Source organism: Pinus tabuliformis, chromosome 5_1, assembly GCF_031772625.1.
Source record: "Pinus tabuliformis cultivar Carrire ecotype Pingquan chromosome 5_1, CPIR1, whole genome shotgun sequence".
Taxonomy (NCBI): Eukaryota; Viridiplantae; Streptophyta; class Pinopsida; order Pinales; family Pinaceae; genus Pinus; species Pinus tabuliformis.
Genome location: NC_142305.1, coordinates 349,347,835 through 349,419,923, shown reverse-complemented (window position 1 = coordinate 349,419,923; position 72,089 = coordinate 349,347,835). Strand labels below are relative to the sequence as shown.

Here is a 72,089-nt window from a genome sequence, read left to right as displayed (position 1 = left end):
GTTGTTCCCTTTGACTCCCAAGGGAATACGGCCGAGGTAACCACTAACCAATCTTTGGGTCACAGGTTCTAGCCTACCTATGACCAGAGAGGGCTCTCTCTTTATGATTTAACTTTGTTTGTATAATTTTTTAGGCTAGTTATGATGCTCAAGGTTTTGTTTTTGGAATTTGCTGGATGATGACTTCAGTCAAGATATATATGTGCTTACCAGGGTGTTCTAGGCCATTGGGCATGGAGTCAGTGGTGCTTAATTTGTTTGATATGTCTGTGTTGATACAGTAGTGATGCTGCAGAGCCAGATAAGTGTCTGAGAAACAATTCTTTGAATCTGTGATTAAGTGTGATGTAACCAGGGTATGAAAGGCAATTAAGAATCTTTCAACAAACTGGTATGGAGAAACAGTGAGAATATTATTTAGAAGCAGTGAAGAATTTCTACATAACATTCATATTTATAGAATTAATGAAAACATGAGCAATTAAGAATTCATGTTCATGATCAATTCTGAAGAAAACATTTTCAGCAATAAAGATTGAGCACAAGGTGTAACCAAACATTTCCTGTACTATTCCTTTTCTCTACTGCTAGATTAGTGAGACATGTGTATGATTTAATAAACATAAGAAGACAAAACATAGATTGAGAAAAACTTATTGTTCCATCAGACACACAGGAATTCTGCAACAGCACGCATAGCATCACCAAGACATCAAACATTCAGGAAATCACTGAGCTTTTCCAGCCTTTTGCATTAGATAATCTGAAAATATACAATACATTTGCCTCAGAATGAAAATCACCAACCCCTCATACGTTGCCAGGGGAGGTATATATACATAATTTACATAAGAAAATATCTAGCTGATGAGTAAATGTTTCATTAATGTCGTGCCAACTCCTGGAGCATTGTAGCTGAGAAAGTAAATGTTGTAGTAACTCCTCAGTGCCTTAGCTGTCCAAAATGGTCAGAGAATGTTGACTTTGTGACCGTTGGAGTCGGCTGAAGATATGCCCAAAATTTGCGTATTTTTGATCTTTTGCTTGCTGTCGCTGTCCTTTGCTGAGTCACCCTTTCGGCTGCCTAAAGTGCTGTCTTTATTATGCTTTTGCCTTTTGCTGAGTTGAAGCTGACTGGGACCGAGCAACTGAGACTACTGTGGCAAAATTTGTAGCATTGCCTGCCACCAATCCTCTTTGGGCAGCTGGTGTCTTCGAATTTTCACCAATGTTTCATCTGCCTCTGTATATCTATAAAAATTAGGAGGAACCTCAAAAAGGTGGTGGATTTCATTTTCAATGAAAAACATATTTTCAAGTTTGTCAGAAGGCCCTGCCCTGTTGGAGGCCCTGCTTCCTCAGAAGTACTGGCAGATGCAGTGATATGATTTTCAATAAAAGTTGCCATCCTGGCAGCATATTGCTCACGGGGGAGCAGTTTCCCTGTGCTGGTTAGTAGGCTGGGCAATCCCTTTCCTTGTAGTGCTCCCATTTTGAGCTTGTATTCATCCACCTCAGCCTGTATTTCGTGGCACTTTCTCTCTACAGTCTGTACATAATTCCTGAGAGTCAGCACCTTTTTAGCCGTAAGGACAGCCTCTGTTCTGTTGACAATGTTGATGTTGCTGCTAGCTCCTCCTGGGTCTGACTGTTCAAAAAGTGTATCATTCTATTGGCCTGCTCAGGCCTATTCCCCAATACTGTTCTGGCCTTCTGGATCTCAATCTGTGCTTTTCCAATTAACTCCATTTGTTCATGCACAATCTTGATTGACTTCCATTGTCTAGTAATGGATTGGTCAATTCGGGCCCACAAAATTCTTTTTATTTCTGCCATAGCACTTTCTAGCTTGAGCTCTTTCTCCAAGGCCTTTATTTTCTCTTTGAGGGCCTTTATTTCTCTACCTTGCTCTGCCACAGTCATTTTTGATTTGTCATATTTGGCCTCTAGCTCTGCCAACTTTTCCTTGGCCTGCTTAATCTCAGTAGCCTGGAGCTCCATTTCTTTGATAGCCTTAGTCAAATCTTCCATGTTTAAACTGGACTCTGGGGCTGTTGTTGTTGCTGCTGCTTCTGTTGTGGCTGTAGTTGTTACAGGGGCTACTGCTGCCTCTGTAGTTGTTGCAGTGGTTGAAGTAGTTGGAGGAGCTTGGGATGTAGATTCTCCCTGCTTATCTTGTAGTGCCCCTTCAAGCTCCTTTTCCAAATCAAGGACCTTCTGGTTAAGCTGCATTATTAAATCAAGCTGCTCATCGGCCTCCTTTTCCTTCTGCAATTCTGCTGTTTGGGGGTGCTCGGTGGGCAGCAGCTTTAACCTTTTCTTCAATGCATTAAGGTCATCTTCTTTTTTCTTCATGAGGGCCCTCACGCCCTTTGGGTCCTTAGGATCATGTCCTAGGTCTATAATGATGTCCTCCAGTGATTTAATTCTGTTGTCCTTGGCCATGGAGGACATTCTCTCAAAATCCAACTGAATGTTGGTATTCTTTAATGATTCCTTTAATTCATGGGCCATTGTTTCCTGTCCACCAAGGTGGCATAGACCATTTCTCCAGTCTGCTTGTGGAGTTCTATTTGGTCCATGGGGTGAATGTCTTTTGCCATGACTTCCACCCTTGTTCTTACATAATCTGCAGCTGATTTGGGCTGCGGCACCTTAGGTTTGAAGTGGCTGAGGATCATTTTCTCCTCTTGAATGTCATAGACAGACATCAGCCTTTCTTGCTTGGCTGGTGTTGCTTTCAGAAACTGTTTGTACACTTCAATTCTCAGCAAGTCATTTTGTGCCTTTATTTGTTTGAAAGAAGCCTTAGTGCTTGAGGGCTTCTTGCTCTGCTGAGTGGAGGAGGACACCTCCAAGCCAAGTTGCAATCCCTGCTCCTGCTGAAAGGAGCTTGTACCTGTTTGCTGGCTGCCTTCCCCATCTTTCCTTGGACTGTCAAGGACTTCTTCACTTATTTCTTCTATTACCGGGGAGTCAACCTTTTGCCTCTTGGCCTCAGGTTGCTGGGAGGATCCACTAGCAGGAGTGGACTCTTCTCTGTCTCTTTTCTTACCCCTCTCCTCATGTGCTGGAGTCTGCAAAATTGGTGCTGCTGGTGGCTCTGTTTGTGGTGGAGGGGTCTGCTCTTGTTGCTGCCCAATTGAGGAGGCAGGCTGTTCTTTTAGTGTTTCCTCTTCAGCACCCATTATCCTTTACCTTTATCTGTACCTGATGCTGCTGTAGAAGGTGCCTGGGTGGCTGGTGCAGTTGTTGTGGCTGAGGTCCCTTCTCCCACTGGATGTGGTTGCTTGAAGATTACCTGCTGCACAGAATCTAAGTCAAGAGTTTTTTCCAAATCCTTGACATTCTTTTGCATTATCTCTTCTTCAGTTAATTTTTCAATTAAAGTATCTTGCAGCCATTCTTGCTGATTGGCATACTGTTCAATATGTGGATACTTGCAATGCTCATAGCCTAACAGCCTGTACTTAACCCTCCTGGCACAGATGAAGCCTTCAGGGTCATAAGGGACCCACCGGAAGCTTTTTGAGAGCATGTACTTGTCTTTGAGGATTAGCTCAGCATCTTGCCATCCCTCTTTTTTGTTCATGATGAAGGGGCCCAGGTGGTGCTTGAACTTGAGGTGGGCTTTCTTTTTGGCACTGTGGAAGTGGGTGAGGTCAGAGTGAATGAGCTGCCTATAATACTCCAAGGCAAACAGTCTCATGGGCACATATTTTGGGAGCCTGTATGGACAGAGCTCACAGCCATAGATTCTGATGACTGTATGATCCTGGTATAGGTACCAATCACCTATTTTATAGTTTTTAGAGAGCTGCAGGGTTTTCTGTATTTCAAATGACACTCTGGGAGGAGGGGACCTCATCAATAAGCAGGAGACTGGGTATACAAATTGATCAATAAATTCACAATATGAATATGGTGAATTTTGGACTTGGTGGAAGACAGATGAGAAATAATTTTTTGAGAAGATAACAGATCTTCTTTCTCCTCTAGAATCCAGCTTTTTGAGAATGTAGCTTGAAATGCCTCGGTACTGTAGTACATGTATCTTGTGGTAGTTATAAAATTATATTTGTAGGCAGGAGGTTGGCCTGGGCTATAAGCAGCTAGTAATACCAGCACTGTCTCATCAACAAATTCACTGGTTTTATAGCCCAACACATATGAAATCATGTCCAGCAGAAGTTTGCCTATATCAGTAAAGTGGACATATAAGTAGGGAGGTGGCCCTGTGGGCTGGCGGTCAGGCCTCATAAATGTCTTGGTGATCTTCTGCCTGTCATCAGTGGACATCTTGGCACCTGTATCCAGCAGATAGTTCATGGAGAAAGGAAACAACAGCTGAGTTTGTTTGAAGTTGAGCATCTGGTTGATGGACTCAGCATTAATGTGAAAGAGGATGCTCCCAGATGGAGACTTGACAGCTCTGTGATTTGCATCATAATTCTCAGCACATCGGAGAATAATCTCTGGAAAAATGTTAACAGATGGGAGAAAGTAATATGGCAGATTTGATTCCCATATCCCATATGTATCCTTGCCATTCAAATAGTCATCTCTCAACTCCCTGAAGGTCTGCAAATGGTTCCTATCACCCACAAAGTCTTGGATGAGGTAATCCCTGTCAGCAAGAGGCAGGGACTCCAGCTCTTTATTTGGTGGATTCATGGGGGCAACACTGAGAGCTGTGGGTGCAGGGGCAGCCATTTGTAATTTTTGAATAGAACAAGGTAGGTGCAGATAGCTTGACAGGTCCCTCAAAGCTCAGGTGATAAACTGAATGCAGATAATGCTAGATATATTTTTCAAAGATGAACAGGCTGGCTAGGCAGGCTTGTCTCTGCTCTGCTTGGGCAAATTCACAGGAATTGTGAATAATGAAGATGAATTGCAGGGGGTGTAATTATAGTTTGGTGAAATTTGGTCCTTCAAGTATGTACCCGGCAAAAGGGAACAATGCCGGGCGATTTGGATGATAATTCGTGAATTTAAGGCCGTGAATTATTGTTGTAACATCAAATTTTTGGAGCAGAGGGCAATGTAGGCTGTTTGGTCCAGAATTGACTAAGATACCTTCTTTAATTTGGGAATTACCAGGTGTTCAATGGAGAATTCGCAGAGAAACCGCATGCACAGGGGAAAAATAAGAGAATTTCGATGAATACCTGGATGAACGGTGCGGAAAACCTTCGGGTCGAACAGTGGGTGCACAATGCAGCTAAATTGATGAGTTGCGGCGTTTGCAGCTTTGAATTTGGCGGTTCGGAGGCAATTTCGCAGTGAACAAGCTCACAACGGCTCTGTCTTTTTTGCGTGAAAATGACATAAAATGGCTCATTTGGGCGCTTTTAACGACAAATTTGGGAAAATGCGGGTCATTGGCGCTTTTCCGCCGATGATGTCAGCATGACGTCATGGCGGGCCCAAGGTACGGAGGGTGACGTGGGCGCTGAGCTGGAGGCCAGCATAGCAGGACACGGTGGTGGGTGGTGCAGGGTGGCAAGGCTACGTGGAGGGCCACGAGGCGCTGGGTCGGGGGTCGGCGACATGATGTCGGGATGACGTGGAGTGATGCGACGGGGAAGGTGGTAAGCGGGAGGGTGGTAAGCGGTCTCCCCGCACCGCTTTTGGGAGAAGGTGGTATCAGGGAGGGGGGCTCCGAATACCCCCGTCGGCTGCCACGCGTCCAGCGTACGGGGGGGAAAACCGCCCGTTCCCCGGACGTTAAAGGGCGGCGGCTTCAAATCTCAAATCGCCCGCCCACCGTTGGATGAAAGGGGGCGGGAGATCAAGGGCTGGCGGGCGCCCCGACCCATCGTGCAAGTTGGGGGGGACCCGCCGGCCAATTAAATATTCGTTTAATATTTCGGGGTCGGAACTTTAGGTTATGGGGTTTTCTGTGGGTTTTTTGGGTATGGGTTAATCTGTCGGGTTTAGGAAAACATATGAGTATTAGGTTTGAGAGGGGGAAAGGGGTTTCTCATGAAATTTTTTTAGGGCAAAGGGTAAATGAGGGTTAAGGGTGAGCTATTAGTCTAACCAAGGGTTAGAGTAATTCCCAAAAACAGGGTTGACTATAGTCCCTGGTGGACTAATGTCTCCCATAGACATATTATTTAGCTATAATGCTAAAGGGGGGATATTTATACATTGCTTGGGGTTTTATACACCATGGTGTTATAATAGTAGGGGAGAAAGGGGAACATAGGGGATTTAGTGTAGATACAGTTAGTAGTTAGTATTGGAGGGGAATGAGAATGGAAAGTGAAAGATACTAAGCTTTTTAGAAAATAGACTTAGTTAGGGAGTAGATCAAAATGAAAAGAATTTTTACACAAGAAATGTGGCTTCTTTTCAAAGAAAGAAGTCACATCTGACATGAAATTTGTACAAATGAAGAGTCTAAGGAGGACTGATCAGGCAGATCCTGCAGTGCTCATGGGGAAGTTAGTAAAAAACTTTGAAGGGGATGGGGGAAGTCAGTGATAGTTTAGTAGTTTGCCAAATGAGCCATTGGTCTTGCCTTTCTTCTGCTGGTGACATCATTGTGATTTTTCCCAATTGATATACTTAGATCATGCTTTCTGCAACCTTCCACTGCCTACCCTGCCTATTATGCCTAACATTTTTTCTTCCTTTGGATGGGTGCACTTGGCCTTGCAAACCCTGATAATTCTTTTTTCTTTTTGCTGCCCTCCTATCTAAGTCTACCCTTATGACTTCCAAGGGCCCAGATTTAGCAGTTGGGCTCCTTTCTTTCTCTATCCACCTAGTCATCTGTCAAGCTTGAGCTGTTTGAACAGGTACTTCCTCTCTAGTCTACAACATGCAATTTGAAACATGGTGAGGCCCAGCTTGAGCTGTTGGACCACCCATCAAAGTAGTATTGGCCATTTGGACTAGCCACTTTCATGGTCTTTGTTTGGGGTTCATTTCTTTTATTTTTTCTTTGACCAATTCATTTTCTTGCCCTTTGATTTTTCTTTTAAGGCATACCCTCTTTACATTTTTTAAATTGTCTGCTTCTTTCACAAAAATGGAACCTTATCAGCATGGAAGGTGAACATTTTTGGCACTTCCACTGTCAATCATGAGAAATGAAAACCTATTGGTATAGGAGGCTAACAGTAAAAACATTCCATCTACCTACATCTTTTAGGAGATTTTTCAAGGCTACTTCCAGAGTTAACACAACAGATCCTTGTGATATCAAAGTCAATTTTGCAATGCAAATATTGTTTTGGGGAATCTATCACTGAGGGTCCAAAAATAAACTAATCAGAAATGTTGAGGAAAATATTGGAAGTTGTTGACTTGTAGCTATAAGTTATAAAATCATTGATGAGTCTATTTTCTTCGAAAACTAAATAAGAGTTTAAATTTAATGGGGGAATACCAACACACCACTAACAAATTTATTGGGTAGAATGGTCATTCTTCCAAACTTCTGAGAAATATTATGCTAGACGTAAACCACACTACATCTGATTATTCACTAGCAAAACAAAATTTCAAAGGTAAATTAGATTTCCTATTTTACTAACTATTGTGAACGTTTTTTAATGAACTTGACTTCTCTGGGGCTTGTGGTGTTTTCAGTATCTAATTTTCCCTTGTCAACACTTGAGAATTTTACTTCCATATACAACTTTGATATAAGGTAATGTTTCATCTACAACTTTGATATAAGGTAATGTGGTTGTGATTTTTAGTATCTTCACTAGTATTTACCTTCGTGGTGTTTCTAAATTGTGAGGTGCAGACATCCCTTTCAACTATACTATCTAATCTCAACACATTTAAGCTTTGATCTATGGAAAGGTTGAAGGTTTCCTTGAGAAAAAAGAATATGGAACCTTGTGAATGAAGCAAATCACAGAAGGAAGATAATTATGTGGTTGATATGTTGCCAAATTAGGTTCAATACCAATTCAAATGCAAACATGTTCAACAATACAACATGCATATCCAGTTTTCTCCACTCAATATCAACATGCATATATCTTCATGAAGTCACTTGCATGTGAAAATATTGAGGCATTCAAAGATTCTCTCTATTGTACTTCTAAGAGTCTGAATTAATTGAGGGGGGTGCTAGAATAATTACAACATAGTATATGTAAATAAACCAATGTAAATGTGGTGTTGTGAAGTACCAAACATACAAGTAGAATACATTTATTCCATTCTATAAGAAGTCTCAGAACAATTTTGAGATCCTAATCTATATGAACTAAGTTAACTATTCTGTGTAAAATATGCATATGATCCAATGAAGAAATCAAGACTACTAAATGTATATTTCTGCTACAAAGATTTGTATCCTACATTAGTATGGAATAGATAGTGTTAGCCAACGACAAAGTAATGTGCATGTCAAAGACAAATCAACAAGAGGAAGCTATTTCTATGACTTTTCGGGCACAATTGTTATAGTGCCTATCTTTGAATGTCCCTTGTGTAAATATATTACTATCTTTAAAGCTCTAGCATATTATAGGACTAGAAGAATACTTCCCTATTTGATGTAGAGACTCTCTTCCACAGGTAGAGAAAGAAGATACCCTTATAGATGATGTACTTTACTATTTTGCTACCTACTGTCAATCACATTCACCCCTAATTGGATTGATTAAGCTCTACACTACATTGACATTCAAAGATTTACACAACTATATAAATCATCTACTAAGACTATGAGGCAATAGATCCAAACTCCTAGTAGGCACCTTCATGGAGCATGCCAAGAAGTATAATTTGACATTTCATTTCTAATTTCTTAACTACCATATCAGAAAGATTGACATTGGATGGTAGTAAACTCATTCCATCTACCTACATCTTTTATGAGATTTTTTTATGCTACTGCCTGAGTTAAAGCAACAGATCCTTGTGATCTCAAAGTCAATGTTGCAAATATTGTTTTTGGGAATATATCTCTAAGGATCCAAAAATAAACTAATCAGAAATGTTGGGAAAAATATTGGAATTTATTGAAAATTGTTGCCCGACATAAACTTGGCCTGAAAACCTCGAAAAATATCAGAAACATTGGCAACCTAAAAATCTTGGAAAAAATTGAAGTTATTGACAAAAATTCAAGATATTTGTAACACTTCTCAGAATCATATATTATTATATGAAACCCTTTGAAAGGTGTCAAGAAATTATATGGTTGTTGGTGAGATAAGCAAATTCACTATTGCTCCACAACTATAGACATCTTAATCTGGATTGTACAATGTTAACATATATTTTTTGCAATTCCATCAAATCCAAAATGCTTTTTGCTAGTTTTCAGGCTAGAAATGCCAGTTTCCCTTGTTATTTTGAGTGGTTGAACAACAAGTCAATTTGCAGGTCATTTGGACTATAGGTCTAACCAAATTTTATTTGACAAATATTTTCTGGAGGGAAAATATTGAGAAATTATCTATAATTCTGCAAGAAAATTTTTCTCCACCATCCCCAAACCCCTTGGGTATTCATTTCAACAGGGATATTGGTTTTAGGGCTTTCATTATTTCCCCTATTTTATAGGACATATCTCTTTTATAGGTATGTTTTTATTTTTAATTTCTTAATTTACATTACTTTAAAACTGGGGTGCAGACATAACCACATAAAGAATGCTACATTGAATAAGTAGGGAATTTAAGTTCTTCATGTTTAGACATATATAAGACCATCTCCCTCCTTGTCCCTAACTATAGCACCCTAAATCTCAGGGACTCAATGGGACTCCAGAGAGTACATGGGATGGCATAAGGGACATCAACCATTATCATAGGAAAACCAAATATAAAGTTTAGGGTCTAGATAGTTAGATATCATCTTTAGCTTGTCAATCCCACAATGATCTAATGTCCCCTCCTTAATTGAAAAATATAATATGTCCTTCACTCGAGTTTGAACTTTTCACTAGTTTGGTAGTTAGCTAAAAAATTATGATATTCTACAGGTGTTGATAGAATAAATAATGGTGATAGAATATGCTACAAAATTATGACTGAGTTAGTAGTGAAGTCCTAGATCACAAGAAAAAACTAACAAGGTCAGATGGAGAAAGAGGAAAGTTGACCGAATTGGATCTTCGCCAAATCTCTTTGTAAATTTTGTAACAAGAATTTAATTGTTTTTATTTTGGAAAAGTTGAGGAAATTTCCATAATTCATTTGGAAGTTGAAACGAACCATTGTAATGGTTGGACTTCAAAGTTAGTCCATTAAAAATGAAGGCTCTAGAGAAAAATGGCCTTCAATAGAGAGAAGAGATGACAAGGAAATGGAGAATAGCATAAATAAGAGCTCAAAGGAGTCTGCTTGATGATAAGATGAGAAGAGGATAGATTATGTCCTGCGATGAGTGAAGATTATTGTTGAGTCATAAACATCTACAAATTTCCTGTTAGTGAGTAATAATACACTAAATATGTGTATATCTCATAATTTTGTAATTAGTTGCATGCTTAATAAAATCTTAAATCAACCCAAGTTACTTCCTAGTTGGGTTTCTAGGAAGATCTCTCCATACCTGTGTTTTAATGTTATGTACTCTATGTGAGATTATTGTTGTCATTTATGGTGTATTGTTAGTGTCATTTATCAAAAATTCCAAGCCGAATAAAGAAATAAGATCCATGGAATAATTCTCTTGGGCATCTCAAAAATATAGCACTGAGTCTTTTTGTGGCATCAATGATTAATTACCTAATGGCTTCTATGATGTTGTATGAGATTGCCAATTTAAGGCATTGATAAAGTTTGAAAAGGAGAACCTTTTCTTATATTCTCAGGAGATTATTTTGGTTGATAGAAAAAGAGATGAGGAGTTGGATGCAATAACTCTATCCACTCAAAAAAAACTTCTTGATTTGAAGAACTATAGCAAATGGAATGAAGAGGAAATCAAGTCTATAATTTACGAATTTCATATAGTGTTACTACTTGCTCTCTTTGTGTCAAAATGCTTTAGTGGAAGTGATAAATATTTGAATATATCACCCATGCGAAGAGTTGTTATCCAAGATTTTAATTACAATACATCCAATACTAACCTATAGTGGTGTAGGCATTAATACAAGATTTTAATTACAATATATCCAATTCTAACCTCTCCAACTCTTAGAATGAATTTGTGATAAATGTGGTTGGATCTCTCTGGGCATTGGATTGGTGCCCTAAAGGAAATCAAGTTGCTGGAAACTAAATTAATAGAGTACCTTGCCGTTGGAGCACATCCACCTACATGTTCGTATCACAGACTTGTTTTACTTGTAGCTGAGAAAGGTATTGTTCAAATCTGGTCTATTTTCAACTGTTCATATCATAGACTTGGTATACCTGTAGCTGAGAAAGGTATTGTTCAAATCTGGTCCATTTTCAACGTTAATGTGAGTGTAAAGGATCCACCTTCCAAATGGAAGAAGGTAAAAGCAGAAAAAATAAAATGGAGAAAAGTGAACCTGATTATGAAGAAGACAAAGTATCTATAGTGCTTGTCCTATTTAAGTAGCTTATGGTAGGGAAATACTCTGTCCTAGAACTAGTAGAAGTTCCATAATAATAATAATAATAATAATAATTCATGAGGGATCCAATCAGATAAAATTGGTTGAAAAGATAGAGGAAAAAGATGACCAGAATCTAAAAAATATACCCACCATAATATCAATTGATCCCTAAACTGCTCAACCCTAGCAATCTCTCAGTGCATATCAAATCCAACTTTACATGGGCTTGTTGCTCATCTGAAGCACTTATTTTTAACAAAGTATTGAAAATGCAATGAAACACAACATGATTTCTAGAGGATTTGGGTTATGGGTAAACAATAAAATCTTTCTCTTTAGGTTTATACATGGGTCCTAACAAGTGATAGTATGGGATGATTGTCGTGCCATGAGAGGAGACTTACTTCATGGCTTACATGATATGAATTAAATAGTATACCTTTTGAATTGGGTAATTATTACTTCTTGTGGTTTCAAATAAAATCTTATCTTTGGTGAAATCTGAATCAATTTTGGGTCGAGATCACCTAAACCTTATCACACATGGATCCCATAGACCTTTCAAAGGAGTGGGATAGTTTCTCTTCAAGCAACAACTACCACCTTTGAATTGCAAAGTGAATCCTTGAAGTCCATAACTCAGTCATGGATTTCTATTAAACTTGAAGGAGCTATTCAATAGGAGATAGGTATTGTTAGACTGAATATATATCTTCAGCATAGGAAGGGTGCATTTGCTTTCCACTATTGGCATTGGCTTGGGCTTTTCAAGCCTTGAAGACAACCAACAGAGACTGCACAAAGTACTCAAATTGAAACAGAGTGAGATACTTGGCATTGGTTGGCTCATTGAGAACAAAGACTTTCAATTGCGTTGTAATATGGTTCCTTGTGTGTAGGTTACACAAAGAAGGAATCAGCAAATCATCTAGAGTAGAGGTTACACAGTGAACATAAACCTTGTAGCCATTCCAAGAACATAGATCCTTGCACAAGGTAGAGGAACATAGGCCTAGTGGCCATTCTGCAGATAGAGTGCTCTGTACAAGTATGAGGTTCACCATAAACAAACTTTCACAGAGGATCTGTGTTGGTAAAGCGAGTGGGCGGGCTATAAGTCCCTCATTTACAGATCATAAGGTATCAGAGCAGTTGCATCCTTGACCATGACAACTTCTAGAACTTTGAACAGAACATTGCAGACCGGTAAAGCAAGCAAAGAAAAGTTGGAAGACTTAAGGGCCAACAATGCTCAACTTCAAGAAGATAATGAACACTTGAAGGAGTAGGTCCATATGTTCAACAAGAGGATGGAAGAGATGAAAAAGCACCTTGATACTCTTCGAAACTACTTCCATTGTGAAAGAAGAATTTTGAATAACACCAAGACACCCTCACAATAGTCATGATAGATTGGGAGACGCAACAAGTTGTGCAAGTCATAGAGGACATGTGGGGAATCCAAGTGTAGGGATCAACTTCTTTCGTGTGAGAAAGTGTTAAAATTGGAATCTAAGGCCAAATTACACATTGGACATCTCCTTTGGGGAAGATAATTATGGCATTAAATTCCTCTTTTCTAGAGGACCAAAATCAATCTAAAGATCGTCAAATTCGGATAAGTAGAAGTGGGTTTTTAATTTATTCTCTCACTTGAAATTTATCAAGGTTAGCCTTATCCCTATGTCGGCTCAACAAGTCCGATAGACACGTCTCTTGACCCCTTGCAAAATTGTATAAATAGAGGTGCCTTCATCCTCATTTGGAGACATCCATTTATCTCTGTTTTCTTTGAAATGGTTGCAGAAGAGGAAAATCTCCAACGAAGATATCAAGGGAAAGTTTAGGATCCATTTGGTATTCTTCATGAGCCACGTTCTTCAGACAAGAGGCTGAGGTTGCTTAGAGTAAGTCTGGAATTATGTAATTTGTGTTTAAGGGCTATTCTGGGCTACGTCTTTTTCTATTGCATGTCGCAGTCCCTCTATGAATATTATAGGGGTTGAACATATGTTAAATGAATGATATGAAGGCTATATGTTAGCCTAGCCAAGATCGCACATACAAGGAAGAATGAAGTATTTTTAGGGTGATCTCTTAGGGTTGCTGCTATAAGTTAGGGTTGATATGTGCCCTAACCATAATTGCATTTCTGCCTAGATTTTGTTTGGGTGTCTTATCTTCAGTACAAAAGGCCGCATCTATTGATCCAGGATCAAGTCAATTTTGTAGCTGCCTTGACCATCATTGATCTCTGGTTAGGGCTAAAGATTGAAGACTGAATTTGACATGGTTGTCTCCTCAGTATTTGGACAATGGTATTGGAAAGCCTATTTTTACTATGATTGTACTCTCTCTCTCCCCTTCTCTGAACATTTGATATTTATAATAAAGAAGATCATTCAAGGGTTTTCCCCATCTTGGGGTTTTTCCTGGCTTGAGCCAATATGTGTGTTCTCTTGTCTTTGCTTGTCCTCTGCATTTATTGTCTATGTTATCTCTTCAGTTACTATCGATGTGATAATGGATTATGTGATTGCTAATGGGTCTAACTAGAATTGTAAATGGGCTAATATGAAACATTGAAGTAATTTTCCTCAGCAAAGAACTCATTATCAAAATTTAACATGGTATTAGAGATGAGGTGAGGACAATCCCAAGCAAGAAGGAATGCAATCTCTAAGAAGCTTGTTGATAAGTCTCCTCACCATTGTGTATATATATAGAGGTGTCCTCCATCATTCATGATATGATGTGTGCTCATTGGAAAGTATATCTTTGTGGCATTGAAGCTTAAGGAGGAAGAATCTGAGCATGAATGGGACTGTTTTGGTTCGGGTTTTGTCTCATCAGGTCTGAGTTTAGGATCAGAATTGCGATCTGGTTAAGGGAATATTTGTGAATGGGTCATGGCTAGTTTTGCATGGTTCTTCCTCTCAGCATGAAGGCTGCAACTAGGAGTCTCCCTAACAGCTAGGTTGTAGGCCTAGGATCATCTACTCAGGAGGCCGAGATGTTGTAACAAACCGCAGACATTAAATACCAAGCACTGGTGACTATTGGAGGTGGTTTGAAGACCTTAAATATGGCCCAAACAACAATGAGTATAGAACCCTTGTTTGGAGAGTAGGCCACATCGTTTGAAGGTCTCCAAGTATTAAAGAAAGGCTGGAACAACATGCCACTGAAGCCCTCACCAAGATCCTCAGAGTTAAAATAATCAGTGAACTTAATGTGGTCATAGATCAACTTCTACAGCCAGCAAAGGACAACTTTATGAAGGATAAGGATGGTTGCTATAGAGTGGAGGAGTTTTGGATCAAGAATGCAGTGATATGGAGTCCTACCTTCTACAATAATATAATTAGTCCTCTGTGACCTGAGTGCCCTCATCTCAGGCTTGATTGGAGCTAAAAGAAGTGTCATTAGATCTTCGTATTGGGTTCTTTCTTTCATCTCGAAACAATATCCATGTGTGATATGGCATCACACAGTTGGCAAGATCCCTTTGAAACTACTTACATTACAAATGATGGTTCTTCACCCATCTCATCTCCTTTGGCTCATCGTATTTGTAATTTCAAGACCTCTACACATTGGCACAAAAATATGAAGGTATGTAAATGTGACTGAATCATATGTATTTAAGTCATGGCAATCATCTCAACTGAGTAAAGTTGATCCACATTATATGCATGGTACAAATTATATAAATTGACATGGCCTCTGTAGTTCGTGTGGCTTCTTGTCCCTCTACAATATAGAATACTATTGGCATGACATCATATTTGCAGGCATTCTAATATTCATACAACTTTAGAAGTGTTGATATATGGCACCCAAAGACAGTTATGGTATTTTCACAACAGTCTCATATGGAAATTTTGATAAGGAGAATCTTTCACTATCAAGTTATGAACAAGTCAAAAGAGAAGAACTCTTGATCCTAATCACAGTGATGTGAATCCAGTTGTTGACCTTCATATACATCATTTTCAAGGCTCAATTTGTCACTATAATGAAGTATCAAAAAAAATAAGCACAAATATTTGTTTTCTTTCTGAGCTACTTTGGAATACTACCTGATTGTGAACTCTGAAAATTTTGGGTTGTGTTATATTCTTTCCGCTACTAGCTCCCTAGTTAACTGGGGGGTTAGAGGGGGGGGGGGGGGGGGGGGGGGGGGGTCGAGGCCCCCCTTCATTGTGTCTATTGTGCAGTGGGGGGGTCATAGGGGGTTTGAGGGGGCAGGTATCCCCCCTCTATGTATTGTATGCTTCAGCATGTATATATATGTATTGTAACATATGAAATGAACATAATGAAAAATCAATTTGGTAGTCCTGGTTTTGTGATCTAGGTGAAAAGCTTTGTGTATATCTGTTTTATGTGTTATGCTCTCACATTGTTTATTTTCTGTGTTCTAGAATTCATATGCAGGTAATTTATGTACGTGGTTAAAACCTACATTTGGTGTTAGAGCTATTTTGGCTCCAAGGGGATGCCTTTGTTGTTGAGGGGTTTTAATCAGGCCTGTGGTAGACCCTGTTCAATGGAAGATCTGCAAGATCAATTTTGGTGGTGAAAGAAGATGGCGAGCAGTGGGAAGAAAGAGATTTAGAAATTTAATGGTTAGAGTTTTGAGTTGTGGAAACTCAAGATGGAGGATATGTTGGTGGACAAAGATGAGTGGATCGCGGTATATCTGGGTATTAAACCAACATGAGTGTCTGATGAAGAATGGAAGAAGTTGGATCGGAAGGAAAAGAGAACAATACGATTATGTGTCTTAGATTCAATATTGCTGAATGTATTAGGGGAAGCTACGGTGAAGGATTTGTGGGACAAGTTAGGGATTTTGTACCAATCTAAGTCTCTAGTGAATAAACGGTTCCTACAGAAAAATCTGTATAACGTGAGGATGAAAGATGGAAATTCAGTGACAGAGTATCTGAACGCATTTAATACTGTGGTAAGTCAGTTATTATCAGTTGATATTAAAATTTCAGATGAAGATAAGTGCATCAGTTTGTTGTGTTCTTTACTAGATTCGTGGGATAGTCTAGTTATTGCAATAGGTAGCAATGCAACTCCCTTGAAGTTTGATGAAATATTCTCATCCTTGTTGATGGAGGAGATGAGACGGAAAAATATGGAGATCCAGAATGGTGATGCCTTGTCTGTACGAGGACGGTCCCAGAACATAAACAAAAATAAGTCTTCGAGTAGGAGATCTAAATCTAGAGGGAGATCTAAATATCCAGGAAAACTTGTAAAGGTGGTGTGCTAAAAACACGGAAAGGAAGGGCACTACAAAAGGGACTATAAATCTAAAGCTCCTGATAAAGGAAAGGGATCTGATGATTCTCCTTCTACGGAGGCAAAAACCACCTCAGATGAAGGTAGGGATGTGTACTTGGCTTCTTCAAGTATACATGTAGATCATGAGGCATGGTTAATTGACTGAGGTGCATCCTTTCACTTCACTCCCCATAGAGAGTGATTCTACGAGTATGAGAAATATGATGGTGTTGATGTCTTCTTGGGGGATGACAGGAAGGCTAGAATCATTGGTTGCAGAAAAGTAAAGTTGAAGTTGTAAGGTGGAAGGCTAAGAACACTTCCGGGTGTTTTGCATATTCTTGCATTGGCCAGAAATCTGATTTCTGTAAGCAAGCTGGATGATGTAGGTGTAAAAATAGTGTTCAAGAAGGATACCTGCAAGATGGTTTGGGGAGCACTGGTATTGATGCGGGGAGTTCGGATTGGAACTCTGTACAAGCAACACTGTTATTGTTGGGTGTAATAGTTTTGTGGTTCCTGAAAGTGGAGCAGAAAATCTAGTGGTCTCTGGAGAAAAGACCATGCTATGGCATCAAAGTCTTGGACATATTGGAGAGAAGGGCATTTGAATACTTCATGGTAAAGGCATGGTAGAAGGTATGACTAATATTTCTCTAGATTTTGATTTCTATGAAAATTGTGTATATGGGAAGCAGAATCGGGTGAGTTTCCCCTATGGTGGTAAGAGAGCGAAATAGATATTAGAGCTTGTGCATGGTGATGTGTTTAGACCTGTGAAGGTTCCATCACTGGATAAGTCTATGTACTATTTATCATTTATAGATGAGTTCTCAAGGAATACATGGATATATTTCCTCAAGAATAAATTCGAAGTCTTTAACAAGTTTAAAGAATTTAAGGCTCTGGTGGAAAACCAGACAGAGAAGAAGATAAAGGTGCTAAGGAAAGATAAAAGTGGAGAGTTTTGTAGCAAGGAATTTGAAGAATTATGTAAGAAGTCTGGTATAGCACGACAGAAGACTCCTCTATACACACCTGAGAAAAATGAAGTTGTAGAAAGAATGAACAAGACATTGATGGAAAGGGCAAGAATCATGCTAAATGGTGCCATGTTAGGACATGAATTCTGGGTAGAGGCGGTGGAGACAACATTTTACCTGGTCAACAGATCACCTTCATCAGTGTTGGAGAATAAGACTCCACAAGGGGTACGGACTCGTAAGAAACCCTCTCTTTCACATCTGAGGGTATTTGGTTGTGATGCATATGTACATGTTACAAAGGAGAAAAGGAAAAGGTTGGATAGTTAATCTGAAAAGTGCATATTTATTGGGTATAAGGATGGTTTAAAGGGTTATAAGATTTTGAACCCAATAAGAAGGAAGGTTGTGTACAACCGAGATGTGGTGTTCAGAGAGGTGAAAGATTTTATTAAACATGAAGTCTCATCAAAGGAACCTGAGAAGACAGAGTTTGAGCTAAAGGAGGTAGAATAAGACTCTACAACAGAAGAGGAATCAGAAGATGAAGAGCCACAAACTCCGATTGTGAGAAGGTCAGTTCAAGAAAGAAGGCAGCCATAAAGGTATAGTCCGTTTACTTTTTGTTCAAATTTTTCTTTATCTATTACTGATGATGATCCCAAAACTGTGAAGGAAGCAATAGATTTAGAGGATGGAAAACTCTGGAAAGAGGCCATGGTTGATGAAATGGCATCTTTGCACAAAAATGAGGCTTGGGATCTGGTGGAGTTGCCGGCTGGAAGGAAACCCATTGAAAACAAATGGGTGTTCAAGAAGAAGATAAATGCAAAAGGATAGGTGGAGAAATACAAAGCTCGGTTGGTAGAAAAAGGTTATTCCCAGGTGTCGGGAATTGATTTTGGTGATATTTTTTCTCCTGTTGCCAAGGTAGCTTCTATTAGATTACTTTTATCTGTTGTTGTTTCTTTTGATTTTGAGGTAGAACAGATGGATGTGAAGACAACAATTCTTTACGGGGATTTGGAAGAGGAGATCTACATGAAGCAACCTGAAGGCTTTGCGGTGAAGGGTAAGAAAGAACTAGTATGCAAGTTAAAGAAGTCTATGTATGGGTTAAAATAGTCACCAAGGATGTGGTATCAGAAAATTTGATACATTTATACGGGGACTTGGCTTCACCAGAAGCAAAGAAGATCACTGTGTGTATTTTAAATTAATTGGTGACCATGTTATTTATCTAGTCTTGTATGTGGATGACAGGTTGCTGGTTGGAAATTAAAAAGAAATTATCCAGGATTTGAAGACCCAATTATCCTCCAAATTTGACATGAAAGATCTTGGTGTCGCAAACTATATTTTGGGCATGGAAATTAAAAGAGATCCAGAAAAGAGGAAGCTCTGGCTAAACCATAGGAAGTATGTCAAGACAACATTGCAGAGGTTTAATATGCGGGATAGTAAACCGGTGAAGGTTCCTATTCCTGTAGGTGTAAAGTTATCTGTTGAACAGTGTCCCAAGACACAAGAAGAGGAAGAGGACATGTCCCGTGTTCCATACGCAAGTGCAGTCGGTAGCCTAATGTATACGATGGTCTGTACTAGACCAGACATTGCACATGCAGTGGGAGTTTGAGCAGGTTTATGTCAAAACCAGGGAAGGAGCATTGGACAGCAGTGAAGCAGGTTTTCAGGTATTTGCGTGGGACTAATGATTATGGTTTGTGCTACAAAGGAAGACCAGGATTGGACAAAGTTTTGGATATTCGTGGCTTTGTTGATGCAGAATGGGCTGGAGATCTGGATCAAAGAAGATCTACTAGTGGGTATATGTTTAACCTATTTGGAGGAGTAGTCATTTGGATGAGTAAGAAACAATCTGTAGTGGCACTATCAACTATAGAGGCAGAATACATGGCAGCCACTCATGCAAGCAAGGAAGCAGTTTGGTTGTAGAGATTGTGTTCAAGTATAGGGTTAGTGCAAGGAGCTATAAGGATATACTGTGATAGCCAAAGTGCAATTTTCATGGAAAAGAACCCTGCTTACCATTCAAAGACAAAGCACATTGATGTTCAATATCATTTTGTGAGGGATATGATAGAAGACAAAAAGGTGTTGTTGGTGAAGGTGGACACTTTGAAGAATACTGCAGATGCATTGACAAAATCTACGAGCTCTGAGAAGTTATCTTGGTGTAGAGAAACAATGGGCATTGTAGGGCTAGATAAATGACTAAGCTCTCCTGCGGCCCCCTGTGGAAAGAAAACAACAAGTGGGAGAATGTTGGGTTGTGTTATATTCTTTCCAAGATTAGTGCCCCTAGTTAACTAGGGGGTTAGAGGGGGGTCAGTAGCCCCCCCTGTCTAGGGAGTTTGATGGGGGAGGGTAGCCCCCCTCTACGGGGTTCGGGGTAGTGCCTCGGGGAAATTTTTTTGGGACCCTATATTAGGTGGTTGAACCTAGCTATGGTTTTGTGCATGGTTTTCACACATGGTTTTGGACACGATGGTTTTCGGTCAATGGTATTGGATGCTTCGGCATGTATATATATGTATTGTAGCATATAAAATGAACATAATGAAAAATTAATATGTAGTCCCGGTTTTGGGATCCAGGGGAAAATCTCTGTGTATATGTGTTTTATGTGTTATGCTCGCGCATTGTTTATTTTTTGTGTTCTAGAATTTGTATGCAGGTAATTTCTATACAAGGTTAAAACCTACACGAAATTCTCTTCATAAGTCTGGTCATATCCGAGAAAATAATAAGTCTACCTTGTTTTATCTTAGATGAACCTAACTCAAAATAAAGAAAGAAAAAAGGACTCGAGACTTTTATAGGAACATTATAACTATCATCTCATGAGTGATTTTAAAGAAATCTCATCTCATTGCTATCAGTCTTTGATTGCAACATTAGAATATTTACTGATTGTGTGCAGCTGGATCCATGATAAATATCTCCAACATTATCATGATTGAATCAATTAAGCCAACCTAGGGAATCATTATTTGCAGTGGCTATATCTATATTAAATCCTTTGGTCACATTAGAATGGAATAATCTACAGGCATCAAGGACATTTGACATTTCACATCAGCATTTATCGTCTTTTAGTTTTGAACTCCCTCCACAGTGAATTACCTTGGAGCCCTATAGTAGCATCATTAAAGAAGAAAGTCTTAAAGGCATATAATATCTCTTTTGATCACTGTGATTCAAAAGTACAGATCTGTGTTACAAAGACCAAGACCCTTTGTATCTTATGTAGTATCAACTAACCAAGAGGGAGTTGGTGCTTTGATTTAACCTGTTATCTTTTGTTAAAAGAACAAGCCTCAACAATGAAAGGACTTCGGTAAAGATGGTTTCGAAAACAGAAAACTTTAAAGAGTATTTCTTAAATCTCTTATGAAATTTATACCTAAGGAGACATGTTAAGACACCATTCAAAATCCAAATTGTTACTTGGAAAATACCTGTTTGCATTAGTTTAAATGGTCCAAAGACTACATCAACTGATTGAAGATCTCAAGAGCTGCAAAATGTGTCATCCTATGTTATAAGTATGACATCTGAGTTTATTTTGAGAATAAAAATAGCTATAGGACATATTATTGAAATTCTACAAAAGTCTAGAATCTACACTGCTGAGATTATGTATAGTCTAAAGGAATATTAAATGAAGGAGCTATGGTTGGAGACTGGAAAAGAATGTTATAAATACATTAGATCTCTAAGACCCTTCACTAAATAAATTATATGCCACAGTTTTAATCATTATGTTGTGCCTCATTAAAATGTCCCTTTGCTGAGAATCTACATATTAAACTAGTCTATGATAAGTCCGAGGATGTTTCACTATGACTTACAGCAAGCAAAGTTTATATTGAATCCACTTCAGTACTTAGATGTTACAATAAATCCCAGATGATTGACTAAATCAATGTTTTTCTAGCATGTGGGAACACAAATTAGGTTACTTGCCAATGTTTCATATCTTGTTGAAACGCTAAATTATATTAGATAATAATAGGTATATTTATGAGATATGTTATTATTCTCTTACTTAATTAAATAATAGTATTAGCTGAAATGATTACTAGTTTTTTGAGTTTGTCTGTGAATGATGGGTGCACTTTTCTTGGTTCAATAGGAATGCACCCCTCTCAGAAGACTATATGAATTGATTAATCAATTTCACACATATCATATTACTATGTAGAACGTTATACATATCAAAATTCTTCTTCAACCCCAAACTGAGAGTTTGTGCAAAACTTGAGATAATAAAGAAATCAATCTTTGTTATGGTGATAACATGGCTGCTAAATCGAGACATTTGTAAATAACAAACATGTCTCAATGTCTTAATGGCATCCCACTATCTTAGTTAGTCATAGAGAGAATTTATTTCCACTTGTGCTGAGCTACAACGAGAAGCTATAGGTTTTCTCCATTATTTGAAAGAAGAAAGCGAGAGTGAAAACCAGTGAAAGCCTTACAGGTTGTCTACATTCTTACATGGAATTATACTTTAAGAAGCCATTAAGATACTACCTAGCCATATGGACTTCTAGTACTGACACTTTAGACACTTGCTTTTATTCTAGTTCAGATTGAGGCAGGACGTTGAAGTTATAATTAAGGGAATTGGTATCCTGGTTTTGATCCCAGGCATGAGGCATTTCTTATCAGGAATGTGTAGCTTGTTCTTCCTAGACTTCCCCCAATTTTGGACAAAGAAAGACAATGGAGCTATAGGCAATGTAGTTGGAAAAATCTCCTGATGCATGAAGGCTAATGTAGAAACAAGGATTGGAGAGTGGCTAGAGTGTTGATTGAAGTAGACATTTTGAAAGGGCTTATAATAGAAATCACCTTAAAATGAGGCAAGTTCTCTTTTGTCCAACCCATGGATTATTGGGGAGTTCCCTTCAGTTAAAACTTGGGCATGGGAATGGTAGAATTTCTCTACCATTATATAACTCATGATCTGTTACATTAGGATCAAAGATGTCCACATTGTAGTAATTAGGCTTTCTCATAAACTTGCAGAAATTGACAACAGTGGAAGTTGAACTAGGATTTGATTTAGGGCTCTCTGGGTGTCTCTATTCTTGATTGTCTGGGAACTGATATATGTGATTGCATTATCAAGAATGATGAAGAGAAGATTAAATAACTCTTCCATGACAGGGCCAGTGCCCACCAACACAGATCACAGAGATAAGGAGTAGAATTACAAATCTAGGAATTAAAAGGCTAGCTACATATTACTGATTACTAATTACTACCATGCAACATATTTGAATGCTTGATTTAAATGCTTTTGATGCATTGAAAAACATAAAAATAAACATGTTAAGTGGGGGATTAGAAAAATAACCCATAATCCATAATCAAATCAATTTTACAGAGACTAGGAAATCATTTTTGAATCCATGAATCAAAACCCCATAAAATGAAATTTCTCCATACATGAATGAATCTTGTTTCAATTTGACATTAACGGATATTTCATGAAAAGTTTTTCTCACTAAATTCATATTCTGATTTCGTTCATGCATGTTTTATTTGTGTTCCAAGAGCTGAAGGTTTTCCAAGAAATTACTTCAATCAATTATAAACACAAGAAACTCACTGATAATTAAAATGGCATGATTCAAGAAAACAGGGCACTTGAGGTTTGAACCAGAGGGGAAGGCCTGAGACTTGATGATCCTCAATACTCCCAGCCAAAATTCATGTGTGGTTGCACTCTGTAGCAAGCGAAAACCCAAAACAAACACAAAAATAAGAAATCAATGGAATGGAGGCCAACATCCAGATTCCAAACTACAATATATAAGCCCAAAAATTGACCACTTCCCACCATACCTCTAACCCTTACGGTCCTATGGATGATGGACACCAATGATGACAATAGTGGCAACTGTTTCCCTTGGGAATGTCAGTGATGGAATATCCTAATTGTATTTTGATCGTTTAATTACTCACTTGACCCAGTCCCGATATAGCTCAGACATCTCACTTACAGAAATACAGATGCCTCAAGATCCAGGAATGCAGGCACGAACAAGCCTTTAAGAGAGTTGGAGCTAGATAGTTTTAGAATGATAGACGGATCAGATACACCTACAAAACCTACCTATAAGCACTTTAACTTTCCTGCCAACACCTATAAACATATTGTGATGGAGTAATAACCGCCTACCAACACCTACAAACAAACAAATTGTGATGGAGGACTAATTGGAGTGCTGGAATTTCAAAACGAAAATTAAGATTTGAACGCAGTACGATACCACCATCGATTGATTTATGTTATGTTGGTAGAGATATAATAAATATTAATTAAAATAAATAAGAATTAGAAAAAGGTTAAGCTGAGAATAAATTTTATTTCTTCTTAAATTAATGTATTAATGTCTTAAAATCCTTGTGGATATAGTCATCTAATAAGAAATCTAGGTACTTGGTGGTTATGAGTTATTTAAAAAAATAGGTTATCAAATGTATTTATTTCAATATCATTTCTCTATACTTATTGTGAAATGAGGATTTATGGTGCACCATTCAACAAAGAGTTCATGGGGAACTCCTTTTCAATTATCATGCAAGATTAGGAATTATTTTACATCACATAATATTGCTACATAGAACTACATGTCATCAATAAAAAAAAGTAGGACACATGATAGTAATATTTTCTTCCTCCTCATGCTTAGTAGCTTCAACTATGTCTTTGACCTTTGCTTCTTCAACATCTCTATTCAGTATTTGTCTTCAATATTTATTATTTCACCCATTAATTTTTAAAGTGGAAAATTATAACAAAATAATTCTATATCCTTTTGAGGTATAAAAGTTCAATATGAATAATTAGTTTCGAAACTTCAAAATTATAAAGATACGTATCCACACAAATCATTCAAAGAAACTCTCTTAAAGATAACATTTAAATCTGATTTATTCTTATAATAAAATGTGACAAGCTCTATTGTAATCAATTCCCTATGAACAATATGTTCTCACACCATATAAACGAGATATCAAAATATTATTTTCTTAATCCATGGGATCGCTAATGACATTATGAGAGCAAATCCATTAAAGAAGTCACCATTGAGGAAATTTGTCGGATGTGATTTGGGATTTTATCACTTATTCATGTAATCATGGTGATTACACTTTGAAAGCACATTTTCCAAAATATCACCAAACATATTGATGTAATCCATGGGACCACTCATGAAATTATGAGGCCAAATCAATTACAGGATTTACCATTGAGAAAATTTAGTAGATGAGATTAAGGCTTGGAATTTTATCACTTATGCATGTATTCATGTTATTTGCACTTCCAAAACACGTAATCAAAACTATCACCAAGCATAAGATATTATATGCCATGAAAGAAATTAAAATTTACACTTTTGTTGTAAGTTGTGCATTTACTATCTGACATGGAATTCTTCGTAAATTTTACATTTGATTCATCCCTTCCAATTCACACAAATGTCGACCATTCTTTACCTTTCCTCATCATTTGGCCTCTCAAATCCATGTCACTACCATGAGATTTTTCCACTACCTTGACACAATTCAAACTCGAAACAAATTTCAATCTATGAAATTGAAAATCCGCTTGGGCTTCTCGAACTTGCCATTGAAAACCTCCACAATGATAATATTTAGCTTGAAAACCTTTGCAATGATAACGCTCACCTTGGTTCAAAAAATGGTGACACAATTCTTCTACTACCTAAATTGAACCTTTGTGGGAATTATTTTCTATGGGCACACAATGTCAACATCCAACATAATCACCATGTTGCACAACACACCCACAATGTGGTTTGGAGATTGCATATAGCCATGTGCTCCATGACATACTCCAACAACCTAAACCATTTGTTCACTACTCTTTCTCTTCATAAATAAACATTCACATGGATCTTAACGAACATGCACGTTGTCTTGAACTAACACAACCGTCAATGGAATTCTTCAATCAACACACAAATTTAACCTATCAAACATAATGATAACTCTCCTATGAACTATGATGCAACATTCCTTGTTTTTTTATACGCCAATAGTTATATATAAAATTCTCATTCTCATGTCCTTCATCCTTGCAATCTCTATGAGGCTATAACCATGAATAATAGAGAATTTTGGCACCTCATGTTTCAATAGCATAGAAATGGGTAGAGGAGAACCAATGGCCATTAGCTCTACCTGACTCAATATCCACATGGCCACTAGAGCAAAAATGTAATCTAGTAAATTTTGCCACTAGATAAACAACTCTTCTTTATACGCATAACACAATTTACAATGTCTAGTAGGAACTCCAACAAGTCCACATTGTAGCCAATTATTGTGGATGCAAACAAAATTCCTTCTTAGCTAATCTAAAACTTGAACCTTGTCCTCAAACCCTTGGTTCTAGATTAATGCAATGGTCAATTTTTCTCCTACATGCATGGTGACACTACACATGAGTTACATACTTCAACAGTCTCCATGTTTGTCATAGTTGTTGACCTTTAGACACTTTTTTTTTCTCATCCTTCATAATTGGATTCAAGGGAGGCCCTTTGGAATTTAGGACTTGTTCATTTTCCTCTAGTGTATTGTTTTTTTTTTTATCATTGTGCATTGCAATCTTGGCATTGAAATCTTCTAAAAAAACATCAAATGTTTTCTCCATCACACTCAATTTATTCAAAACATATTGACACTAGCTACCTTTCTCCACCACCACTTTGGCAGTGAATATTTTTATTCATCCAAAAAAACTCATACAAGTTAAATATATGTGTTTCATGAGTTATCAAGTACTTGGGGTCATAGATTTAACCTTTGAACTCTTCTTCCTAATATTCTTTGGACAAATTTTCCTTCTTCTATAGATAGCTTTCCCCATGCTTGCCATCTTTTTTTTTCTAAGAAGTGACTATGAAAGTCCTTAATTTCCCTCATATATTTTTTTGGGTTCTTCTTGTTCATTGATGTGTTTGAATTTGAATGGGTAGAGGATGCTTTCCAGTAGTTTTTGCTGCCTTTAGCAAGCCCTCATTTATTACATTAATATGTTGAAATATTTCCTCTATGTTTCATGGCTTTAGGTTTACACCAAAAATGATAAATTGGGGGTCATTTGAAGTAGGAGGGGCTTTCAAATTGGGGTTAGGGTTTCCCAAATATCATTATATTTATTAAATTCTATCATCAAATAGGTAAGAACAAATTCAATTTTAAACATTTAAAAAAACACTCAAACACCATAACTTGTATAATTTCATTACACTAGTAGGCATCTTTATTTAGAATATGGGTTGGAAAATTCTGATTCCAGATGATCTAGATTTGATAAACATGGAATCATTGTATTCATAATCTTACAAATAAAATTATGGGTTTGGAAACCTAATCAAAATGATTGTATGTTTCAAAACTAATGATGAGGTGTGTCCTTGTCCTAGCCTAGTGTGGTGTTAGGTGTCTATGTGAATTGACCATTTCATAGCAGTGTATACATTATCAATTCACTATTCCATGTTAATTTATACTCATGATTCAAAAATCGAGGTGATCATTCAACTACTACAAGTTTTAAGTGCTATAAACATGAAAATTTCCATCATGAGCTTCTAATCTCTGTTGGAAACACTGAGAGGGGGGGTAAATCAATATTCCTTTTCAAATATTACTTTTACTAGTTAAATCAATTATATTTAGAACACAAAATAAGCAATAGTAATAAATGACTTTATTAATATAATGTTTATAATGAATCAAGTACAATATATAGGGCTCCAACCCTTGATGAAGACACCGATCTTCAATTCCCCAGGCTCCAACCTACTTCCAAGCACCCGCTTGGTCTTTTGTGAGGCTCCAACCTCTAGGGCACTGACCCTATCTTCTAAAAGGCACCAACCTTATGTTTAGAGGTTCCAACCCCTAGGGCATCAACCCTTCTATGGTAGAAGCTCTGACCTGGTTTCTTGAGGATACCAATCCTCTAGGGCACCAACCCTATCGTTCAAGGCACCTACCTTGTTTGTTCGAGGCTGCAACCTTTAGGGCACCAACCCTATGGGCTCCAACCCACTGCTATAATTTGTCTACATATGTTTTATTGTAATTCACAACTCCCAAAATCTTTTTCATTGAGTTCTGGAAATTTACAACTTCACTATAGTCTCCATGCTACATCATCAATGACAACCTGTCTTCATATGAAGGAGTCTTCACAATTCTTCATATTTCCTAACAAAGTCTACAAAGTTACCTCATGATGATTTCAACAATGCATCATGATCTTCAATAATATCCTCAAGATCTACTAATGGTTTTCAACAAGATATCTGTGCTAGGCTTCAATGTTTGCACAAAAATAATTCTCTATTTCTACCCTCTGTTCTTATTGTCATGGTAACTGCTTCAAGAGTAACTCTTCTGGAGTAACTTCTTAAGAGGAGTGACTGTTTCTGCTTTAGGTTGTGCACTCAAAAACAATCCTATCTATGTAGTCTTTTAATAGGTTGCAGGCTGCGCTTCTATGGATTCAGTATAGGTCTGAGCCTTTCAATGAATAACCCAGTCAATAGAATCCTTAGCCTTCAGCTTCCTTCTTCTTTTGCTTGACCTTCAGCTCTTTTATTTCACTCTTGCAACCTTCTGCTTCCTTTCTTCTATTCCTTCACATTCATGAGTTGTGAAGCGTCCTACTTCTCTGTGATTGATACTTGAGATCCATACTTGAGGTGAAGCATTTGACTTGTATTTATAAGGTTTCACCAATACCCAAAAGACACATTTAGTAGAGGGAGGTTGACTTGTTGTATGAGGTTGGACATTACAAAATATATCAGAGACTTGTTTATTTCCAGAAATCTCATAGGAGAGGCAATACCCACATGGAGGTCCCACATCCATGTCATCACCTTAATTGCAATCACAACTTTATGAAAATCAGAGGTTTTCCAAGTGTGCACATGCTTTGCCTTTCGATATTGCCGATACGCCTATTGTCAATGGAGCGGATGCGATATTCTATTAAGCTACTTTTGATAACACCATCAGGTCCACAACTTTATCGCAATCAGCGGTTTGACATCCCTTTGAAACTTACGATTCAACGGATGCGATATTACATCAGTCATATTATAATGATGCAGTGGGTCTGCAATACTGTTGCGATCGACGGATTTGAGTGTAACATTCTTTATGACTTGCAATACATAACTTTTGATTGGCGGATGCGATATTACATTAGGGCTATTACCATAAAATGCTTCTGGTCCTCATATTATATCACAATCATAGTTTTAGTGTGACATTTAGTTAATACTTTCAATGCGAAGGTTCAAATATAGCAGATGTGATATTGATTAGGACGTGTTATAATGGGACCATTAGGTTCGTAACTCATATCACACGTTAGAGTTTTTAGCCGGTGATACATTAACTCCTCTGATATGTTAACTCCTCCAATATGTTAACTCTTCTGATAACACTATTTTCTACCTTTCAATTCTTTCTCTTGGGAATATGTGATATTTCAATAAAAGCGAATTGTAACAAAATGCTCCTCCACCACAATACTCCTCCACTATTTGTTTCTCCTATGGCTTATCTTCCTGTGATAACTACTCTTTACTCTTTCTCTTTCTCTTCTGATGGCTTCCAATATCTTTCCTCCTCAGGTCCACTGCTTCTATTATGTCTGTATTCAATCCTTGGGTCCTCATATCTCATCATATCATCATTTAGTATCCCAGAATATTTCCATATTGACATCAATTGCAATCTAGATCACCATTCTCCCCCTTTCTCATTGATGGAAATATTGTTCTTCTCTCCCCCTTTGATATCAATGGAAAATGAGTGCACAAGGACTCCCCCTGTCAAACTACTCCTCTTGTTAATTTGCTTCTCTTCTTCATGAATAGTAGATCTTCATGGGTATGTTACTCCCCCTGTCATGGTGTTCTTCTTTTTACTCATGATAGAAAGATTGCAGCCTTATCATCAGCCAGCACATTATCCATTCTTCATATTTCAAAAAATAATTTATTATGGCTTCAACAATGCTACTCCAAGAATGTCCCAAATAGATCTTTAAAGTTTGCCTTTAACCATGCTAAAGTGTGAGCAAAGATGCCTGCTCCAACATGGTTTTGAATGCTACTCCAAAAAGAAGAACTCTCTCAATATGTTTCAAGTATCAACCTTAAATATGCCCCACTTCAATGCTTCCAAATAGACTTCAAATGGCTACATACCAAATGTCCAAGTCCAATTTTTTATGGTTCTACCATCCGTATTCTGTTGTATCCACAGTTAGAATTAAGAGGTCTTCATAGTCCAAATCAGGAGAAAGTGCTACTAAAATTATCTTTTCTCACTATGTCTCTTCAGATCTCTATATCTCTATGCTTCTCATTAAGTTACTGCCATCCAATATTCCAACATCATTTCATTCAGATGAAATGGTGAGAGGTTGGGCCTCACTGTTGCTATTTTTCCAAGTGACCAGTGTCAACCTGAGCTATATTCGACTGCACAACATTCTCCTTTCTACAGTCCTTTTGATGAGCCATTTTTCTTTGTGTTCTAGCAAAAATTTTTGCAATTTATCTCCGCTAGAAGATTTTGATATCCAATATGTGACTATAAGTTAAATTATTTCTACTAATTGATGACTTTTTGCAATGATTCAATTATGTTAGACGCTGCCAAATGCTCTTGTTTCAAGCTCCATTCCCAGATGTATCTATTTGTTTGAAGGTTTCCTCTATTGTGTCCATAATTTACCCCTTCTTACATCATATCCCTTAGTCGAGACATTCAACTTATGTAATAAAAAAAACATAGTTCTTTGCCCCATTTTTTTTGCATTAGATGGCCTTCTTTGCTGCTCCATTTTCTACTTAGTAATCAAGTAGAAAAAAACAATCTTTAACAATAGTCCATTGTGTAGATAAGAGATCATGTTCTTCAATGGAATGTTCGTGAGAAATGATCTATCAGAGAATGATTGTTAATATAGCTCATCAAGGATTTCATAAGGACCCTTTCATGGATAGCTTCTGTAATAATGATCAAGAATCACCAGCTCCCCCTAACTATATGCATTGTCTCTTTTTGGTAGAATCCCATCATCAAACACTCGGAATATCAAGGATATCTTTATCAAAGTCAACAACATGTGTTGTTGGTTGGAGAGTCCAGGAGATTTTCGGATTGCATTTTATTTCTTCTCCATACTTGTGTAACTTTCTTCTCTGGCATATTTCTAGCTTGAGTAGGTGCCCAAGTCAAGTTACAATCATGTGCCATATGACTAATGTTATGACACTTTAAGCATTCTATGTTGTTCATGAATAAGAATTTATGATTTCTTCCTACAAAATTGCTTCTCCAATATTGCCGAGGACCATAATATCTATCTTTGTGACATGCCTTACAATATTTTGTCAGGGGTCCAAAGTTTGTACATGCATAACAACAACTAAGAAATAAACTTTGGTACCTGGGAGATGGAGATTTCCTTGATGTACGTCTAAAGTCTTTCTGCCTTGAGATTCTTTGATGATATTCATTGTCTTTTGTATTCTTGACACCATCTGCAAGTCTTCTTGGAGTAAGATTTATTCCATAGTTGTCTTGACTCTTCTCCTTGCCTTTGCTGGAACTAGGAGCATAAACATTTCTTTCTGGCTTCCTCACATTCTTGTTGTTTGAAGCATTATCATTCTTTCTTGAGGATTCACCTGTATAGGCAGGACCTGATTTATCAAATAAAGATCTTTGATGGCTCATGTCATCAAAGGCTTGAGAGCGCTTCAAGATTTTGTCCATTCCTTCAACCTTTTTCCTGAAGGAGACAATTTCTTCTTCCAATCTTCCATAATCATGATTCTTCTTAGCAAGTTGTTTCTCAATCTCTTCCTTGATACAAGTTGCTTCATTTGCTTCTTTTTTAAAGGAGATGATATTTGACTTCATTTTCTTTTTCTAGACAGCTCTCCATTTCTTCCTTGAACCTTGTAGCTTTACATGTTTCAGCCTTGAGAAGGTTGATGTCAGATTTTAGTTTGAATATTTCTTCATCCTTCGCTTTTAGTTGACATATCATGGTGCTTCTTTCATTTTTTGCTTCATCAACTTGTCCGTCTATGATTTCCAATGCTTCCATCATCTTCTCAGCTCCTTGTCCTAGTTTTCTTGCTTCTTCTAGTTGATATTTAAGAGAGGAGACCTCTTCCTTGTATTGACAAATCTCTGTTTCAAGTTTTTTCAAGCTTTTGTGGCTTTTTTCAAGGTGGCTTGACAAGTTATATTCCCGTTTCTTTGTCTTATCCAATTGATTTTTCATGGATATGAATTCTTCATGATTCTTTCTTTTGTTTTGATGAAATTCCTCCTTAAGCTTGGCAAGCTCTTCATCTCTTTCTTGTAATTGAAGCTTAACAAGGTCAACTTCCTTCCTTGTTTGGTCTTGGTCACAAGCTAGTGATTTCTTCTTAAGTTCCTCGTTTTCCTTTTTCAATATGATAATCTCTTCCATGGAAGCCATAAGTTTAATGAGGAGATCTTCTTCAAAATCCTTTTAATTCTCTTCATCTTCTAGGTATTCTTTAGCCTTGATGTCATCATTCTTATTTTCATATTCCATGATGGGTTATGGATTTACTTCTTGCTTTCCATCATCTTCTTGACTAATGGTCATGGTCAATGCTCCTTTTGAGTGAAGGTCATGAAGTTTGTCCAATATACCCTTTTCTAATGAACACTTTTCTAATTGTCCTTTATATAACCTAGTAGCCCATTCAAGATTGCCTTCCTCGCTTTTGTATTGTACTCCTTGGATTCTTCATCCATCATGTTATCAACAATCACTGATTTATAGACTTCAATGCCTTCAGCCTTTAAGAAATTCCTCATTCTTGCTTCCCATATATCAAAGTTTCCATTTAACAATGGAGCCTTCACAAATTGATTGATTTCAACTTTGGTGGTTGAGGGAGACACATCTTTAGGAGGATTGGAGACTTTTTTCCTTGGCTTCACCATTTGTGTTCTAATTAATCAACCTTCAAGCTATTAGGCTTTGTGTGAAGGTACTGGCTCTGATACCAATTGTTGGAAATACTGAGAAGGGGTGGGGGGGGGGTTGAATCAATATTCCTTTTCAATTGTTACTTTTACTAGTTAAATCAATTATATTTAGAACACAAAATAAGAAATAGAAATAAATGATTTTATTAATATAATATTTATAGTGAATCAAGTACAATATATAGGGCTCCAACCCTTGATGAAGACACCGATCTTCAATTTCCCAGGCTCCAACCTGTTTCCAAGCACCAACTTGATATTTTGTGAGGATCCAACCTCTAGGGAACTGAACCTATCTTCTCAAGGCACCGACCTTGCGTTTAGAGGCTCCAATCCCTAGGGAACCAACCCTTATCTAGTATAGGCTCTGACCTGGTTTCTTAAGGAACTGATCCTCCAGGGCTCTAACCCTATCCTTCTAGGCACCTACCTTGTTTGTTCGAGGCTCCAACCTTCAGGGCACCAAGCCTATGGGCTCCAACCCACTGCTAAAATCTTTCTAGATATGTTTTATAGTAATTCACGACTCCAAAAATCTTCTTCATTGAGTTCTGTCAACCTACAACTTCATTGTAGTCTCCATGCTACATCATCAATGACAACCTGTCTTCATATGAAAGAGTCTTCATAATTCTTCATATTGACTAACAGAGTCTGCAGAGTTACCTCATGATGATTTCAATAATGCATCATGATCTTCAATAATATCTTCAAGATCTTCTGACGCTTTTCAACAAGATATTTGTGCTATGCCTCAATGTCTTCACGAAAACAAATCTATGTTTCTAGCCTTTGTTCTTACTGTCGCGGTAACTTCTTCAAGAGTAACACTTCAGGAGTAACTGCTTCAGAGGAGTGACTGTCGCTGCTTCAGGTTGTGCGTTAAGAAACAATCCTATCTATGCAGTATTTTAACAGGTCACGGGCTGCACTTCTATGGATTCATTATAGGTCTGAGCCTTTCAATGAATAACCCAGTCAACAGAACGCTCGACCTTTGGCTTCCTTCTTCTTCTGCTGGACCTTCGGCTTGCTCAACCTTCGACTTTTTTATTTCGCTCGCTCAACCTTCGGCTTCCTTTCTTTTGTTCCTTCAAATTCATGAGTTGTGAAGTGTCGTACTTCTTTGTGATTGATACCCGAGATCCATACTTGAGGTGAAGCATTTGACTTGTATTTATATGGGTTTCACCAATACCCAAAAGACACGTTTATTGGATGGAGGTCAACTTGTTGTATGAGGTCGCACATTACAAAATATATTAGAGTCTTGTTTATTTCCAGAAATATCATAGGAGAGGCTATAACCACATGGAGGTCCCACATCCATGTCATCACCTTAATCGCAATCACAACTTTATGAAAATCAGATGTTTTACAAGTGTGCACATGCTTTATCTTTTGATATTGTCGATACCCCTACTGTCGACGGAGCGGATGCGATATTCTATTAAGCTATTTTTGATAACTTCGTCGAGTCCACAACTTTATCACAATCAGCGGTTTGACATCCTTTGAAACTTGCAATTCAATGAATGTGATATTACATTAGTCACATTAAAATGATGTAATGGGTCCACAATACTATCACAATCGATGGATTTGAGTGTGACATTGTTTATGACTTGCGATACACAAGTTTCGATAGGTGGATGCAATATTACATTAGGGATGTTACCATAAACTGTATCAGGTCCACATATTATATCACAATCACAGTTTTAGTGTGACATTCCTTTAAGAATTGTGATGCGAAGGTTCCAGTATGGTGGATGTGATATTGATTAGGGTGTGTTATAATGGGACAAACGGGTCCGTAACTCATATCGCACGTCATATTTTTTTGCTGGTGATACATTAACTCCTCTGATATGTTAACTCTAATATTTTAACTCTTCCGATAACACTGTTTTCTACCTTTCATCTCTTTCTCTTGGGCATATGCGATATTTCAATAAAAGCAAATTGTAACAGAATGCTCCTCTGCCACAATGCTCCTCTGTTGTTTGTTGCTCCTGTGGCTTATCTTCCAGTGATAACTACTCTTTGATTCTCGATGGCTTCCAATGAATTCTTCCTCTTACTCTTTGGCTACATGATGGCTTCCATTAGTTTTCCGATGGCTTCTCCTCTTTACTCTTTCTCTTTCTCTTCCAATGGCTTCCAATATCTTTCCTTCTCAGGTCCGTTGCTTGTAGTATGTTTGTATTAAATCCTTGGGTCCTCATATCTCATCATATCATCATTTAGTATCCCAGAATATTGCCATATTGACATCAATGACAATCTAGATCAACAATCTCAACACTTTAATATTAGCTATTCAAGATCACTATCTATCCACTAGAGACCTCTAGACACTCTTAGATATAAATAATATTGGTTGCCACATTATATGTGTCAATCCTAGCTTTTTATGTGCACTTGATTTGTTATTAGGGATTTCTTGTTAAATATTTAGTGCAATTCATTTTGAAAAAAATCTTATTTGTTTCCCAAGGTGGAAGGAGTTACTTATGAGGACTAAATAGCCTCTAGCATTTGGAATACATTCTCCCATATTCCAGATTAAGTTGAAAGAAGGTTAATTCCAATACTAATGCATTTTTAATTGTTGATTTATGCTTCCTTATCACTTTTCTTGACTAGTTAATTATTGTGGATTTTTTTGTAATTATAGCCTCCCTTGATTGTTAATTATTGGGGATTTTTAGTACTTATATCCTTTCAATAGCAAGTGAACATGAACCATGAACCATTATATTTTGGAAAAATGGAGATGAAAAATGAATTTTTGACAATGACCCTTTGACTATGCTTTGAAACCGTTATTGAATGCAACCACATTCACAAGTAGGTGGTGGACCTAGAATATTTCCAATAGTTTCTTGAGTGAAAAATACATTTATGTCCAAAAAACTTGTAAGATTAATACATGGAAAATTAACCAACAACTAACAATGAAAGAGGTCAATCCCAACAATTTTGAAATGGAGCTTGAATACCTTATATTTAAGTTGGAAATTTCACAACATCAAGTTATTTTCTTCTTTATTTTCATGTTTTCTTCATCCCACACCAATTACAAGCCCTAACCTTTTCATTTGAATTTAATCCCAAACTAGTGTTTTCTACTGCACATATGGAAGGAAACAAAACAATTTTGTCAATGTCCACAAATGACCAAAATAGGTCAATAAGATTGTTATCACAAAGTCTAGTACCTTAGTGAAAATCCTTCACAAGGTGATAAGGCCAGTGGAATAGGGAAGTGTTACCACTATCATCGAGGCAACAAATTTCCTCATTTTAGTGAAGGATGGATCCTACACAAGGTAGTCTTCCTTAGTAGCCTCTATGGTCCCTAAAGTGAGATAATCAAGTCTAAGGACACCTATGTAGCTACCAAACTTACCACCAATAGAATATGATAATCAAGGTAAGATCAAGGTTATTATTGAATGTCATTTCTAGGTTTGGATGGATGAGGATCTAGGGTAATTTGGAAGTCTTGGTAAGTCATCACTTAGTACAAGAGGATCCCCAAACACTACAAAAGAAGAAAAAGATATTGGTTGTTGCAAACTCACATAAAAGGTGATAAATCATAGTAGTAAAACATGTTATATTCAACCCTTAAAACAAGTAATCATCAAGAAAAAATAGGTTTAAACAATGAGTTAAACTAGGGTTTATCAAGCTAGCTATATTTGAACATTAAGATGCATATACCAATCCTAAGTATTAGGATTTCTAGCCCTAACAGGGTTGTAAATGAAATTAGCAAGACAAAGTATGGTGACAAGAGTAATTTTAGGTCAAATAAATGCATAGTCACCAAGACATCTAGCTTATTTATGGTTGAGAACTTATGTAAAGTTGTTGTAAACCCTAACCTAACCCTAAAACATAAAATAAGAACTGAATTTTAGGTTTTAGGGAGAAACTAGTGCCTACTATATTTTTTTGGGCATATGAAGTCAACTAAAGACTACCTTGAGAGGATGTAAGTATATCTAGGTTGATTTATAAGGTTGTCTACTACAAACTCTAGAAAATTCATCTAGTACCTTACAATATTTCAGGACAATTCAAGGGAAGATTCTCCACTAGAAGTCTTCCTAGGAAAAAAGAAAAGAAAAAGAAAGGTAGACTTTTACCCCATTCTCATAACTGCACCTTGAGTCTTGGGTTAGCATAGTAAGTACCTTTAGTTAGGTAAGGGGGTGTGTTACAATTTATGCCAGTGTATGGGTTAAGGGAGTATGGCTTGGGGGTTAAAGGGATAGGGAATTTAGTAGTCATGGGTTAAGGACTTATGGGTTGTGATAATGGGGCCCCTAATTCCCTTATCACCACTACTGGGGGTTCCCCTCATTCGGATCTTGGGGAGGGCCCCAAGATCCGAGTAATTGCCGCACTAAGAAAAGAACAAAGGTAACCCAAACCAGGAAATCAATCATGAACTATATTTTATTAGATCAGAAAATGATAGTTCCAACTACATTGTGTTAGAGAATCTGCCCTCTTACAAAATGAGGCTCATTATTTATAACATTTTTTAGTTACATTACCATGGGAGGATTTCCATTCAGATGATTCCTCCCTCCTTACGAAGCAGTGGTCCCCATTGCCTGAAGTTCCCTCCAAAGAAGCTTTTGTCGAAGATGAGTTTTGAATGACCAAATTTTGTCAAAGACAAGGGTTTTGTGTAGTTGATCCATAACCAACGGTTTGTGGATTACCCATAACCATGATGCATGAAGATCCAAGGATAGAGATACCATGTAATTCTTGTGAGCCAACTGTGATATTGACAGTGTGTGGCCAAGCAAATGGATTTCGCTGGCAAGGGTTTTGCACGGTTTACCCATAACCATGATGACCGAAGAGATGAGGATAGAGATACCCTATAATGCCAATGGGCCAACTATGACATGGATTGTGTGTGGCTGAGAAAATGGACTTGTTTGGCCAAGGGTTCTGTGTGGTTCACCCCTAACCATGAGAAATGAAGAGCTAAGGATAGAGATACCCTATAATGTTGGTGGGCCAACTGTGAGGTGGATATTTTATGGTTGAGAAAATGGACTTTGTTTGCAAAGGTTTTGCAAGGCTGACCCATAACCATGATGAACAAAGAGATGAGGATAGAGATACCATGTAATTCTAGTGGGCCAACTATGAGGTGGACATCGAGTGGCTGAGAAATTGGACTTTGTTGGCAAAAGGTTTGTGTGGTTGACCCATAACCATGATGAATGAGGGTTCGAGGATAGAGATACCATGTAATGAACCTCAATATCACTTGTCAATCTATCTGGTAGAGATCTGGTGGCTTATCTTTGTAAATTTTCAAAGGACCCTTTGCAATAAATGTATCAAGAAATCCAAGTGCCTCTGTTATGCTTAATTGGAACACCCTTTCTAGGTAAGCCATATAAGCTAAAGTTGGGTCCCCTCCATTTTCTGATACTCTTGATGTTAGCATGAGCTCACCATATGACTACTCTGTTTGTGCAACATTCAAGGGTCTTGACATAGCATACCTGACCTTATTTTTCAAGATGAATTGAAATTTCCATCTTCTCTCTAAATGGAAATAAAGGTATTTTCCCCACAAATCATCAAATGGTAATAGACTCAATTGGAAAACCAAGAAAGAAACTATTGGTAATGTCAAGCTGCACGGGATTCTAATGTAGGTAAACTCCATATAACAACTGATGATCCTTGTTTGAGTCGATCCACCAAGTTGTAGTTTGATTCCAACACCTTAAAGCCCACAACCTTGTTATACAGTGGACCCTGGTGAATATATTGGCCTGCCTGCTCACCTCTATCCCCACAATAGTAAAAATAATGATAACATCCATTACATCGTTATCGTTGCCCATGAGACTTATGCCCATGCTGCTGAATTCATTCTCGCCAGGGTTTCTGTCGGCGGTAATGTGTTGTCGAAGGAAGGAATTCCAGATAAATGTCTCGTGCTCGCCCTGAACCATGATGCCATATGACATGAAATGTGAGATATAGCAATTATCGATGTTGATTCTCAGGGAATTGATCACCAAAATCCCTCCCCCTCGAAAATTTGCATCCAACATAAAATATCGCAGAGTAATGTCCTCATATGACATGCTACGATGGACGTTGTTGTTCATGGTGGCAGTGAGCTCATCCCCATGGAAGCTTGTATCGACCTTGGCATTGGTCGATGACCATAGCTCGATCAAGTAACGATCCTCTAGGAAATCTTAAAAAGCTCGTAGGGTACCACCATTAATAGAAAAATTAGCTCCTCCACTTCGCGGCAACCATAGAGGCTTGCTGATGAGATAATTTCGTCCTTCAAGAAAAATCTCAACGCCTCCAAAGTTTATTACACCGGGCATCCTGTGCCCCCTCGTAGCTACATCGAAGCTCTTGATGATCACTGCCATGATGGCCTGGGTGCTGTCCCTGGCACCGGTTGGATCAACACCATAGTTTGTCACATAAAACAAGCGCCCCTATGACTCGAACATGTTTTTGTATATCTTGGGATCTCTAGCTAGCGATCGAGTCAGCTTCTAGCGAGCAACCAAAATTCTCTTGACATCCTCCGGATTGAGATACTTGTGAACATTGGCAACCAAGGAATCTCGACTCTCTAGACTCTAGGATTTCAAATTCATTTGAGCAAGAGGCTTGGATGGTCCCAAAGTCATGTGACTATCAACACCAGATAAAATTCTGAGAAACAACACCACAACCAAGATCAAATTGATCCCCAGGGCACCCATAACTTCTTTATTCCTCCTAATTCCAGGTTGTTATTAATGAAATAAAAATCACTGCTCGCCTGGCCTAAGATATGGGGTGTTTCTCTTGGTGTTTGTTGGCAAGATTGGAATGGTCTCTTTTGAAGGGGTAGAAGGCCCCCAACTGAATCCATCATCTAGAGAGATCCTCTGTGGTGTCAGGATAGAAGCCACAGATGTCAACACCCACCATGGGCATCTTGAACATGCTGAAGTTGAGTATGGTGGAGATAGAGTAGTGTAGATCCTCCCATTTATTCCTTATTGAATCTAAATCCGACAAAACTTTGGAGACACAGATAATCGAGAGCACAATGTGGAATGTTGGCCAGAACGAGAAAAAAAGACTATAATTATGATAAGGAAGTGGAGGTGTTGATCAGTAGTGGATAATGCCTTTGAATCCTCCAACCCAATGAATAGGAATGCCATGAGAGCTTGAATGAGGAATCCTTGCTATGCAAATCCTAGATGCCATGGATTCATAACCCACTCTGATACCACTAATCTGGATCTTGGGGAGGGCCCCAAGATTTGAGTAATTGTCGCAATAAGAAAAGAACAAAGGTAACCCAAACCAGAAAATCAATAATGAACTAATTTTTATTAGATCAAAAAATGATAGTTACAACTACATTGTGTTGGAGAATCTGTCCTCTTACAAAAAGAGGCTCATTATTTATAACATTTTTTAGTTACATTACCATGGGTAAATACCATGGGAGGATTTCCATTCGAATCATCCCTTGTCGATTACTTTCGTTGCCTTCCCCCTAGACCCCTTGGCCCATACACTTTTAAAGGCATTTGTTAGAAAACCCCCGAAAAAGTTCAAATTTTCATGACTTTTGGGGGGGGCTTTTCAAAAACCTCCCCTAAATCCCTAAAAACACTTTTATAGACGGTTTTGGTAAGACCGCTACAAGCCTAACGACCCATAAAGTCCCTTTTTGTAGTAGTGTAGGTGCCAATAAATGCTAAGTGCCAAGTGTTAGTGCATTCTAAGTGCCAAATCTTCCTCTATTACTTCTCTCTTACTTTCCAATAATTGGTCTAAAAAAAATTTAATCTTAAACCATACCAAACCATGTCGACACATTCCAATGCATACTAAGGCATCTCAATGCATGTTAAGCATGCTAAGACTTGCCAAGTGCCAACACGTGCCAAGTGCCAATGTGTATCAGGGAGTGTTACACATGCTATGGAGTGGTAGGGCATGTTGAAGAGTGTTAAGGTGTGCCAGAGAGTGCCAGTGCATACCAAGGAGTGTTAGGGGGTGCTAGGGAGTGTCAGCAAGCTCTAGGTGTGCTAAGGAGAGAGTGACAAGGTATGTTAGGTAGTGCCAAGGAATGTTATAGTGCTAGGGAGACAAACCAATATATGTCAAGTGCTAGGGTGTGCCAATGCGTTCTAAGGAGTGTTAGGGAGTTTCAGGGAAACACAAGGAAGCATGATCTAAATTGGATCCATAAAGAACTGTCAAAGGAACCATAACTGTATCAGGTCGGGACCAACGTCAACAAATCCAAAACAACGATCAAAAACACCTTGAACCAGTGGTGGTGGCAGCCATCATGGAATTATGAGGACTTCGGTCAAAGCGCGCTGACCGAGGCCCATGGAGATTACGCGGGAGGCCGAATTAGCCCCTGGGAGGCCCAGATCGGGAAACGAAGGTGGATTTTGATGTGCGATTAGTGCTAATCGCACATCGCTGGGCAAAAAGGCTTGAAATGGGGAAGCCCTGAGCACTTGGTCACGTGGGTAGCCAGAGAACTGTAGGGAAAAAGGTGAAAAATGGATAAAGCTAAAAGGAGGGACCCGCTCCGAAATCGGCGGGATTGAGTGGGGCTCCTTGAATAGTAAGCGATTTTGGATGGGAGTGGAGCGATTCCACTCAGTGATTGACTTGTGGTGAGTGGAGGAGAGAGAAAACCACCATTGATCGCACGCTAACAGTCGAGCAAGTCAACCACGCGAAACGTGCATATGGCGTCAGATTTGGAGGCCCCAGATCTAACGGCTGAGACCATGCCCAATGGGGAAGCGGAATCGACGAGGGATTAAGCCACGTTTTAGAAGGATTTGAGGTTCGTTTGACCGACATGGTTTTGGAAGACTCATTCCACGATGTAACTGAAGAATTGAACCGACGAAGCAGGTTGGCGTCGTTTACAGGAAGACATGTGGCCACTCCCTATGAGCCTGATGATGACGCTGAACAGGGAACTCCAAGTGTAGCTGCAGAAGGCGATTCAACATAGGTGGAATAGGAACTGAATAGACATGGGAATGAATGGCTTCAAAGCCATGAATAGAGATAGAAGACACAACAGAGAGAGACAGAGAAGAGGAACCAGAACCTCGAGAGGAGGATGGTACACAGAGAAGAAGACAGTGAAGCAAAAGCAGAACGGAAGACAGAGGGCCGAGCTGACCAAAGGCAGCATCGAGCATCTGAGAGCTTGAGAGATTCAAGCCATCCCAAAGACGATCTATCTGGACTGAGCACCACATCGGGCTCTCTCCATTATAGACCAGAAGGTCACATAGTTGGTAAGGAAAAGAGTCTGTGTACTCTAGTGGCTTGGGGCATCCAAGAACCATCCTGCCAAGTAAATTTCTGTTTCAGGAGACTCACATTAAGTTCCTGCATTGTAGTTCTCTACTTAAGATACAATAAAAGAAGGCCACCACTGAGAGCTGGACTGGAGATGTAGCCCTAGAGGATAGGGTGAACTCCTTATTAATTTCTTGTGTCTTTGTATTTTCTTACTATATTTCTCTACTATATTTCCATTTCAAGTGTCTGTGTATTTGCAATATGATTGATCTGTTACTTAAATAAGATAGACACACACCAACACATGAGTCTGTAATACCTTTGTTCATTGAATCTTTAGCTGAGGTCACTCATAGGGTGATTATCAGATCAAGTGGTATCAGAGCTTTAGGCTGTAAGGTTAGACAAGCTTGTGTTGGTTTAGCTGTTGAATGCTCACTAGGAAAAAGCTCAAATTAGGAGAAGGAGAGTTGGTGGAAACTAATCCTGAAATTGGGAGAGTCTATCCTCAGAAGACAATGTCAGAGGAAGGTTCTATGGGGCCAGACCCTCAATTCATAGAAAGTTTCCTAGCTATAAATTCTATGGTAGAAGAAATGTATAAGGACTTTAGAAAGCATAAGGATGAAGACTCCTCGGGTTCTAAGCAAGATAAAGAAGAATATGAGTCTCATTTCCATGACCACTCCAAAGGAAAAGGGAAAGAGGAAAGCTTTCTCACACCTCCTAATAGCCCTGTGCATAATAAGAAAGCATCTTTGATCAAGCTAGATTTTAAATTGGACTTTCCTATATATGATGGAGAGCTAAATGCTGAAAGTTGGACAGTTGGATTAGACAAATTGATGTGTATTGCAGGGTATAGAACATAGACTCAGCCAAGAGTAAGATTTAGCTGGGAAGCCTACGCCTAGGAGGCATTGCCTTGGTTTGGTGGGAAGTCAGGAACCAAGCTGATATGAAAAGACATGGTAAGAACATCTCTATCTGGAGTGAAGTTGTTTCTACAATCAAGAAGTAGTTCTATCCATTGGCCTACATGCAACATGCCATGATGATTTGGAAAACTATTCGACAGTTGAAAGGGAAAAGTGTGTAAGGGTATACTCAAGAATTTAGAAAGAGAGCATTGATGTTGGGTATCTCATTAGACTCACCAGAGACTCTTTTGAAGTACATTGGTGGTCTACACAGCTACATGAGGAATACCGTCCTCATGTTTAATCCCACCAGTATAGATGAGGTATCTGTACAAGATAATCATCTAGAAGCTAGAGGAAAGAATGGAAATCCAGAAGTTGGGGGACCATCCCAACCCATTGCAAGCAAGAGCAAGGAGAAAAGAAAGTAGAAGTGGAAAGCAAGGAAGGATAACACTGCAAAAAAAAGCAAAGATTCATGCACTCACTGTAAAAAGGATGGGCATGATGATGAACATTGTTGGATTCTGCATCCAGATCTGAGACCTAAGAAGTCTGAGGGCAAGAAGAAGAAAACTGCTACAGCTATTCAGAAAGATTTGGGGTCAGAATTAGGAGATGAAACAACTATTGCAGCCATGGGTATAAAAGGTAAGAATTCTGAAGCATCTACTAGTAATTCTGCTCAATCTGTTATTTATGAACAAAATGAGAGAAAAAGACATGAGCTTTTCCATATTCGAGTTGGTTCCAGAAATCAAAAGATTGATAATTTGTTTGATAGTGGCTCACAAGTAAATCTAATTTCTGAAGCAATTGTAAAGAAATTGGGATTAGCAACTACACCCCATAAGAAACCATACCCATTAGGATGGTTGACTGATAAAGCATAACTACAAGTCACTAGACAGTGCAAACTCAAGTTTTCTTTTAGGCAGCATTTGTAGATGAGGTTTAGTTAGACATAATTCCTTTGGATATATGTGGAATTGTTTTAGGAAGTCCTTACTTGTATAATAGAAAGGCTATTTTCTATAGAGCTGAGAACAAGTATCTACTTGTTAAATGGAATCGAATACTTTGTAAGAGCTCACAAGATCAAGAATAATTATACTCTCATAAACTTAGGGCAGATGAAAATAATGATAAATTCATGTAAAAATTTCTTACTGATGGTTGTAAAGGAAAAGAAACCTGATAAAACCAATGTATTTGGGGGTTGTAATGCTGAACAAAAAGCTGCTATAGAAAAGGTTGTTTCAGAGTATGATGTCTTATTTCAAGAACCTAAAGGTCTGCCACCCAAAAAGGGAATAGTACATGATACTATTTTACACCAAGATGTTCCATTTCCTAACATTGGAATGTACAGGTTGTCTGCTTTAGAGAATGCTGAAATCAAGAAGTAGGTGCAGGAGCTGCTCGAGAAAGGGTTCATCAGGCCTAGCACATCACCATGTGGGTCACCAATCTCTTTGGTGAGAAAGAAAGATGGCTCATGGAGAATGTGCATTGATTACCGAGCACTGAATAAGATAACAATAAAAAATCATTATCCCCTTCCTCGCATAGATGATCTTTTAGATCAATTGGAGGAAGTTGTTTATTTCACCAAGCTGGATTTGCACAGTGGATACCATCAGGTCAGGGTTGCAGAGCAAGATGCATGGAAGGATCCTTTGAAAACAAAGCAGGGATTGTATGAATGGCTGGTTATGCCTTTTCGCTTAACTAATGCTCCTGCTACTTTCATGAGATTAATGAATGATGTACTCAGACCTTTTCTTGATGATTTTGTTATTGTGTACCTGGATGAAATTTTGATTTTTAGTAAAACATGGGAAGAACATTTAAAGCATGTTAAGCAGACACTAGATGTTTTTAAAAGAGAAAAACTTTATGATAAACTCTTAAAATGTGAATTTGGCAAAACATCTCTAAACTAGCTGGGTCATATAGTAGGGGGAGATGAATTGAAAATAGATCCTTCTAAAGTGGCAGTCATTGTGAACTGGCCTAAACCCAAGTCTACTACAGAAGTGAGAAGCTTCTTAGGAGCAGCACAATATTGGAGGAAGTTCATTTCTAACTTTTCCTCAATTGCAGCTCCCTTACATGCTTTAACATGTTTGAACAAGGTGTTTCAGTGGGGAGGCAAACATCAGAAAGCCTTCGACACCTTGAAAGAGAAGATTAGTACAACACCAATACTAGCACTGCCAGATCTACAAAGACCATTTGAGATCCAAACTGATGCCAGTGACTATGCCATGGGAGCAGTGTTGACATAGCACGGTAAACCCATATGCTATCATTCTGAGACTTTTAATCCTATAGTAGTAAACTGTCCTACATATGATAAAGAATTGTATGCATTAGTTCAGAGTGTAAAAAAGTGGAAACATTATTTAATGGGAAAAGAGACAGTAATACATACTGATCATCAACCACTTCAATATTTGCACTCCCAAACTAAGTTGCAGCAATCAAGACATTACAGATGGATGGGTTTTCTACAACAGTTTCATTTAATCATTAGATATAAAAAGGGCATACATAACAAAGTTGCAGACATGTTATATAGACCCATTAAAATGCATCTACCATACTTAAGCATAATTCTGTACTACATGAAAACTACATTGAACAATATGCTCAGGAGATGAACTTTAAAGATGTATATGCAACTTTGAGTCAAGGCAAAAGAGTAGAAGAATTGGACTATCACATGAAGGACCGACTCTTATATCATTGTGGGAAACTCTACATTCCACAAACTGAGAGGATAAAGATAATTGGGGAAGCACACACTTCTCTAATATCAGGTCACCTTGGGGTAAGTAAAACAGTTGCATAGCTGCAAAGATTTTGTTATTGGTAAAACATGAATGAGACAGTTTCTAGATATGTAAGAGGGTGTGCTATGTGTGCTAAAAGCAAGCCCAGTAATAGAAAACTAGGATTGTACACTCCATTTCCAGTTCCTTCTCACCCTTGGGAAAGTGTTTCCATGGATTTTGTTGGAGGACTGCCTAAATCTAGGAAAGGTCATGATTATCTATTTGTTGTTGTGGATAGGTTCAGAAAAATGTGTATTTTGATACCTTGTAATAAATAGATTATAGCTGAAAAGACTGAAAAATTATTCTTTGAACATGTATGGGTTCATTTTGGATTACCCACTTCCATTGTATCTGATCGAGACACCCGATTTGTGGGGAAGTTTTGGTCAAGTCTATGGGAACTCATGGACACCAAACTAAGAAAAAGCACAACTTTTCATCCACAAACAGATGGCCAGACAGAAGTAGTTAACAGGATAGTGATCCAATTACTGAGAGGATATTGCAGCAAACATCCTAAGCTTTGGGATGAACACTTGTGTTATGTGCAACATGCTTACAACAGAGCAAAGCATTCTTCTACCTAGAGATCTCCTTTTGAGACCTATTTTGGTTTCATACCAAGGTCTTCTTTGGATTTTGTCTTTGGTAAAGATACCATGGTTGATGGACACAGTGATATGGACAAGGAAACTAGGTTCATTGAACAAATCCAGGAGATCCACTAGGCAGTACAGGAACAACTGGAAAGGAGCCAAGCCAAATACAAGGCTAGGCATGACAAGCATCCGATGGAGCATAGTTTTCAAGTTGGTGACCAAGTCTAGCTGTATATCAGCAAGGACAGGATGCAAGGTGAATGTAAAAAGCTAAAGCTTATCAGGTTTGGACCCTTTAGTATACTTGAGAAGATTGGTGAAAATGATTTTCACCTTAATCTACCAGCTTACATGCACATCTACTTAGTCGTAAATGTAGATTGCTTGAGATTGTTTGAACCTTCAATGATTGAGGACCCTGAAGAGCAAAGTCAATTGCCTTCTATTGATGACCTGCTACCTGAATATCTTAATGAATTGCAGGAAGACGCAGTGCTGGACAAGAAGGTGAGGACAATGCGTAGGGAAGATGTGGAGTACCTCAAGATTGTGCTCAAAGGTTCAAAGCCAAGCAGTGCAAAGTGGATTGAGATTGAGCAAGTGAGAAAATAGTACCCTTACTTAGTTGATGCTTGAAAACCAACTTTTGGTGGTCCAAAAGCTTTTTTAGTGGGAATGCCATGATCCGAATTGGATCAATAAAGAACTATCAAAGGAACCATGACTGTATCAGGTTGGGACCAACGTCAACAAATCCAAAACAGCGATAAAAAACACCCTGAACCAGTGATAGGGGTAGCTAGCGTGGAACGACGAGGACCTCGATCAAAGCGCGTTGACCGAGGCCCATGGAGACTGCACGGGAGGCCAAACTAGCCCCTGGGAGGCCTGGATCGAGAAACGAAGGTCGATTTTGATGGGCGATTAGCACTAATCGTGCATTTCTAGGTGAAAAGGCTTGAAATGGGGAAGCCCTGAGCACTTGGTCATGTGGGGAGCCGAAGAAACATAGGGCAAAAGGCGAAAAAGGGCTAAAGCTAAAAGGTGGGACCCGCTCTGAAACAGGCGGTATTGATTAGGGGCTCCTTGAACGGTAAGCAGTTTTGGATGGGAGCGGAGTGATTCCACTCAGCGATTGACACGTGGCAAGCGGAGGAGAGAGAAAACCACCATTGATTGCGTGCTAACGGTCGAGCAAGTCAACCACGCGAAACGTGCATATGGCATCGGATCTGGAGGCCCCAGATTTAACAGTTGAGACTACGCCTGATGGGGAAGCGAAATCGACGAGGGATTAAGTCACATTTTTGAAGGATTTGAGGTCCATATGACTGCCACGATGGAGGAAGAATCATTCCACGATGTAACCAAAGAATTGAACTGACGAAGCAGGTTGGAGCTATTTACAGGAGGACATGTGGCCTCTCCCTGTGAGCCTGATGATGACGTTGAACAGGGAACTCCAAGCGCAGTTGCAAAAGGCGATTTGATGGAGGCGGAAGAGGAACTAAATAGACATGGGAACAAATTGCTTCAAAGCCATGAATAGAGATACAAGACACAAGAAAGAGAGACAGAGAAGAGGAACCAGAACCTCGAGAGGAGGACAGTACATAGAGAAGAAGACAGTGAAGCAAAAGTAGAATGGAAGACAAAGGGCTGAGCTGACTAAAGGCAACATCGAGCATTCGAGAGCTTGAGAGATTCAAACCATCCCAAAGAGGATCTGTTCGGACTGAGCACCACATCGGGCTCTCTCCATTTTAGACCAGAAGGTCACAGTGCTAGTAAGGAAAAGAGTCTATGTACTCTAATGGCTTGGGGCATCCAAGAACCACCCTGCCAAGTAAATTTCCATTTCAGGAGACTCACATTAAGCTACTACTTTGTAATTCTCTGCTTAAGATACAATAAAATAAGGCCACCACTAAGAGCTGGACCGAAGATGTAACCCTAGAGAATAGGGTGAACTCCTTATTAATTTTTTATGTCTTTGTATTTGCTTATTGTATTTCTCTGTTGTCTTTCCACTTCAAGTGTCTATGTATTTGCAATCTGACCGATCCGTTGCTTAAATAACATAGACACACACCAGCACATGAGTCTGTAATACCTTTGTTCATTAAATCTTTAACTGAGGTCACTCATAGGGTGATTATCAAATCAAAGCACTAGGTCAAAATGCATGCAAATAAACAAATAAGAGTGTGTGATAGGGATTTTCAACGATTTCTTGGTGTGTTAAGGAGGGAGTGGCAAGGTTATATTATAGGCAATGCTAAGGTATGTTAAAGCACCAAGGCATGTTAGGAAGTGCTACAGTGTGCTAGGGAGTGTCAAAGCATGCCAAGGATGTAAGGGATGTTAACACATGCCATGTAGTGTCAAGGCATTCTAAGAAATGTCGGGTGTTATGGCATGTTAATATGTAAACTGTGTTGCTTAGTTGTTTTACGACCACGGTTGGATGTGATGAGCCTTGTCTTGGTAACCTGTTAAGTGGGATGAGTTGATATTAGACATGAGTAGCCTAGGATGAGTTACAGGTAGTTCTTAGGTGATCAAGGCATATGTTGAATTTCCATGACACATGAGAATCTGGGTTTGGTCTTAGAATATTTGATGCGAACAAACTCAAGTGCCACAACATATCTAATTTGCAAAACAAAATATACACACACAAGGAATCAACTAGTGCACATGAAAATTTTAACCTTTTCAAACCCTTCTTTGTTATATTACAAACTATAATAGAATAGGCTAGAGATCCCATACTAGGGACCACAACCCTTTATAATCACACTGATACAAGGAATACAACTAGGACTTGGTGTTAGTCCTTTGAAAACCAATATACCTTGAACAAGACAACACTTGACCTACTTGTTAATGGTGGCCACAAACAACCCTTTTAGTCCACATGTCCTGAACACATATGCCAAGTCCTCTTGCCTCCCATTCTATAGCTCCTAAATATACCTCTATCAATGAAATCAACTCCTTTAGGTTACTGAAATCAAATAAACCAAATTTTCCCTCTAGCTACCTCCTTTTTCCCTAGGGTCTCCAACACTTAGGGTGTTTGATCAACCGTTCACAACTCCGTTTGTTAACAACTCTTTTGTCTGCCCACTTTTTCCATACTACTGCTCCAAGATGACAAGTCTAGGGCTATGGAGGCTGCCCTTCTTCTCACTAACTCAATCCTCTACTATACAGTGAACTAGAGCTTGTTTTCTAGCCCACTTGACTGCTACTTTAGTCCTTCAAAGTCTGCACGTCCTTAGGACCAATACACCTACCCTTCTACCAGTCTTATTGTCCTTCACAAGTACAAGACTTAGGGCTCTTCTTTGATAGTCACCTAAAAACACTTCTACTCTACTTGGAATGCCATCAATTTTCCAACCACTGTCAATTCTTTTATTGATGTAGGGCCCAAAATACAACCCTCAGCTAGGGCTCTTCAAATTTTCCACCTAATAACCATTTGAGTCCTCTCAAAATCAATATTCTTGTCTATAAATCTATTTGTTTTCAATTCTATGAATAAATTTGAACTACTCCTCTTATCATCCCCTTAATAATCTGCATATGACTCAACTAGGGTCACAAATCATCCACTAACAATCCATTAACTAACTATTTATAGGCTACTTCAGATTACTTTCCAAAACTCTATGGACAATCCACCAAAATCAACTCCTCTTCATGTCAATCCATCCCTCATATGGCACATGTCTTATGCTCAATCTTCTACTTAGGTTCCACCCTCCTTTTGGTTTTCTATCTCCACACATACTTCTATAAACCATCTTCCATATATGTGGTCTATATTGTAGAGAAAAACCTCACTCTAAGGGTCACGACCCCTTTTCTTTTATGCAAATTTTTCACAGTCTTAAGGGCATACCTTATGGACTAAACACGCTAGGAAACCACCCTAACTAAGGAATTATACTTTTGTTCTAATTGATTTAGAAAAAACCTTATCCACCCATAGAAAAAACAACAACTATTGCCTCCATAAGAGACTCAACCTAGCTCATATGGATCCATAGATTCTAGGCATTTATTTGATTGAATCTTGACTTGAACTTTAGATCTCTACGACCCTCAAACTACGATTACCTTAATTAGTATTACACCTGCGACTACTTCTGTTCTGGCCCTAAATTCCAGTGTAAACCCTCCTGCATTTGTGTTCGTCTTTATCATAGAACTTGTGGCCTACTAATCACCACAAGACAAGAACTCAACCCTCTCTTCTATTTCATAATTTGATGCGGCCTTCACATAGAAACACCACTGAAATCACATGCCAAAAGAGAACCAACATTATTCCATCCTACTTCCTAGCTCAAACCCATTAAGGTATGAGACATTCTTGTGAACCCTCACATGATGATTTTCTCTTGGTGGATGATCATGACCTTCATTTAGCAACCCTTACTCAGCCCTATAGCTCGACCTGCTTTAGGACTACATCTCTCCTTGCCTCCTTGATCAAATGAGGTCCTTCTCACTTGATGTTCTTGCCTTCATACTAAGGCCTCCTTACATATATTTTCCTAGCTAGGCCTATTAGGAACCCTCTAGAACTTACAATTTTTATCCACTTAGACCTTAGGAAATAATAATTTTCCTTTTTAATTTTCTTTAGGATTTTAAACTCCATATTGGGTCCAAAACTAAGTTCTTTGCCTACAAATCCTTTTGTGACCAGCATCCATCTCACTAGGCTTGTGGAGTACCACCCAAGCTACACAATTCAACAGTTTGGTCTAGTTGTAGTATCTGTAACTTGGTCAAGCTCTTGTAGTCAAGCACGGACTTGGTTGGGTTCCTAAGTTTCAAATTAAGTAAGGGTAATTGCGAGGGCATGATAGCTAGGGAGGGTCAGGGCATGCCAAGTAATGAAAAAACGTGCTAACTCATGTCAGACAATGTTAACGCATGATGAAGAGTGTTAGGGAGTGTTGAGGTATCACAAGGGATAAATAGGTCAAAATGCATGGAAATGAAGAAATAAGAGTGCGTGCTAGGGAGTATCATTGATTTCAAGTATGCCAATGGTGAAGTGTGTTAGAAGAAGTTCATAATAGGATTGCAAGAGGAAATCCTACAGCGCATTAGGGGAATTTTGAGGTCTAAAATGGGCCTCAGGAAATTATAAAATAGTGGAAATAATAAAATAAGATTATATTACATTATTAATTTTTAGAGGCAAAAAAGAAAAAAACTATTTTTCAACTTATCTCCTTATGGTTTTACTCACATTTTGAGCGGCAACAATCATTGGATGTAGAAATGATTCCTCATCCAAGGAGTACCCATGTTTCATACTTTTGATGGACACTGCTACATGAAAAATGAGAAATACATGAAAAATGAGAAATACATGAAAAATGTCATTGCAATCATGTTTTTTCATGTATTTCTAATTTTTCGTGTAGTGGGGTCCATCGAAAGTATGAAACATGGGTACTCCTTGGATGAGGAATTAAGTTTTACATCTAACGAGTACTCCCACTTGAAATTTGAGTAAACCCTAAGGGAGATAAGTTGAAAAAGTAGTTTTATTATTTTACTATTTTTTATTATTTTTATTTTTTTACTCCAAAAATGGTGAATCACCCCCCATGGTTGACATCATCATATTGAATCCTATTGGTTCTTATAAAGTTTATTTTGGTTGTACATTTTTCTTAGGAGGCCCATTTTAGACCTCAAAATTCCCCTAGTGATAAGGGACTCGACAAAGCAGTTTTAGACAAAGGGAGACTTTGTGCTGGGCACACCACTGTTTTGCCTCTATCTATTATTTTTATATGACATGTGGCACACTTTGGCCAAATTCTCATGTTTTAAACTATTTTAGACAATAGAATATTGTACGTTGTTGTGTATAAGCTTTGGGGAACTCAGCTTGTGCCAAATTATATTTTGTGTGTCTTGTGCATCTTATGGTTCTTGGAAACTCTCAGTTAATCCTCTATTGTTTATATGAACTGAACATACATTTGAAATATTGCCTGTGTAAGCTATGTTGCTTAGTTGTTTTATCGAAATGACTAGATTTGATCCTTGTCTTGTTAATTTCTTAAGTGGGACAAGTTGAGCTTGGACATGAGTGGCCAAAGATGAGTTGTAGGTAGTTCTTAGGTGAACAAGGCAGATTCTACTTGTAGTGGGTGCAATTGGTCAAGTTGTTGCAACTGAAGCAGGCCAATGTCACATGAACTGTAGTAGCTAAGGACTTGATTGGGTTCCACGAGTCATGAAAAAATATAAGGCTATTTTTGAGGGCATGAGTGACAAGGCATACTAGGGAATGCTAAGATGTGTCAAATAGTTCGAAGGCATGTCAAATATGGTAATATGTGTCAAGTGCTAAGGAATTCCAAGATGTGCAAGGGTGTGACAATACATTCGAGGGACTTTCAAAGTCAACAAAAATGGGAAACAAGTTAAACTAGAAGGAAATGAACACATAAGAGGGTTAATAAGTCATCAATTTACCTTTTCGAAGAGGGGCCTGCTAGGCACACCAACACTAGGTGCCCATAGGTGCCAAGTGCCAAGTGCTAGTGCATTATAATTGTCAAATATTCCTATGTTACTTCTCATATACTTTCTAGTAATTGATCTCAAATAAATTTAATATCAAACCATGCCAAATCATACAAAGGTATCTCAATGAATGCTAGACATGCTAAGACTTTCCAAGCACCAATACGTGCCAAGTGCCAATCTGTGTTAAGGAGTGATAAACTTGTTATGAAGTGGCAGGTCATGTCGAAGAGTGTTAAGGTGTGCCAGAGACTGCTAATGCATGATGAGGAGTTTTAAGGAGTGTTATGGGTATATTTGGGCACATATCTCCTGACATTCAAAACAGTACAATTAGGGCTCATCAAATCCTAATTTAGTTGTTACATGACCTAGACAATTCATCTCATTAAATGCTTCCATCCATGAAAGTTTCCTAGCCTCAAGCCTTGCTGAAATGCCTCCTTGGGACACTAACGTAGTCTTAGTCAGGGGCAACTATGTTGTGAGTAGGCAGGCCCATTCTGGCCTACACTATAGTGCACTTAGGCCATCTTTGACTTGCGCTTGCCGAGATTGAGCGAAATTTGCATAGGTTTCTAGGAATATTCCTTGATTCTAGATCACTCTAGAAGGATGCCATCTCTTATCTCCTTCTATGAACTCGAAATTGGATAGACTAAGGATCAATTAACCTCCTCTCCTCTCATCCCTTGCTCCATGGATACTAACTCCAAGTTTGGAAGACCATTCAATACCCTCATTTATGACAAAACCACCTCCATTTCTTATAAATTGAGCCCTCATCATAGTGATAAAGGGGGCTAGAATCTGAATTTTGTAAGGAAATACTGTTGGTTTGAGAATTGAGTTCATGTAAAGTAATGTTATGCTACTAGATTGGTGTGCTTTTGATGTGGCGAGGGTTGGACTGAAGCTGGAGGAGTGGGACAAGATCAAACTGTATTGGGTGAAACTTTTCCTTCTACATTAATAAAGTGTTTATTCCTTTTCTCATATTCTTGTTCATATCTATGATGATTATGTGTTTCAATGTCTTCGATTCCATTGGTTTATAGTAGATAGATCATGTATGCTTTGATAGTTGTTGTTTCTGTTTTTGTTGACACAGGTACCAATTGAGCGGATTTAGTTCAAGTGGGAGTGACAGGAGAAATTCAAAGGGGATTAAGGAAGCGAAAGACTACAAGTAAGTTCCTTCATCTCATCTATCTATTATATGAAAAGGTTAAACTACTTTCTTTTTGTTGTTTTAGGTGTAGCTATCCACCTAGGGAAAATGTGTTTATCTGTAGATGCAAATTCCATATAACAAATTGGTGACCATACTGGGGAATGACTATTGTTTTTGGTGGCTTACCCTCATCATATTACACCCTAGTAGACTTTTCTTGTCTTCATTGATCTTATTTCAGTCTTTTTGAAGTGTTTTTGGTCAAAAAGTGTGCTTGAATGTCTCTTGATTTGACTCTCTGGCACCAATGCAGTGTTGGTCTTGACACAGTGCACTGCAAAGAAGCCCTAGCTTAGAGAAAGTGCACTGCAGCACACTGTCTCCCACTCTGGCCTGCTCTGATCCCTATTAGGCTAAAAAACCCACCTTTGGTTTGATTTTTCCAAAGTTGCTTTTGAAGTTGTTTATTGAAAGATCAATGTTTCTTATGGTTCTGAAATCATGTTGTATTTCCCCTCCTAGCCCTACTTTGGCCTTGATTGTTTAGTGTTTCTTAAGTGATTTATTTATCATTATCAATTCATTGTCAAAGTTACCTTATAGGCGATTATTCTTTTCTGAAAAGGAAATATCATAAAGTCTTCATTTCTTTGGAAAAGGAACTGTTTTCATTGTAGTTAAGGTTTTCGTTGTTCAAATCAAAAGAAAAGAATGTTTCTCATCATAGTTTCATTCTAGGAATTTCAAATACATCACGTGGTGAACTTGAAAGACAAACTCCTAAACAAGATCAACTTAAAAGTTATCTGAATTAGACTAATGGACCATTGTAACTTAACGCATAACATTAGAGGTTCTAGGCTAGAGACGTGTTCTAGCATCGTAAAACATAGTAGCTGTCGTTAATTGTCTATGATACATTCCAAGTGTGATACCTCATTCCACCTATGTAAGTATATCACAGCTCGTCCACGTACCTTTAGGTATATACGGTGGTGTTAGAGTATGAAAAGTATAAAGGAATGCTCTCAATGTGTAGTTTCGCATTAGACAACGCTAACAAGGATTGGGCCTCCACATACTTTCGGGTAAATATGGGAGGACTACATTAGGTTGCTATCCATCCATAGGTAACCGAGTCGGCCACCTTGTATACTATGATACACCGAAGACAACATTCAGGGAGATTTCTTGTACGTATGTTAAGTCCTTTGTTTACTGAGGTAGTATATTGCAGTTCACAGTTACTTGGTAATCATTTTTCCTAGATTATCCCTCTTTTGTTTTGTTATGTTATTTTCATTAAAATAAAATTAACTGACCGCGGATAAAATCCTCCAAATCACTCCTTAGTTGATATTAGGTTGAGACATATGGCAAAAACTCCAGAGTCCACAGATTAAGGAGTTCCTTCTTATGGGAATCCTAGTCCTTTTCCTCCTTTGGGAAATATTAGTGCTCCTTATATGGTTACATTGTCTCTTTTGGGACTTACCATCAGCTTGCCAGTATGGTTTTTCTCAACCTCCTTGGCCCTGCAACTGAATATTCCTACAACTGGACAAAATCAACCTCCAGTTGATCCTAAAGTTGACCCTTTACCTTCTTCATCAGTTGTTTCTTCCTCCCCTTCTTCCTCTTCACCTGGTGAAAGTATTGACACTAGTAACCAGGTGACTAAGAAGAAGAAGAAAGGGAAGAAGAAGAAGAAGAAGAAAATTCAGCAGGGGGGCAACCAAGCAACCATTGCTTCAAATGCAACTTCTGATGAGAAACTATCTGATAAGCCTCACAAACTTCGATATCCTTGCAAAATTTGTATAAGAGACCATCTTCTTCGAAATTGTTCTGGTATTGCTCAGATCTTATAAGAATGGTCTTCTCGTTCACATCATCCTATGTTATCAATTTCTGGAGATCATGTTGGTGACACACCATCAACTAGTGGTAGTAAGTTCATGGAAAGAAGGGTAAAGTTAAGTTTCCTTGTAGGTTATGTGAAGGGAATCACCCCATTCACTTTTGTCTCTATCTGGATGAAGCCCAAAAAGTGTTGGATAACCGTCCTGCTTCTCTGCAACAACTTCCACCTAGTTATAGGAGACTCTCCCTTAAGCCTTCACTAGTTGATGAAGTGACTAACCCAAATCAACCATCAGTTAAACCCACTCTCTTTGAATGTGAATCCCATGAGTCTATACCTGACCAATCACAGGTCGAGGAAATAGCTGACCCAATTTCACCTTCAGTTAATCGTACCTTTCCCATAGAGAGTGAGTATGATACCACTCAGGTTCTTTTCATTTATTCAAATTCCAATGATCTTGGAGGCAACCCTCCTATTCCATCAAGACAAGAGAAAAATCCTCTCGTTCTCATAACTCAAGGGGGTAATTCTACTATTCTTACAGTACCCCCTCCAAGTAGTCTGGTCACTTCCTTTGATTGGAATCAACTGGCATGATGTCATATTCCTTCTTATGTGCCTTTCCAGATCATAGTACATGTTTATAATATGATTGTATCCGACACTATTATAGATGAAGGTGCATCTATGAGTATCCTTTCCTCCACTGCTTGGTAGGTGCTTGGTTCACCACCACTTGTGCCTGTCACCCAGAATTTGTTGGTTTTTAACAGAGGAACCAGTCAAGCATTAGGGATCCTTCGTCAATTGCCTATTACTTTGGGAGGAAATTTTTTTTATCTCAATGTAATGGTAGTCCTAGGCCCTTTAGATTACAATTTACTTCTTGGGAGTGACTATGTTTATGAGATGGGAGCTACTGTTTCAACACTCTTTCGAGTGATGCGCTTCCGACATGAAGGCAGAATTGTCACCATTGACCAGCTTTCATTATCTAGTAAAAATATGGCTTCCAGACAACCATCTTCCCTAAATGGTCCTTTTGTCACAATGGTATCTTCTCTACCATGGGTCAATTATGTGGCAACCCGTTCCATGCCTACATCAACTAACGATCAATTGTGTGATGTTGTGCATTATCTACTGGGGGCATTGGAACCAGATCTCTCTAATGGATTCTTTGCTATGTATCCCTTCGAGAGCATTGTTCTCCCATCTAATTAGAACCTCTTGCAAGCCATGACCTCTTATGGGTTGTGATCAAGGAGTATAAGGAAAGTTCCTGGTGTTGTGTCAACCTCGTTAAAAAATGAAACAAAGGGTATGAGCATAGTTCCTTGTCTTGTGTCAAGCTCGTTAAAAAATGAAATAAGGAATCTAAGCAGAGTTCCTTGTCTTGTGTCAAGCTCATTAAAAGATGAAACAAGGTCCCTGGAGCAAAGTTCCAATTTGAGTCTTTGATTAGATCTCGTAAAATCCCAGTTGAGTCTTTCACTAGATCTCATAAAGGAACCTTCATTGCAATAACCTGATAGCCACTAGTAGTCTACTTAGGTGAATGTAATGAAGCTTGGGGGGCATGCACCTAGAATCGAGTCATCATGTTAGGGGCATGTAAACCAATCTCAAACATAGTTTTTTTCATGGTTCAAGCTTATGTAAAAATGAAACTAAATCCAAGCATATTTTTTCATTTCAAGCTTCTGTTAACTCGAAACTGAATCCAAGCATCATTCTCTATGGTTCAATCTTATGTAAAAATGAACCCATCTCCATTTTAAGCCTCGTGATTGCCATTCTATCAGCCTCTTTCGTCAGATGAGCCTTGGTTTTTCTCCTTCCATCATCACTATTTTCTTGGCCGATCATACGCTTTCACTTGGTTGTTTTACCCTTTTTGAGGAACAGTTGCAATGAGTGCTTTTATTAGCCAGCCTCTTCACATAAATAAACATGTTTTTAGAAGTTCCAACATCACTAGGACTAGTTGCTATCCTAGACACCACTTGTTCCTTGAAGTGGAGTCCTCTTTTAGCTCTTTTCAGACTCTTGAAATATGAAAAGATTGTCGAGCACTCGTCCTTTTCATCTCGTAAATGGATTGGAAATGACATCTACTCAGTATAAGTTTAACCCTTTTCCGGACTGAGATAGATTACTTACGAAAAAGGAATACATTGATCGAACATGGTCAATAGGTTCTTTATTGTATTATTTTACACTTTTTCGGACTTGAGAGACAAATTTATGAAAAATAACTTGTGGAGTTTTCTTTTTGTCCCTTTTCAAACTCTCTAAACATGAAAAGGATCGAGTTCTCATTTTCGTTAAACTTGTTAAAACATCAAATAGCGATAAACTTGTCCATCATGACAAGACCGAGTTTCACCTTCTCTAGGCTCGTTAAAACATCACATCGTGATGGATTCACCCGAAGGGTGGAATTATACTACAAGTGTATGTTATCCTCCTCAATATTGTTAAAAAATAAAGAGGTACTAGTGAGAAATGACTCGGGAAAATGGGAAAAGGGGTAAATCACTTTATGGTAGCAAGTCGCTCTTGAACATGACACTTTCAGTTCATCTCTGTGACTATTTGGGTTGGGTTATCTGCTTGATGGTTATCATACCTATGGTCTATCACACCATCCATCACTTTGGTTTTGGGTCAATGTTGCCAATTCATTCAGTGTCGCCGACATGTTCAAGAGAAGTCACTCAGTAAACTTCATCCTTTGCAATACTCATAAACCTTCATTTTCATGACCTTCATTCCTGAACCTTATGTCATCAGTCAAATTTGGTCTTCAAAATCATTACACTCCTTTTGTGTCATTAATGGGGGATACATCAAGGCCCTCCTGCGACGAGTCACTTTTTGTTAGCATCAACACATTATCCAAGAAGTTGACTTAGAAACACCCTTCAAGTACCTTGGGGCTTGCATACATCAATGCAAATTTTCTCACTTTCGGTGACACGTTGACATCACTGGCCTTTGACCGAAAGACTTTGTATGGTGTTTGACATCAAAAAATTTATTCACACCATGAAAAATGTATTATAGTACCTTGAGAATCATTATCATTATCGGTGATCTCTCTCGCGTTTGTTAACAATTTACATCATTGTTTGGTAATCAGATGGTGTCTTCCCTTTTTCGAATTTAGATTACATATTCACATGGTTAGACTCATACTTGAGCGAACGATTGGACGAGATAGAAGACCCCAGATCTAGTTTCATCCATTCGAGCTACTATTTTAGGAGAGTACTAAATCATATGTACAATGGCTTTACACAGATGGTCATCTTATCGTGGGTCTATATCTGTAGACAACTATCTATGTACATGTAATGAAAAGTTTATGTGCTGAGTATGGGCATGCCTTCCCTTTGAAATTAATGAAAAAGTTCAAAATATCATGATGTTATGTATTGTAATCGATGCAGGTCACCATCCGCTTCAGTTCCTCCCCATCACATCGTAAAGCATATCACTTGACATTATCATTTTCGACTTCATGCTTTAGGGGGGAACTGTTACAAGTCTATTTAGGAAAATCACTCCCGACATTCAGATTAGTACAATTAGGGCTCATCAAACCCTAATTTAGTTGTTACATGCCCGAGACAAGTCATCTCATTGAATGCTTCCATCCATGAAAGTTTCCTAGCTTGAAGCCTTGTTGAAATGCCTCCTTGGGACACCAGCGCAACCTTGGTCAGGTATAACTACGCTACAGAGCAGGCATGCCCATTCTAGCCTGCATTGCAGTGAACTTAGGTCCCCTTTGACTTGCACTGGGCGAGATTGAGCAAACTTTGCATAGGGTTCTGGGAATATTCCTTGATTCTAGATCATTCTAGAAGGATCCCGTCTCTTATCTCTTGTTATGAGCTCGAAATTGGATAAGCTAAGGATCAATTAACCTCCTATCCTCTCATCCCTTGCTCCATGGAAACTAACTCCAAGTTTGGAAGACCATTCAATACCCTCATTTATGACAGAACCACCTCCATTTCCTATAAATTGAGCACTCATCATAGAGATAAAGGGGGATAGAATTTGTTGTTTGTAAGGAAATACTATTGGTTTGGGAATTGAGTTCATGTCAAGTAATGTTATGCTGCTAGATTGGTGTGCTTTTGATGTGGCAAGGGTTGGACTGAAGCTAGAGGAGTGGCACAGGATCGAACTGTATTGGTTGAAACTCTTCCTTCTACATTAATAAAGTGTTTATTATTTTTCTCATATTCTTGTTCATATCTATGATGATTATGTGTTTCAATGTCTTCGATTCCATTGGTTTATAGTAGATAGATCATGTATGCTTTGGTTGTTGTTGTTTCCGTTTCTGTTGACACAGGTACCAATTTAGCGGATTTAGTTCAAGCGGGAGTGTTGGGAGAAATTAAAAGGGGATTAAGGAAGTGAAGGACTAAAAGTAAGTTCCTTTATCTCATCTATCTATTATAGTAAAAGGTTAACCTACTTCCTTTATGTTGTTCTAGGTGTAGCTACCCACCTAGGGAAAATGTGCTTATCCGTAGATGAAAATTCCATATAATGAGGAGTATTAGGGAAACATAAGGAAGCACTAGGTCAAAATGCATGGAAGTGAATGAATATAAGGGTGTTCCATGGAGTGTTAGCAAGTGCTATCTATCATGCCAAGGAGGGAGTGACAAGTTATGTTAAGCACTAATAAGGCATGCTAGGGAATATCAGGGCAAGTTAAGAAGTGCCAGAGTTTGCTATGGAGTTCCAATGTGTGTTAACATGTGACAAACAGTGCCAAGGAATGCCAAGACATGCCAAATGCTAAGGAATGCTAGGATATGCAAGGTGTTAGGGTATGCCAATATGTGTCAAGGAGTTTCAAGGCAATAAAAGGAAGAACCAAGCTAAAATGCAAGGAAATGAACACATAAGAGGGTTAATAAGACATGAATTTATATTTTTCAAAAGGGGCATGCTAGGAACACTAATAATATGTTCCAATACATGCCAAGTGCCAATGTATGCCAAGTGCTAATGTATGTTAATGCATGCCAAATTGTTCCAGGGCATGGTAGGGACTATAGGGCATGCCAAAACATGCTAGGGGAGTGATTATATGATATGCTAGGTCCTTCCAACATGTGCTTAGGTGTCCTAGTCATGGAAATATGTTCTTGGTATAAAGATGTTCCAAGACATACGAGGTGCCAAGAATGTTAGTGTGTTCCAAAGCATGTTAAGGTGTGCCAAGAGTGTTGAGGAGTGCTAGGTCTCTCTCATTAGAAGAATTGATAGAGCTTGATTATGTATTAAATAATATAGTTCCTACACACACTAGTGGAACTTTATATAAAGGGAATTTGTTAGATAATACGCCTAATAAATATGAATCATGTATTGACTCATAGGAAAACTATATTCTCATTACTTGAGGGAAATGATACACACTAATTACTTCTTAACAAAATGACTAACTCTAACAAAAAGACTCCACAACAATGGTCTTCAATCGTTATCTTTTGACAAAAAATATAGCAACATGCACATAGCATCATCAAAAACTCATTGGAATGATCAACGACGATGAACATTTTTTGACTGTCACCAAAAGTAACCAACAAGAGCATTGGTGAGGTTCAATAAAATATTCACTATAAGTGTCACCAAAGAGAGAATTAGTGATGAGCCTTTAACAACCCTCACTAAAAGTGTCACCGAAAATGGATTTGGTGACAAGCCTTAAAGGACCATCACTATGTGCACTTATAACAACACTTTTTTAAGGACCTTCACCATATGCGACATTGGCAATGGACCCTAAAGGTTCGTCACATGCATGACCCTCACCAATGACCTATTTTGTTGTAGTGTCATGAATTTTTTGTGCATTGAGCATGTGTGAGCAAGTGACTTTGACATTTTTGATCCAAGAATGGAGCTTAAAAGCATCAATTGGCCATGAAGTGACTATGGAACAATTGATTGCAAGATCCACAGTAGGCTCCAAAATTTGAGTGTATGAAAACTTTTGGATGGTGTTTGTCGTAATGATAACAATATATTTTAGAGAAGAGATCAAACTCTTCCTCAAATAGATCCTTACATCTATATCCTTTTCCTCACTATCAAAGGTGCTGGATGAGCCATCAAAAATATCTAAATCCATATCTATGTCAATGGAATATTCCTTGGGTCTAAGGAGTATCCCTTCTTCATCACTACCAGTGATATCCCTATTCTATTTACATGATATACTCTATTCTTGATCTGAAAATGGGGACCTAAACGCTTCTTTTTTGCTTACAAGAACCTCTCCCACTCCAAAGCTTAAACAATTTCCAAGATCTATCTTAGGTTGACAAATGCAGAATTAAGAACTTGAAATAGGTGTATGCTTTTTGTTTGCCTTTAACTGACCAAATTCCTTAAGTTCATTTGCTTTACTGATATTTACACACACATAACAGTAAACAATGTAGTGCATAAACAAACACATAAGACAACAAATTTAATTAGGATTTCACCCAAACCTCTTGGGCTACGTCTTCGTGAGCTCTAGTCAACTCAACTAGGCTCTTTGGGATTATGGTTTAAATTCTTTTACAATTTCCACACTCAACTCCATAGGTTTACAATTGAACTAATGGGCTTCGAATGCCATCTTTATCCCTGGTTGTTTGGCTCTCTGGCTCTCAGCTCTCAGCTCTCAGCTCTTGGCTCTTGGCTCTCAGCTCTGGCTCTCAGCTCCTGGCTCTCGGCTCTAGCTCTCGGCTTTGGCTCTCAGCTCTTGGTTCTCAGCTCTGGCTCTCTGCTCTGGCTCTCGACTCTTGGCTCTTAGCTCTAGCTCTTTACTTTGGCTTTCGGCACTGGCTCTCGGCTTTGGGCTCTCGGCTCTGGGCTCTTGGCTCTCGGCTCTGGCTCTCGGCTCTCAACTCTCGGCTCTGGCTCTCATCTCTAGCTCTCGATTCTTGGCTCTTGGCTCTGGCTCTCTGTGTTATCAGTGGTTCGCTCAACCTCCAAGTGAATCTCAGCAACCGTTTATAGCTCTATCAATGGTGCTCCTTGTGCTTTTTGTAATACATCAGTTATAGTCACCTCCATCATGGAAAACCTGACTGTTTTATCACAAGAATCTGTTTACAAATGAAAAGGAACTAGTGGGCATGGGCAACCCAGTCGTTTTACCTTCCTCTAGTCTTCACTCCCAAAATAGCCAAATAACAGAAATACATAGGAAACACACGAAAACACGTCATGGGCTTTAAGCCCGAACTTCGAATTGCCTTCAACCGCATCTATATGCCTCTCAGGTCCGTCCTGTCATCGCAAATCATGATCGCACAGGAAAGAGGTCCAAGTCCATGGACTGAACACAACAACAATGTGATATTCCATGTTAAATCACCATCGTCCGATCGAGCTCGCGATCCAACAGTCGAGATGTGATCACATCATCGCTCCTCGCACTATCGCAAGTTGCTTATGCACTGGCGCTTTGTATTTGTTGTGATCTGATTGCCGATTGCCAATTGCATCGACATTTCGCAGTTACATTACCCAACGGCCTAGGGTCTGAACAAAATTCCATAGCTAGATCTGATGCGATAAACATTGCCGATCGCCGATCTCTGATCCCACTTTATCGCAATCACAAATCGGCTCGCCTGGGTTTCTATATCATATGTAAGTCTTTCCTTGATGCGATATGTCAGAGATCACCAATCGGGAAGTCCTTCCACCTGCGGTTAAGTCCTCCTTTTGAACCTTTCCGATGTGATTTCTTTAAGGAGCCCTTAAGTCCCATTTATAAGAAATTGCCTCCTTTTATAAGGACATTAGGTAATTTTGTTTTTACAATAACTTCTTCATCCGAAGTCCATTTTAACCCATTCAAATTGCATCAGATTCAGAATTTAGAGATCTATGTAATGAGACTATTTTCAGAAGCATCCATTGACTTTCATTTTCCTCTGTGAGGAATATTTTTAGACTTAGGAGTCTATGTTAGATCCATTTTGGATCACGCCTTCCCACTAAAAAGCATTTGGACTCCAAAAGACTGATATATTGATTTGAACAATAAATGAGAGCACCTCACCCTCTTCTATTAGCCTCCACACACTCACCTTGCATAGTGCCTCTGAACCAAAGCCTTTTAACACTTCCTTCCTGGATGTGCTGGTCCTCTTGGGAAGAACTGTCTTCCTCCTTTACTTCATGCAGAACTCCTGCTGAGAAGGTCACAGAAGGTAGTTTGAACTTCTTTTCCTTCATCATTGATCCAAGGTGGCTCAAACCAACGTGAAGTTACATCTGAATCACAAAATTTTCATTTGTACCTATTTGACTTACTGTCAACAACAATTGTTAGCAACAACAGGATTACAGACAACAACTGGATGGCTTAAACTCTTGCTTCATCAAAAGAAACAGATTTCACATCTTGTGAACACCTCCATGTCTTTACATCCGCATAAAAATGACTGATTAGTTAACAAGCCAAAAAACATGCCTTTAAAACAATTAACCCTTCAAGTCAAGCATGTAGAAAAAGAACTTTAGGATTCTTTTTCAAAGATGAAATACTTCATCATTATCTCCATCTTGGAGACCAAATCAACTTTTTACAAGTCAATATTAACATTACGTGCATGCTTAAAAATAAAGTAATCAACCTTTCAAGTTAATTACACATACATGTTCAAATACAAGGAAATCATCAACATCCCTATGTTCATGCACATCATGCTTATGCATGCATTTCATCCTTCAACTTTCGCTTAAGTACAATGTACTTTTGAAGCTGAAATGAATATAACGTTGCAGCAACAAAGTGAGTCTCCTACTCAACTTTTCCATTCACCTTCTTGGTAAAACCCTGCAACTTGCATTCCATTAACAAAGAAATGCATTCTATTGATTTGATGCATTTTCAAAAGACATGCAACCTTAATTGGATAAGAACTCTAACCATTTCTTACCAATTCATTTCAAAGGTCCTTCCTTTGTCTGCACATCAACAACATGTGAATCATCTTGAAACACATCATTTATGGAATCTTTCTTTCCATTCCTGCCACTCTTTCTTTCCACCTTCTTCAAATTTCATGGAAGCATTGTTGGATTTAGAGTCCAACACCTTTCAGCAATATGTCCTTGCTTATGGTAGTAAGTGCAACACATGTGCATCCTCTTGATAGCATGTTTTGCCTTGTCCAATGGACCTTTGGCTTCTTACTTATTTTCCTTCAAAAGTTTCCTGTATGCGGCCATTCTCTTCCAACATCTAGAAACACTATGGTTATCCAACCCACAAAAGGAACAAGCAATTATTTTCCCATGCTTATATGGAAATTTACCATGCTTTACACAATCAAAAGGAATATGATTAGAACCAGATTTATACCTTTCTCTTTCACCTTTATTACCTTCGTGAGGAGGTGAGTCAAATGAAGAAGTGGCTCCCTTTGGAACACCATCAATCTCTTTAAGGCTTTCAGAGTTTCGACAACTCTCTGGTTCAAGTGTATGCTTATGAACACCTTTTCTTGAAAATGATGTTTCAAGCTATTGCATTCCCCATGAATACAATCTTTACACTTTTGAGGTAGAAGACCTGAAATGAAACTCCTTCTTGGAACTGTTTCAATTGTCTTCATGGACACCTTGTAACTTTCTCCATAAGATTTTCCATAGCCAAGACCCAAGTACTTAGGCGTTTCCTCAACCATTATTGGCTTAACAATACCCTGTGCATGTTTGTCCAAGCCTTTTCCTTCAAAGACCATCTTGAACATTAACTTGGACCCTATGCCTTTGGTATATTTTTCAAAAGAACCAACATAAACATTCTTAGAAGAATTTGAAGACAAACATGAATTATTTACCTATTCTTCAAGATGATACTTGACTAAGGATTCTTTGGCAAAAAAAGAGTTGTGTCTCCAACTCATGCATCCTTTTCAGGTTCATATTTGCAATATGAAGTTGTCTCCTCATTTCATGCAATTTGTCAGAAAGCAATTGCTTCTCTTCCTTCATGGAATTCAACTGCTCTCTAAGTATGATGGTTTTTATTTCATCCTCATACATTTATCTCACCATATCCATCATGGTAAAAAAGTCTTGCTTCTTGTATTCATCAAAGAATCTTGTGAATAAAGAAGAATTTTAGGACTCACTTGTAGAAGTTGTCATTATCAAAATGAACAAAATAACTTCAAACAAGATTAATAAAGAGCTTATTCAAGCAACCTTTTGCAACAAACCTCTTGTGCTTCAAGGATTACTTTGAGGTCCTTTGGGATAAGAAGAATGCAATCAGCCCTTCTTCCTACTTTTCCCCTCCTGGACTTAGCTATCAATAGCTTTCCCTTCACCTCTGCAAACTCAAACAACAGTCAGTTTAAAAACAATCAAACACCTTTCAAGTCAACCAAGCATATGGATTGCTCTGTCAATCAAGCATTTTGATCTGATACCACTTGCATCATGATACCACCTACTTTGCTATAACTTTCTCTAATATAACCACCTCTGATACCACTTGATCTGAAAATGGGGACCTAAAGGCTTCTTGTTTGCTTACAAGAACCTCTACCACTCCAAAGCTTAAACAATTTCCAAGATCTATCTTAGGTTGAAAAATGGGGAAATAAGAACTTGAAATAGGTGTATGCTTTTTGTTTGCCTTTAACTAACCAAATGCCTTAAGTTCATTTGCTTTATTGATATTTACACACACATAACAGTAAACAATGCAACACATAAACAAACACATAAGACAACAAGTTTAATTAGGAGTTCACCCAAACCTCTTGGGCTACGTCTCCATGAGCTCTAGTCAACTCAACTAGGCTCTTTGGGATTATGGCTTAAATTCTTTTACAAGTTCCACACTCAACTCCATAGGTTTACAATTGAACCAATGGGCTTAGAATGCCATCTTTATCCCTGGCTGTTTGGCTCTCTGGCTCTCGGCTCTCGGCTCTCGGCTCTAGCTCTTGGCTCTGGCTCTCTCGGCTTTGGCTCTCGGCTCTGGCTCTCACCTCTTGGCTCTCGCCTCTTGGCTCTCGGCTTTGGCTCTCAGCTATGGCTCTCAGATCTTCGCTCTTAGCTATGGCTCTCGTCTCTGACTCTCGACTCTTGTCTCTCAGCTCTGGCTCTCGGTTCTGGTTCTCGGCTCTTGGCTCTCGGCTTTGGCTCTCGGCTCTCGGCTTTGGCTCTAGAATCTGGCTCTCAGATCTTGGCTCTGGCTCTCTGTGTTATTAGTTTTTCGCTTGATCTCCAAGTGAATCTCAATAACCTTTTGCAACTCTGTTAATTGAGATCTCTGTGCTTTTTGTAATACATCAGTTACAGTCGCCTCCATCATGGACAACCTGATTGTTTCATCACAAGAATCCGTTTACAAATGAAAAGGAACTGGTGGGCACGGGCAACTTGGTCATTTTTCCTTCCTCTGGCCTTCACTCCTGCAATAGCCAAATAATGTAAATACACAGGGAATGCATGAAAACACATCATGGGCTTTAAGCCCGGACTTCAAATGGCCTTCAATCACATCTATATCTCTCTCGGGTTTTTCCTATCATCGCAAATCATGATTGCGCAAGCGGGAGGTCCAAGTCCATGGACTTAACATAATAGCGATGTGATATTCCCCATTAAATCTCCACCGTTCAATCGATCTCATGATCCAACAGTCAGGATGCAATCGCATCATCGTTCATCGCACTAACACAAGTCGCTTGTGCACTGGCCCTTTGTATTTGTTGCAATTTGATCGCCAATCACATCGGCATTTCGCAGTCGCATTACCCAATGGCCTAGGGTCTGAACAATGTCCCATAGCTAGCTTTGATGCGATATACATCATCAATCGTCGATCGCCAATCCCACTTTATCGCAATCGCAAATCGGCTTGCCTAGGTTCCAATATCATATGTAAGTCTTTCACTGATGCGATATATCGGAGATCGCCAATCGGGAAGTCATTCCACCCACAGTTAAGTCCTCCCTTTGAAACTTTCCGATGCGATTTCTTTAAGGAGCCATTAAGTCCCATTTATAAGAAATTTCCTCCTTTTCTAAGGACATTGGCAAATTTTCTTTTTACAATAACTTCTTCATCCGAAGTCCATTTTAACCCATTGAAATTGCATCAGATTCAGAATGAAGAGATCTATGCAATGAGACTATTTTCAAAAGCATCCTTTGACTTTCATTTTCCTCTGTGAGGAATATTTTTAGACTTAGAAGTCTATGTTAGATCCATTTTGGATCACTTCTTCTTTAGAATATCCCTCATTTTCTATTGCTACTAAAGTAGGTCTATCTTCATTACTACTACTAGATGCATGGCTATCTCTATCCTCATTCACATGAACATATAGATAACGAGTGACCCATTTCTTTACATTTATCACAAAGAAAAAACGTACCTTCTTAGTCACATGACCTCTCATCCAAGTCTTCTTCTTCACCATCCTTGGAGTGAAGATCAATAGTTCTCACAAGAAGAAATATATTCAATCTTTTGAGCATATTTCCTTTTAGATTCCTTCTCCCTTTTTTATCTTTTCTTCTTATCACCAACAACTACATGTTCTGGTTCACTACTTGAGAAGAAATGTTCTACGACCTCCTCTTGAGCTATGTGGCTTTATCTTCCATATAGACATTGCAATCTGTCCAACATTTCCTTTGCTGACTCACAATTCCTCACTTTATCATCTTTTGGCTTAAACGGTTCTTTCATGATGATTTCCTTCAATTTTGTATTGAACTCATTCCTCTCTCCATATATCATAGATAACCAAAATGTATTTATTTACCACCATCAAGTAGAATCCCATTATGATATTCTAGAGCTCATAGTCTAATCCATTTAAAAATGGAACTCCTTCTGCTCTTAGCCAAACTTGATTAGCTAATTTTTCCCTTTGATCTACCTTCTAGCAATTAAGCTATTCTTGAAGGAACCTGACTTTGATACCAATTATTGGAAACACTGTTAATACTGGGGGGGTTGGTGAATCAATATTAAGGCTAATTTAAAACTTTATGCAAATTTTTCTTTACCCATTTAAACTTGGCATCCCCTAAATGAGGGAAACCATTAACAAACCATAACATTAGCCATACAAAACAACACAAGCATACACATCATGAGCATCACGTATATGACACAAAGGTTTAACATGGAAACTCTTCTTGGAAAATACCACCGAATCTTGTTGTTATTGATGTAAAAATGAGAGCACATACTCTATTACATCAATCTATTTGTGATCCACCACTGACAGGAGGCACCAACTCCCTTTGATTATTTGCTAGCACCCACTACTAGGAAGCACCAATTCCCTCCTTTTGTAGACACCTGATCAACCTACTAGAAGCACCCTCTGAAGCAACAACTTCATAGATTTGTTGCAAGAACCAAATTGCAGCTCCTTCGATTTATGAAAATACCAACTTACAAGAGGAACCAACCCCCAAGCCTTCTCAGATACCCACTATAGATGGAAAGACCAACTTCCTGTATGCAAGCTCCAACCCACACTCAAAAGAAAACTTACTTCTCACTTTAATTGGAATCTTATCTTCCTATTTTCAGCTATTTTCTCCTCAACAACCTTTTTGGCCCACACAACACTTTGTCCTCTATACACTATGCAATAACTCACTGTTCCGCTCAACAAAATTCACTAACCCACAACCCACACAACACTTAGCTATTCTTGACCTTCTGATCTCAACAACATACATTCAACACTCGACGCCTACTACACCACATGCTTTCTCGGCCTCTCAAACAACATCACAGGCTCTCTCGACCTCTCAAATAGCTGCATAGGCTCTCTCGGCCTCAAATAGCAACTTTGCCACACTCTGGGCCTTTTTCCTCTGTGTAGACACCCTCTGCCTCTTTTTGCAGCATAGGCCCACACAAGCCCTTATCTCTACAACACAGGATCTCAACCTTCTTTTTCTGCTCTCCCAATTTCAACCTTGTTCCTTTGCATAGGAACTCTCAGCCTCTCTTTATAGCATTTGTGGACTTGGCCACTCCTCAACAACACACACACACCCACAAAGCTCACTGGAAACAATATTGCTTCTCCCCATGTTTCTCAACTGCAGTCCTGGGTTTTGTTTCACTGAAACACATTGATCAATGTTGTCTTTATTAGCTATCATTCCACCATTCACACTTCCTGAGTGTACTCCTTCACTTTGTACTCCTTCCTAGTGTTGCATCTGATACATTTCTACTATGATCATATCAAACGCGGAGCATGGGCTTCTAAGAATTTTCTCCTGATCAACTACTCAACAACTATAGTTGCAGATTAATTGATGTAAGGAATGTCCACCTGAGTGTCTTTGAATCTATAGAGAAAAAAATCTCAGTCACACTATACACTTAAGGTGCTCTTCCATTAAATTAAGCTTGTACTGATAATATGGCTCATTCCCGCTTAGGACATACTTCTAAATTGTCTTCCAGAGATTAACATGTATGTCAAGCATGACTCTCCTTCGTGTAATCTAATATTTTTTTGTATGGCTATGTTCCTCATTTAATCCCCTGTAGCATGCATGAAATATTAGGGATGGCTTGTCTCCGCTCATGACAGACTCCATTATTTCATCCTGTGCAACTATGGTCTTATATGTTCTTCGATCCAGGATTTTTTGTAGATATCATTATTCCAATGACCAATTACTCTTTAAATCTCATAGCTTCTGACTCATTCATCTTTTCATACACCTCTGTGCCACAATTTCAAAGACCGAAATCTCATAACTTTATTAAGGAAATGATATGAAATCACAAGATTCTGATCTTGACCTTTAGCCCCTTTTTCTTAGCCTCTTATTATTTTTCACCATAGGACCAAGTGTTGTGACTAGTGACATAGAACTTGGGTGATAAGCCATTCAAGATCCTACCAGGTGCCTATCTCATTGTGTTGTTTTCTCTACACCCTTGTTTCTTTTGGGCACCATGACTAAACACAAACACATCTGAGCTCCCTGGTATCAGAACTTTCTTCAAATTACAATTATAGAGGAGTTACGAAATTATGACCTCCAAAATACCTCAAATGTGGCATAACCATATCACTTAGGTGATAAGATATTCACTACAGCCTTGGTTCTTTGGGATCCATGACCAAGTTCCAACCAACATCGAAGCTCCCTGGTATTAGAAATTTCTTCAAATTAAAATTATAGAGGAGTTACAAAATTCCATCCTTCGAAATACTTACGTGGAATCTCCATAGCACTTAGGTGCTAGGCCTTTCTCTACACCCTTGGTTCTTTGGGCTCCATGACCAAGTGTTAATCAATCTCAAAATCTCCCTGTATTGGAGTTGTCTCAAAAAGAAATTACAAGGGAGTTACAAAATATCCAACCTCCGATATAAACTTCGAGGGTGATGTCATACTCCTATCATCATCTCCACGTGACATCTCCTTAGTGGTGACATGTGTCAGCATGAATTTTCCCCATTAGGCCACTCAGTAATGCTAAATTTGAATTCCATGTGTCCTTCATACAACCATGTCATGATAATTTCATTTTCCACTGCCAACTCCCGAGGGCCAATAAACAACGAGCACATGTCATGTCCATGGAGAGAGAAAGGGTCCCTCGGTCCTTGGTTTTGTAATCAATTTCCTTTGGAAACCCTAATCCCTGCAAGCCTTTGTTCTTTTCAAAGAATTCAATTTATAATAAGTTACAAAATCCAAAAGTTCTGAGGTTTCAATATT

General features: G+C 38.5%; 1 pseudogene; it reads right to left on the bottom strand.

The window, feature by feature from the left end:
• Positions 1–38,576: 38,576 nt before the first annotated feature.
• On the bottom strand, positions 38,577–66,091 carry LOC149164897 (polygalacturonase QRT3 pseudogene; annotated as a pseudogene).
• Positions 66,092–72,089: the final 5,998 nt, after the last annotated feature.